General features: G+C 39.9%; 1 protein-coding gene and 1 pseudogene across 2 annotated transcripts; one reads left to right on the top strand and one right to left on the bottom strand.

The window, feature by feature from the left end:
- Positions 1–25,124: 25,124 nt before the first annotated feature.
- Positions 25,125–60,591, top strand: LOC308417123 (cytochrome P450 2C55; the record flags this gene model as incomplete). The annotated part of the gene is made up of 9 exons (XM_080912249.1): positions 25,125–25,292; positions 28,006–28,168; positions 28,666–28,815; positions 33,281–33,441; positions 51,114–51,290; positions 51,887–52,028; positions 53,364–53,551; positions 58,635–58,776; positions 60,410–60,591. The coding sequence occupies 9 exons, from the start codon at positions 25,125–25,127 to the stop codon at positions 60,589–60,591; spliced, it is 1,473 nt and encodes a 490-aa protein (XP_080768375.1).
- A 950-nt stretch (positions 60,592–61,541) lies between these two features.
- On the bottom strand, positions 61,542–68,384 carry LOC308417022 (U1 small nuclear ribonucleoprotein C-like; annotated as a pseudogene). The gene is made up of 2 exons: positions 68,308–68,384; positions 61,542–62,046 (listed from the first exon to the last, which is right to left on the bottom strand). The product of its transcript is annotated as a U1 small nuclear ribonucleoprotein C-like (transcript).
- Between the last annotated feature and the right edge of the window lie 3,705 nt (positions 68,385–72,089).

The raw sequence follows: 72,089 nt of genomic DNA, 5'->3' as shown, positions 1-72,089 counted from the left end.
AGATGTAAAGATCTCCTATGCTCATGGATTGGTAGCATTAATATAGTAAAAATGACCATCTTGCCAAAATCAATCTACAGATTCAATGCAATACTCATCAAAATTCCAACTCAGTTTTTCATAAAGTTAGAAAGAGCAATTTGCAAATTCATGTGGAATAACAAAAGGCCCAGGAAAGCCAAAACTATTCTCAACAATAAAAGAATTTCTGGGGTGAATCAACATCCCTGACCTCAAGCTGTTTTACAGATCAATCATGCCAAAAACTTCATGGTATTGGTACAACAACAGGTAGATTAATGGAATAGAACTGAAGATCCAGAAGTGAACCTACACACCTATGGTCACTTGATCTTTGACAAAAGAGCTAAAAGCATTCAATGGTAAAAAGACAGCATCTTCAGCTGGGGCTGTACTTTCACCAATGGCCTTCCATGGACTCTCACAGTGCCAAGCCTCAGCTGTTCTTCATACGTTCATGACTTCAAAACCAGTACCACCTAGGTGATTATTAAGCATTACCAAGTCCAGCTGCAGCAGGAGGTACAACTTTAGCTAGAACACAGCTTTTTTTGTGCTCTCAGAAAACACATCCCAGAAGATTTCACCTCAGTTATGCTGGTTTCTTCTTAATCATCACTAGTTTCATAACTCCAGCTAACCAGCATCAATTGTCCTGTAAGACCCCCAAATTGGGGAAACCCCTCACTTAAGTACTGGGAGAACGCAAACCCAAGAACTCACAGAGAGCCTATCTTGCTGCAATCATGCAAGAGGTTTATTCAGGGGTTGGGGGGCACAGCTCTGGAGACGACACATCTCATGTAGGAGATAGAGGAGTCAACCCTGATGTCACGTGCCCACGCTTCCTGCCGCTAGGAACAGGCGTGCAACAAACAAACAGCTTCTTCTGTGGATAACCTTTATTGAAAAGCACTTTGAGCAGGGGCTTCTTGAGCAGGAAACTTCTCTCTGAGTCGGGAACTCCCTACCGAGTTCTACTGTCTAGGCGACCTCTCACGCGCTGTCCCCCACGAGCGATCTCTCTGTCCAGTCTCTGTCCACGCGGGACCTCCTGCAGTCTCTTTTACCAAGTTTCTCTCCACGTGGTATCTCTCCGCCATCCCTCCACGTGGGGTCTCTCGCAATCTCTCCACTGTCTTCCTCTTCTCCTCACGTGGGGGAGAAAATGCACTGCTATATATGCCTAAGAGATTTGTGTTGCTACCTGATTGGTGCATCCTCCTGTAGCTCAATCACGTGCCCCGGGGGTGGGCTGTGACTATGTGCTTGCCAAGCAACACGAGGGGAAAGGTTTTTGTAGGCTGAACAATGGGCAGGAAGCTGGCGCCATGTTTGGGTGCAGCACAAATGGCTCCCTACACCCTGAACTCAATTAGGGGGACATATTTATAGGGAAAATTACATAAGCAGTTAGCAACAGGCACATAGCAATTTCATTGGTTTATTCCAATTGGCATTCTCTGTCTGCTTTTGGATATGATGCAACTCTAGATCACCCTGTTTTGGGGCACACTAACCTTCATACTAGTTTTTCTCAGTACTGCAGAGTCAGACCTTATCGAGACCAGGTGGTCTGCGGTTTTTGTTCTCAGCCTTGAGACATACTTGTCTTCAAGGCAGGGTTATTGGGGATAGCTTAAAATTTTAACTCTTTCATCCCCCACTTCTAGTGGTTAGTTCAAATCTTAGAACTCACTGTCTTTAGTCTATTCGGAGTCCCTTAATGCATGATATTGCTGGTGAAGCATTAAAATCTGCACTGGACTAAATTTTCTCTAATGAAAGCTACTAACTTATTAGGGATACATGGTCCAATTGTAAGAAGCAAAAGCAGTAGATATGGCCCCTTCCAGTGAGGTTTTAATTTCCCACTTGATGGCATCAAACCAGGATGGTGTCTCCGACCTGGAACTGGTGGGGTACGTCTGGACTCCCAGTCTGACAGGCCCTTTCAGTTGTTTCCAGGCTTGACGTTTTATTACCGCAAGGGCCTTTTGGCAGGTAAACAAAGGTTTAGCCCGAGTGTGGGGGGTGGGTGGAGGGGGGTTTAGGACCCCCGCCTGCGATCCGCAGTGGTGACCCTCCAGCGCTCCTGGTTAAAGTCTTCTAGGGCAGCGGGCAGTCGCTCTTTCGCCTTGGGCTCCATCTCCTCGAGGTATCTATCTGTGGCTCTGCTCCAGCAGCATCCTGTCTTCTAGGCTGGCGCCTTGAACTCATCCAGTGCTACTCCGGCTGCCACCGCCGGCTCGGCCTCCTGAGTCGCTGAGAAGGCGGTGGTGGTGACTACGCCCCCTCATTGTGCTTCTGCTGCACTACGCCAGCTCTGCCCGGGCCTCCTCCCCTGTCCTCAGGCCCAGCTACACCATCATGACAAGGTCTCTGCAGCTTAGCAACTGCAGGCAGAGACTCTCCTCCATCTCAGCCTCACTGCCCCACTGTCCCACAGCCCAGCCGCCAAACTTCTTGGCCTCTGTCGCAGGGCCAAGGCGAGGGTGCCCTTGGGCCAGCCAGGCCCTACCACTGCCCCATACACCTTCCCTCTCTGCACAACCCCCGCTCTGTGGGCGAGCTTCCTCCTTCTCAGGTCCTTCCTGGAAGACAATAGCTTTTTTTTTTTTTTTTTTTTAAACAACTTTATTTTACAAAACAAAGATAAATGTACAGATTTTAAACATTTTTTGCTTAAAATTATACATTTTTTGTCAGTACTTTTTTCAGATTTTAACATAATTTTTATATAAAACTATGTGATTATATTTTTTAGTCAGTACTTGATTTTTTTCAAGTTTTGATTGTATGCCTTGAAAACTTAATAGTTACAATGAGCTAAAGTACATGTAAAACAAAATGTGACATGGAAATAGTTAAAGTTTTCTTGTTTTGTAAATTTTTTTTGTTTTGTTTTGTTTTCTTTATTTCTTGGACTTCATACAGTCTGTGAGTTGTTTCTGTGGGAGTGCAAGCCTCTGGGGTTAGCATCCCACTATCAGTGACTGCATATTATGTCTGTACTTTAGTGACTGGGTTATCTCACTCAGGATGATATTCTCTAGATGCAGCTATTTTCTTAAGAATTTGGTTAAGTCATTGTTTCTGGTGGCTGAGTAGTATTCCACTGTGTATATGTACCACAATTTTTGTATCCATTCATCTACTGAAGGACATCTGGGTTCTTTCCAGCTTCTGGCTATTATAAATAGAGCTGCTATGAACATTGTGGTGCATATATCTTTGTTGTGTACTAAGGTGTCTCTGGGGTATATGCCCATAAGTGGAATAGCTGGGACTTCAGGTAGTATTATGTCCAATTTTCTGAGATATCGCCAGACTGATTTCCAGAGTGGTTGTATTAGATTGCAACCCCACCAACAGTGGAGAAGTGTTCCTCTTTCTCCACAGCTGTCCTTTTTCCATTGAATGTTTACTGCTCCTTTGTCAAAAATCAGGTGACCATATACATGAGGGCTCATTTCTGGATCTTCTATTCTATTCCATTGATCCACCTGCCTATTTCTGTACCAGTACCATGCAGTTTTCAGCACAATTGCCTTGTAATATAGCTTGAGGTCAGGGATAGTGATTCCCGCAGATGTTTTTTTGTTGTTGAGGATGGATTTCGCTATTCTAGGTCTTTTGTTATTCCATATGAAATTGCACATTGATTTTTCCAATTCCATGAAGAACTGTGATGGAATTTTGATGGGGATTGCATTGAATCTGTAGATTGCTTTTGGTAGGATGGCAATTTTTAAGATGTTGATTTTTTCCAATCCATGAGCATGGGAGATCTTTCCATTTTCTGATATCCTCCTCAATTTCTTTCTTTAGAGGTTTGAAGTTCTTGTCATACAGGTCCTTCACTTGCTTAGTTAGAGTCACACCAAGGTATTTCATAGTTTTTGTGACAATTGTTAAGGGTACCATTTCCCTAATTTATTTCTCCACATGTTTGTCCTTTGAGTATAGGAAGGCTACTGATTTGTTTGAGTTGATTTTGTATCCAGCCACTTTACTGAACTTGTTTATCAGCTGTAGGAGTTCTCTGGTGGAATTTTTGGGGTCACTCAAGTACACTATCATGTCATCGGCAAAGAGTGATCTTTTTATCTCTTCCTTTCTGATTTGTATCCCCTTGATCTCCTTTTGCTTTCTAATTGCTCCAGCCAGGACTTCCAGTACTATGTTGAATAGGTAGGGGGAGAGTTGGCAGCCTTGTCGAGTCTCTGATTATAGTGGGATTGCTTCAAGTTTCTCACCATTAAGTTTGATGTTGGCTGTTGGTTTACTGTATATTGCCTTTATTATGTTTAAGTATGGACCTTGGATTCCTGTTTTTTCCAGGACATTTAACATGAAGGGGTGTTGGATTTTGTCGAATGCTTTCTCAGTGTCTAGTGAGATGACCATGTGATTTTGATCTTTGAGTTTGTTTATATGGTGAATTATGTTGATGGATTTCCTTATGTTAAACCATCCCTGCATTTCAGGGATGAAGCCTACTTGGTCATGATGAATGATTCTTTTGATGTGTTCTTGGATTCAGTTTGCAAGGATTTTGTTGAGTATTTTTGCATCAATGTTCATAAGTGAGATTGGTCTGAAGTTCTCTTTCCTTGTAGGGTCTTTGTGTGGTTTAGGTACGAGGGTTATTGTAGCCTCAAAAAATGAGTTGGGTAATATTCCATCTGATTCTATCTTGTGGAATAGTTTGGAGAGTATTGGTGTTATATCCCCAATAAATGTCTGATAAAATTCTGCACTGAACCCGTCTGGACCTGGGCTTTTTTTGGTTGGGAGGCTTTTGATGACTTCTTCTATTTCTTTAGTGTTTCTTATAGGGTTATTTAGATGGTTTACTTGGTCCTGGTTTAACTTTGTGATCTTGTATCTGTCTAGGAATTCGTCCATTTCCTCCAGATTTTCCAATTTTGTGGAGTATAAGTTTTTGTAGTAGGATCTGATGATTTCTTGAATTTCCTCATTTTCAGTTGTTATGTCGCCACTTTCCTTTCTGATTTTGTTAGTTTGGATACTCTCTCTTTGCCCTCTAGTTAGTATGGCTAGGGGTTTATCAATCTTGTTGATTTTCTCAAAGAACCAACTCTTTGATTTGTTGATTTTTTCAATGGTTCTTTTTGTTACTATTTGGTCTATTTCTGCCCTAATTTTGATTATTTCTTGCCGTCTACTTTTTTTGGGTATATCTTCTTCCTTTTATTCTAGGGCTTTTAGCTGTGCTGTCATGTTGCTGATGTGAGCTCTCTCCAGTTTCTTTTTGGAAGCACTTAGGGCTATGAGTTTTCTTCTCAGTACTGCTTTCATTGCATTCCATAGGTTTGGGTACATTGTGTTTTTGTTTTTTGTTGAATTCTAGAAAATCCTTAATTTTTTTATTTCTTCTTTGACCCTGCTAACCTTTAACAGAGCATTGTTTAGTTTCCATGTGTATGTGGGCTTTTTGTTGTCTTTGTTGTTGTTAAAGACCAGTCGTAGACCATGGTGATCTGAGAGGATTCATGGGAGTATTTCAATCTTCTTATATCGATGGAGGCTCGTTCTGTGTCCAATTATGTGGTCAATTTTCGAGAAGGTGCCATGGGGTGGTGAGAAGAAGGTGTATTCTTTTACTTTAGGATAATATGTTCTGTATATATCTATTAATTCTAGTTGGTTCAAAGTCTCTGCTAGTTTTGCAGTGTCTTTGTTCAGTTTCTGTTTCCCTGATCTGTCCATTGGTGAGAGTGGGGTATTAAAGTCTCCCACTATTATTTTGTGGGGTGAAATGTATTTTTTGAGCTTTAGTAAGGTTTCTTTTATGAATGTGGGTGCTTTTTTATTTGGAGCATATATGTTAAGTATTGAGAGTTCCTCCTGACCGATTTCTCCGGTAATGAAGAAAATGTGTCCTTCCTTATCTTTTTTGATAACTTTTGGTTGGAAATTTACTTTATTCGATATTAGAATAGCCACTCCAGCTTGCTTCTTGGAGCTGTTTGCTTGGAAGTTTTTTTCCCACCCTTTTACTCTGAGTTAGTGTCTGTCTTTGTCTCTGAGATGAGTTTCCTGTATGCAGCAAAAGGCTGGATTTTGTTTATGTATCCAGTCTGATAGTCTATGTCTCTTTATTGGGGAGTTGAGACCATTTATGTTAATAGATATCAAGGAATAGTTGTTTCTGTTTCCTGCCATTACTGCTTTTTTGGGTTGAGTTGTGTCTGTGTTTTTTTCTTCTTTTAGTTTTCTTGTTTAGGAGTTTTCTTGTTTTTCCTAGGCTGTATTTTCCCTCCTTGTATTGGGTTTTCCACCTATAATTCGTTGTAGTGCTGGGTTTGTGGTGGGATATTGTGTGAATTTTGATTTGTCTTGAAATATCTTCGTCTCTCCATCGATGGTGATGGATAGTTTTGCTGGGTATAGCAGCTTGGGCTGGCACTTGTGCTCTCTTAAGGAGTGCATGATGTCTGTCCAGGCTCTTCTAGCTTTCATAGTCTCTGTTGAGAAATCGGGTGTGAGTCTGATTGGTCTGCCGTTATATGTTCCCTGACCTTTTTCCCTTACTGCTTTTAGTATTCTTTCTTTGCTTTGGGCACTTGATGTTTTTACTATTATGTGTCGGGAGGTATTTCTTTTCTGGTCCAACCTATTTGGAGTAATGAAGGCTTCCTTTATTCTCATGGTTATCTCATTCTTGAGGGTAGGGAAGTTTTCTTTTATGATTTTGATGAAGATATTTACTGTGCCTCTTAGTTGATACTCTTCTCCCTCTTCTATTCCTATTATCCTTAGGTTCGGTCTTCTCATTGTGTCTTAGATTTCCTGGACATTTTGGGTTAGGAGCTTTTTATTTTTTGCATCTTCTCTGGCTGTTTTATCTACATTTGCAATGTTGTCTTCTGCCCCCGAGATTCTCTCTTTGATCTCTTGTAATCTATTGGAAATGCTTGCTTCTGTGACTCCTGATTTCTTTTTTTGGTGTTCTGACTCTAGGGTTATCTCTTTTAGTGTATTCTTTACTGTGTTAATTTCTGTTTTAATTTCCCTCTTTCTTTCCTTTATTTCTTTGGTTCTGTTTTCCTCTAGTTCTTTGAGTTCTTTGAGTGTTTTTCCAATTTCTTCTTTAAAAGCTTCTGAGTCTTTTTGCTTTTCCTTTCTTTCTTGTTTAAGTATCTCTATCAGCATCTTGAGGTATGATTTCAGGTCTGTGTCTTCTTTTTCTGGAGTGTTTGGAATTCCAGTGTTTGCTGTTATGGGAGAGCTGGGTTCTGGTGTTGCTAGATTGTCTTGGTTTCCTTGGGATATACTCTTTCTCTTTCCTCTTGCCATTTTGTTGTCAGTGATATGTTCTTGCCTTTCCCTTGTATCTGGTCTGTGTTTCTGGTTCTCCACTGGTCCAGGTGTCAGATGGGCTGAGCCCTGTTCTATGCCTCAGAGTCGTCGGGTGTGAACAGAAGTTCCAATGTTCTGTTTCTGGTCGCTGGATCAGGCCCGGCAGGGCAGGGCAAGGCAGAGGGTGCACTTTCCGTTTGCACTCCCTAGAGATCTCTCTGCTCCCCGGCAGCTCAGGTCTCCCACCCACCAGTTGCTCAGCCTCTACGAGCCGCCGTTCCGAGTGGCAGATGGGCCAGGCTCCACTCTGTGTCCTGATGTCGCCTCCGGGTGAAAACAGAAGTTCTAATTTTCTGTTCCCAGTCACTGGATCGGGCAAGGCAGGGCCGGGCAAGGCAGGGTGTGCACTTTCTGTGTGCACTTCGCAGAGATCTCTCTGCTCTCCGCCAGCCCAGGTCTCCCACCTACCAGTTGCTCAGCCTCTATGAGCTGCCGTTCTGGGTGGCAGATGGGCCAGGCTCCGCCGCCATTTTGTCTTCTTAACAGTGTCTTTAGCCTCACGGAAGTTTTGCAATTTCATGAGGTCCCATTTATCGATACTTGATCTTAGAGCATAAGCCATTGGTGTTCTGTTCAGGAAACTTTTTCTTGTGCCTATGTGTTCTAAACTCTTTCCCACTTTCTCTTCTAATAGTTTCAGTGTACCTGGTTTTATGTGGAGAACTTTGATCCACTTGCACTTGAGCTATGTACAAGGAGATAAGAAAGGGTCTTTTTTCATTCTTTTGCATGCTGAGTGCCAGTTGAGCCAACATCATATGTTGAAGAAGCTGTCCTTTTTCCGTTGTATGTTTTCAGCTCCTTTGTCAAAGGCCAACTGACCATATGTGTGAAAGTTCATTTCTGGACCTTCTATTCTGTTCCATTGATCTTCCTGCATATCTCTGTACCACTACCATGCAGTTTTTAACACAATTGCTTTGTAATATAGTTTGAGGTCAGGGATGGTGTTTCTCGCAGAAGTTTTCTTGTTGAGAATTAAGTTTGATATTCTTTTTTTTTTTTTTTTTGTTATTTCAGAAAAATTTGCAAATTGCTTGAAACAAAGAATTCTTAACTGAGCAACTGAATGGCTGAGGTGGACCCAGAGAAATGTTCATCAACCTTAGTTATCAGGGAAATGCAAATCAAAACAATTGGAGATTTCACCTCACAGCAGTCAGAGTGACTAAACAAAAAACTCAGGTGACAGCACATGCTGTTGAGGATGTGGAGAAAGAGGAACACTCCTCCATTGATGGTGGCATTGCAAACTGGTACACCACTCTGGAAATCAGTTTGGTGGTTCCTCAGAAAAGGGGACATTGTACTACCTGAGGACAAAGCTATACCTTTCGTGAGTATATACCCAGAAGATGCTCCAACATCTAAGAAGACACATGCCCCACCATGATGATAGCAGCCTTATTTGTAATAGCCAGAAGCTGGAAAGAACCCAGATGTTCTTCAACAGAGGAATGGATGCAGAAAATGTGTTGCATTTATACAGTGGACTACTACCCAGTTCTTAAAAACAATGACTTCATGAACTTCTTAGGGAAATGGATGAAACTAGAAAATATTATCCTGAGTGAAATAACCCAGGATAAGTCACAAAAGAATGCTCACCGTATTTACTCACTGATAAGCAGATTCTAGCCCCAAAATGCTCTGAATACCCCAGAAACAATTCACAGTGTCTTCATTTTTGTTAAATTCTCACTATCCTTTTATTTCTTTCTTTATTTAATTCTTTGACCAAGTTATCACTGAGTGGAACATTGTTTAGCTTTCACTTGTGGGCTTTCTGTCATTTTTGCTGTTATTGAAGACAAGTTTTATTCCATGGTCATATGATAGGATGTATGAGATTATTTCAATTTTCTTGTATCTGTTGAAGCCTGTTTTGTGATCGATTATATGGCCAATTTGGAGAAGGTACCGAGGTGCTAAGAGTATATTCTTTTGTTTTAAGATGAAATATTTTATAGATGTCTGTTAAATCCATTTGTTTCATAATTTCTGCTAGTGTCACCGTGTCTCTGTTCAGTTTATGCTTCATGATCTGTCTGTTGAAGACACTGGGGTATTGATGTCTCCCACTATAATTGTGTATTGTGCAATATACGCTTTGAGCTTTAGTAAAGTTTCCCTTATGAATGTTGGTGCCCTTGCATTTGGTGCATAGATGTTTAGGATTGAGAGTTTATCTTGATACATTTTCCTTTGATGAATATGAAGTGTCCTTTCTTATATTTTTTTGAATACTTTGGTTGAAAATCTATTTTATTCTGTATTAGAATGGCTACTCCATATTGTTTCTTGGGACTATTTACTTGGAACTTTTTTCCTAGCCTTTTTCTCTGAGGTAGTGTCTGTATTTGTTGATCAGATGAGTTTCCTGTATACAGCAAAATGCTGAATCTTGTTTCCATATCTAGTATGTTAGCCTATATCTTTTTATTGGGGAATTAAGTCCACTAATGTTCAGAAATATTGAGGAACAGTGATTGCTTTCTGTTATTTTTGTCGTTAGAGGTAGAATTATGCTTTTGTGGCTATCTTCTTTTGTGTTTGTTGCAAGAAGATTACCTTCTTGCTTTTTGTAGGATGTAGTTTCCCTTATGTGTTGGAGATTTGCATCTTTTTTTTTTTTTTTTTTTTTTTGGTAGGGCTGGATTTGTGGAAAGATATTGTGTAAATTTGGTTTTGTCCTAGAATATCTTGGTTTCATTATCTATGGTAATTTAGAGTTTTGCTGATTATAGTAACCTGGGCTGCCTTTGTGTTCTCTTTGTGTCTATATGACATCTGTCCAAGTACTTCTAGCTTTTATTGTCTCTGTTGAGAAATCTGGTGTAATTCTGATTGGTTTGCCTTCATATGTTACTTGGCCTTTTCATCTTACTGATTTTAATATTCTTTGTTTTTTACATTTGGTGTTTTGATTATTATGTGTTGGGAGCAATTTCTTTTGTGATCCAATCCATTTGGAGTCTTATAGGCTTCTTGTATGTTCATGGACATCTCTTTCTTTCGGTTAGGGAAGTTTTCTTCTATAGTTTTGTTGAAGATATTTACTGGGTCTTTAAGTTGGGAGTCTTACTTCTCTTCTACATCTATTATTCTTAGGTTTGTTCTTTTCATTGTATCCTAGATTTCCTGTATGATTTGTGTTAGAATATTTTTGCAATTTCTTTCACTATTTTGTCAATGTTTTCTATGTTATCTTCTGCCTTTGAGATTCTCTCTTATGTTTCTTGTATTTTGTTAGTGATGCTTGCATCTATGATTCTTGATCACTTTCCTAGATATTCTATCTCCATGGTTTTTTGTTGGCTTTTTTTTTGTGTGTATTTTGAATTTTAGATTCTGGATGTTCTTGTTCAATTCCTTCACCTGTTTGGTTGTGTTCTCCTGTAGCTCTTTAAGAGATTTTTGTGTTTCCTCTTTAAGGTCTTCTACTTGCTTACCTGTATTCTCATGTATTTCTTTAAGTAAATTATTCATATCCTTCTTGAAGCCCTCTGTCATAATTATAAGGTATCATTTTTAAGTACAACTCTTGTTTATCTGGTGTGTTGGGATATCTACTACTTGCTGTGGTAAAAGAACTGGGTTGTGATATTGCCAGGTTGTCTTGGTTTCTGTTGCTTAGGTTCTTGCTCTTGTCTCTTGCCATCTTGTTATCTGTGATGCTAGTTTGTCTTGTTTCTGACTGGAGCTTGTCTTTCCTGTGGGTCTGTGGGCCTGTTGGCCTGTGGGCTTAGGAGTGAGAACACTCCTGAGTGCTTAGCTCTCTACAGGCATGTTGCATGTCCTGATGGCAGTGTGATGGCTCTGGCTCTGTGTTCAGATGGAAACAGAAAGAGCTCTTCTTCTTATTTTTACTGTTTTTCTGGAGCTTTAATTGTTTTCCTTTGTCTCAAGTGACTTTATGTTGCCTAGAGGAATTTTATAGTTTTTTGATAATCTTTACATTTCTACCCTGATGAGTTTTAAATTAGATGAAAAAAAAAAAAAAGAAAAATGCTTTAGTTGAAATTGTTACTATTTCAGCTTCTTTCCCTAGACCCTTGTTAGGTTAAAATACACAGAAACTATCACCCCCACCACCCAGGCAGAATCAAGGGTCACGGTACTACACAATGGGAACAGAACTCTTGTTATGGATACCACCAAAACAGGGCAGCGGTGCAAATGCTACAATGTTTTCCTAGGGTTTTTCCCTCAACTTTCTGTTGGTTTATGTAAACAGCTCCTACTTTCCAAACTTCTAACAAAGTTGATTCAGACAATTTTTTACTTTAGGTGTGTGTGTGTGTGTGTGTGTGTGTGTGTGTGTGTGTGTTTTGGGTCGGGGGACTATGTAAGGAGGGATGTGTCCTGACAACCTCCTTAAAAAGGGATATTTCACATTACTCTTCTCTCGAGACATTATGGATGTGATAAGACAGCAGAGGACTTTATTCTTCAGAAAAGAATACAAATGTGTAGAAACCATGAAACAGCAGAAGTCCAAGCACTATCTTGGTAGTTGCAGAAACATGACCAGGGTCTTGATGGTTGTCTAGGGGCCTGTTCAAATCCTTCTCTCAATAACAGGGTTGTTTGCCAAGGTTCATTTTTATCCCTTCACTTAACAGTAATTATATTTAAAAAATTATTCGTTTTATGTATATGAGTGCTCTATCTGTATGTTTACCTGCATGCTAGAAAAGGGCATCAGATCACATTACAGATGGTTGTAGGCCACCATGTGGTTGCTAGGAATTGAACTCAGGACCTCTGGCACTTAGCTATCTCTCAGCCCCAGCAGTGAATTTGCAATGGAGGATGTCAAAGTTAGAGAATATTTGGGAGCACAAATGCTGTCATGAACCTTTGAGTGCTGGGGTTTCCAAATGAAATACTCAGGTTAGCTGAAGCTGGGGCCCTAGCTGAGAAAGTAGTCTAAGTTGGGCTATTAAAATTATTAACATCTAGGGTATATAAAACATAACTCTGTTGGGCTGTCCTGTTCAATAACAGCACCATCTACTGAACTGGTATCCTACTCTGTAAAAGATAGTTGCATAATTTTATAGGAGTCATTTGACCAGTGTTGTATATAGTATTTGTCCATAAAATGTAAACTTGAGTCTCACCATGTCCTTGAGCCCTCCCTGGTAATAAAATTAGATTGTGTTCCTGAGGCCAACTGCTAGCAGTTGAAGTATTAGGGAATGACTCTAGTCTGTCTCTGGTTGACTGAACTTGCTTGACCTCTTAGTTTATCTCACACAGGAGAGTCACGGCCTCCCTGTAGTTTAAGATTGGAGGTAACAATGAAAGAGTGGAGAAAAGATGCTTTAGTAATGTAAAAAAATAATTTGCTTGGTTGTCAGAGATGCTTATCATCCAGGTGAAGTAGAAAAATGAAATAAGTCATGCATTAAAAATACCCACTTTTGAAATAAAAGGGGACACGGTTATATCAGAGTATGTGGGAGAAGGATAAGAAACCTGCTGAGCAAGTTTCCTGGATGACCCAAAGTTTGGTACATATTTTCTTTTCTTTTTAAAAAACTTTTTTAAATTGGTAATCTGTGCATTTACATTTCAGATGTTATCCCTTTCCCAGAATCCCACCCCCCCTCTCCCTCCCACTGCCTCCATGAAGGTGGGCCCTCTCCCAACCACTCTCTCTCACCTCATAGGAGCCTTCACTGGACCAAAGTCCTCTTCTCCCATTGATGTCAGAAAATTCTATCCTCTGCTTCATATGCACCTGGCGCTGTAGGTCTTTCCATGCAAACTCATTGGTTGGTGTTTTAGACCCTGGGAGCTGTGGTGGGTTTGGATAGTTGATTATTTTGTTCTTCTCATATGGTTGCAGAACCTTTCAGCTCCTTTAGTCCTTTCTCTAGATCCTTCATTTGGGTCCACGTGTTCAGTCTGATGGTTAGCTGCACATCCTCCTCTGTATCAGTATGGCTGTGGCAGAGCCTCTGAGGAGGCATCCATATCAGGTTCCTGCCAGTAAGCATTACTTGGCATCAGCATTAGTGTTTGGGTTTAGTGGCTGCATATGGGGTGGATCCCCAGGTGAAGCAGTCTCTGGATGATCTTTTCTCTAATCCCTTCTCCTCTATTTGTCCCTTTATTTCCTCCCATGAATGTTTTGTTCTTCCACCTAAGAAAGACTGAGGCATCCACATTCTGGCTTTTCTTCTCTTTGAGCTTCATAAGATCTGTGGATGGTTTCTTGGGTATTCCGAGCTTTTTGGGCTAATAGTACTTATAAGTGAGTACATACCATGAGTGATCTTTTGTGACTGGGTTACCTCACTCAGGATGAGAGCTTCAAGTTCCATCCATTTACCTAGGAATTTCATGGAGTCATTGTTTTTAATAGCTGACTAGAACTCCATTGTATATATGTACTACAATTTCTGTATCCATTCCTCTATTAAAGAACATCTGGGTTCTTTCCAGCTTCTGGCTATTATAAATAAGGCTGCTATGATCATGGCTGAGCATGTGTCCTTGTTAGATGTTGGAGCTACTTTTGGGTATATGTCCAGGAGTAGTATATGTCCAGTTTTCTAAGGGAGTGTTCCTCTTTCTCCACATCCTTGCCAGCATCTGCTCTCTCCTGAGTTTTTTTTTTTAACAACTTTATTTTTCAAAACAAAGATAAATGTACAGATTTTAAGCATTTTTTTGCATAAAATTATACAATACATTTTTGTCAGTACTTTTTATTCAGATTTTAAAATAATTTTTACATAAAACTGTATGAATATATTTTTTAGTCAGCACTTGATTTTTTCAAAGGTCCGATAGTATGCATTGAAAACTCAATAGCCACAATGAGCACAAAGTACATGTAAAACAAAATGTAACATGGAAATAGTCAAAGTTTTTTTGTTGTGTAAAGATCTTTTTTGTTTTGTTTTGTTTTGTTTTCTTAATTTCTTGGACTTCATACAGACTGTGAGTTGTTTCTGGGGCAGTGTGAGCCTCTGGGGTTAGCATCCCACTATCAGTGACTGCATATTATGTCTGTTTTTTTGTGACTGGGTTATGTCACTCAGAATGATATTCTCTAAATGCAGCCATTTTCTTAAGAATTTGGTCAAGTCATTGTTTCTGGTGGCTGAGTAGTGTTCCATTGTGTAAATGTACCACAATTTTTGTATCCATTCATCTTCTGAAGGACATCTGGGTTCTTTCCAGCTTCTGGCTATTATAAATAGAGCTGCTATAAACATTGTGGTGCATATATCTTTGTTGTGTACTAAGGTGTCTCTGGGGTTTATGCCCAGAAGTGGAATAACTGGGTCTTCAGGTATTATTATGTCCAATTTTCTGAGGTATCGCCAGACTGATTTCCAGAGTGGTTGTATTAGTTTGAAACCCCACCAACAGTGGAGAAGTGTTCCTCTTTTTCCTCAACCTCGCCAGCATCTGTTGTCCTCTGAGTTTTGGATCTTAGCCAATCTGACTGGTGTGAGGTGGAATCTCAGGGTTGTTTTGATTTGCATTTCCCTGATGGCTAAGGATGTCAAACACTTCCTCAGATATTTCTCAGCCATTCCATATTCCTCAACTGAGAACGTTTTGTTTAGCTCTGTACCCCATTTTTTAATAGGGTTATTTGATTCTCTGGTGTCTAGCATTTTGAGATCTTTGTATACCTTAGATATTAGGCCTCTATCTGATGTGGAGTTGGTAAACGTCTTTTCCCATTCTGTTGACTGCCGTTTTGTTTTCTTGACAATATCCTTAGCCTTACAGAAACTTTGCAATCTCATTAAGTCCCATTTGTTAATCTTTGACCTTAGAGTTTGAGCCATTGGTGTTTTGTTCAGAAAATTTTCTCCTGTACCTATATGTTCTAAAGTTTTCCCTACTTTCTCATCTAATACTTTCAATGTATCTGGTTTAATGTGGAGATCTTTGATCCACTTACACTTGAGCTTTGTACAAGAAGATAAGAAAGGGTCTATTTTCATTCTTTTGCATGTTGAGTGCCAGTTGGACCAGCACCATTTGTTGAATAGGCTGTCCTTTTTCCATTGAATGTTTATGGCTCCTTTGTCAAAAATCGGGTGATCATATATGTGAGGGCTCATTTCTGGGTCTTCTATTCTATTCCATTGATCCACATGCCTATTTCTGTACCAGTACCATGCAGTTTTCAGCACAATTGCCTTGTAGTATAGCTTGAGGTCAGGGATAGTGATTCCCGCTGATGTTTTCTTGTTGTTTAGGATAGATTTAGCTATTTTAGGTCTTTTGTTGTTCCATATGAAATTGCACATTGATCTTTCCAATTCCATGAAGAACTGTTTTGGAATTTTGATGGGGATTGCATTGAATCTGTAGATTGCTTTTGGTAGGATTGCCATTTTTAAAATGTTGATCTTTCCAATCCATGAGCATGGGAGATCTTTCCATTTTCTGAGATCCTCCTCAATTTCTTTCTTTAGAGGTTTGAAGTTCTTGTCATACAGATCCTTCACTTGCTTAGTTAGAGTCACACCAAGGTATTTCATAGTTTTTGTGACGATTGTGAAGGGTACCTTTTCCCTAATTTCTTTCTCCACATGTTTGTCCTTTGAGTATAGGAAGGCTACTGATTTGTTTGAGTTAATTTTGTATCCAGCCACTTTGCTGAACTTGTTTATCAGCTGTAGGAGTTCTCTAGTGGAGTTTTTGGGGTCACTTAAGTACACTATCATGTCATCCGCAAAGAGTGATGATTTTATCTCTTCCTTTCTGATTTGTATCCCCTTGATCTCCTTTTGCTGTCTAATTGTTCCAGCTAAGGACTTCCAGTACTATGTTGAATAGGTAGGGGAAGAGTTGGCAGCCTTGTCGAGTCTCTGATTTTAGTGGGATTGCTTCAAGTTTTTCACCATTAAGTTTGATGTTGGCTGTTGGTTTGCTGTATATTGCTTTTATTATGTTTAAGTATGGACCTTGGATTCCATTCTTTCCATGATTTTTAACATGAAGGGGTGTTGAATTTTGTCAAATGCTTTCTCAGCATCTAGTGATATGACCATGTGATTTTGTTCTTTGAGTTTGTTTATATGGTGGATTACGTTGATGGATTTCCTTATGTTAAACCATCCCTGCATCCCACTGATGAAGCCTACTTGGTCATGATGAATGATCCTTTTGATGTGTTCTTGGATTCGGTTTGCAAGGATTTTGTTGAGTATTTTTGCGTCAATGTTCATAAGTGAGATTGGTATGAAGTTCTCTTTCCTTGTAGGGTCTTTGTGTGGTTGAGGTACGAGGGTTATTGTAGCCTCAAAAAATGAGTTGGGTAGTATTCCATCTGATTCTATCTTTTGGAATAGTTTGGAGAGTATTGGTGTTATATCCGCAATAAATGTCTGATAAAATTCTGCACTGAGCCCGTCTGGACCTGGGCTTTTTTTGGTTGGGAGGCTTTTGATGACTTCTTCTATTTCTTTAGGTGTTATAGGGTTATTTAGATGGTTTACTTGGTCCTGGTTTTACTTTGGGATCTTGTATCTGTCTAGGAATTTGTCCCTTTCCTCCAGATTTTCCAATTTTGTGGTGTATAAGTTTTTGTAGTAGGATCTAATGATTTCTTGAATTTCCTCAGTTTCAGTTGTTATGTCTCCACTTTACTTTCTGATTTTGTTAATTTGTATACTCTCTCTTTGCCTTCTAGTTAGTCTGGCTAGGGGTTTATCAATCTTGTTGATTTTCTCAAAGAATCAACTCTTGGTTCTGTTGATTTTTTTAGTCGTTCTTTTTGTTTCTATTTGGTCTATTTCTGCCCTAATTTTGATTATTTCTTGCTGTCTACTCTTCTTGGGTATATCTTCTTCTTTTTGTTCTAGGGCTTTTAGCTGTGCTATCAGGTTGCTGATGTAAGCTCTCTCCAGTTTCTTTTTGGAAGCACTTAGGGCTATGAGTTTTCCTGTCAGTACTGCTTTCATTGCACCCCATAGGTTTGGGTATGTTGTGTTTTCATTTTCGTTGAATTCTAGAAAGTCCTTAATTTCTTTCTTTCTTTCTTCTTTGGCTCTGCTATCATTTAACAGAGTGTTGTTTAGTTTCCATATGTACGTAGGCTTTTTGTTGTCTTTGTTGTTGTTAAAGACCAGCTGTCGATCATGGTGATCTGAGAGGATGCATGCGAGTATTTCAATCTTCTTATATCGATGGAGGCTCGTTCTTTGTCCAATTATGTGGTCAATTTTCGAGAAGGTGCCATGGGGTGCTGAGAAGAAGGTGTATTCTTTTACTTTAGGATGATATGTTCTATATATATCTATTAATTCTAGTTGGTCCAAAGTCTCTGCCAGTTTTGCAGTGTCCTTGTTCAGTTTCTGTTTTTATGATCTATCCATTGGTGAGAGTGGGGTATTAAAGTCTCCCACTATTATTTTGTGGGGTAAAATGTATTTTTTGAGCTTTCGTAGGGTTTCTTTAATGAATGTGGGTGCTTTTTTATTTGGAGCGTATATGTTAAGAATTGAGAGTTCCTCTTGACAGATTTCCCCGGTAATGAGTAAAAAGTGTCCTTCCTTATCTTTTTTGATAACTTTTGGTTGGAAATTTACTTTATTTGATATTAGAATAGCCATTCCAGCTTGCTTCTTGTGACTGTTTGCTTGGAAGTTTTTGTCCCACCCTTTTACTCTGAGATAGTGTCTGTCTCTCTCTCTGAGATGAGTTTCCTGTATGCAGCAAAAGGCTGGATTTTGTTTATGTATCCAGTCTGATAGCCTATGTGTCTTTATTGGGGAGTTGAGTCCATTTATGGTAATAGATATCAAGAAATAGTTGTTTCTGTTTCCTGCCATTTTTGCCTTTGTGGGTTGAGTTGTGTCTGTGTCTTTTTCTTCTTTTAGTTTTCTTGTTTAGGAGTTTTCTTGTTTTCACTAGGCTGTATTTTCCCTCATTGTATTGCGTTTTCCACCTATAATTCTTTGTAGTGCTGGGTTTGTGGTCAGATATTGTGTAAATTTAGATTTGTCTTGAAATATCTTCATCTCTCCATCTATGGTGATTGATAGTTTTGCTGGGTATAGCAGCTTGGGCTGGCACTTGTGCTCTCTTAGGGTGTGCATGATGTCTGTCCAGGCTCTTCTAGCTTTCATAGTCTCTGTTGAGAAATCGGGTGTGATTCTGATTGGCCTGCCTTTATATGTTACCTGACCTTTTTCTCTTACTGCTTTTAGTATTCGGGCACTTTGTGTTTTGACTATTATATGTCGGGAGGTATTTATTTTCTGGTCCATCCCATTTGGAGTTCTGAAGGCTTCTTTTATGCTCCTGGTCATCTCATTCTTGAGGGTAGGGAAGTTTTCTTCTTCGATTTTGTTGAAGATATTTACTGTGCCTCTTAGTTGATACTCTTATCCCCCTTCTATTCCTATCATCCTTAGGTTAGGTATTCTCATTGTGTCTTGGATTTCCTGGACATTTTGGGTTAGGAGCTTTTTATTTTTTGCATCTTCTCTGGCTGTTTTGTCTATGTTTATAATGTTGTCTTCTGCCCCCGAGATCCTCTCTTCCATCTTTTGTAGTCTATTGGAAATGCTTGCTTCTTTGACTCCTGATTTCTTTTTTAGGTATTCTACCTCTAGGGTTATCTCTTTTAGTGTTTTCTTTATTGTGTCAATTTCTGTTTTAAACTCCCTCATCTCTTTGGTTCTGTTTTCCTCTAGTTCTTTGACTTCTTTGAGTGTTTTTCTTGTTTCCTCTTTGAAAGCATCTGAATCTTTTTGCTTTTCCTCCCGTTCTTGTTTAAGTATCTCTATCAGCTTCTTGAGGTAAGACTTCAGGTCTGTGTCTTCTTTTTCTGGAGTGTTTGGCATTCCAATGTTTGCTGTTATGGGAGAGCTGAGTTCTGCTATTGCCAGGTCGTCTTGGTTTCCTTGGGACATACTCTTTTGTTTTCCTCTTGCCATCTTGTTGTCAGTGATATGTTCTTGCCTTTTTCTTGTGTCTGGTCTGTGTCCCTGGATCTCCACTGGTCCAGGTGTCAGATTGGCCAAGCCCTTTTCTGTGCCCTGAAGTCGCTGCAGGGTGGAAACAGAAGTTCCAAAGTTGTGTTCCTGGTCTCTGGATTAAGCAGGGCTGGGGGGTGCGCTTACTGTGCACACTCCGCAGAGATCTCTCTGCTCCCTGGCTGCCCAGATCTCCTACTCATCAATCTTTAAAGCTTTAGGAGCTGATGATCCGAGTGGCAGATGCGCTGCACCCTGTTCTGCACTGTGAAGTCGCCGCCGGGTGGAAACAGAAGTTCCAAATTTCTGTTTCTGGTCCCTGGATCAGGCAGGCCTGGGGGTGCGCTTAATGTGTGCACTCTGCAGAGATCCCTCTGCTCCCTGGCTGCCCAGACTGCCTACTCACCAGTCTTTAAAGCTTTAGGAGTTGCTGATCCTGTCTCCTGAGTTTTTGATCTTAGCCATTCATAGTGGTGTGAGGTGTAATCTCCGGGTTGCTTTGATTTGCATTTTCCTGATGACGGGATGTTGAGCATTTCTCAGTCACTCAATATTCCTCAGTTGATAAGTCTGTTTAGCTCTGTACCCCATTTTTGAGAGAGAGGAACATGTCTCCACTGTTTTTATGATTGCAAGCTGTACCTGAAAACCCAGCTATATGACTTCTGGGTATACTCATGATACACTTCAACATACACCAAGGATACATGCTGTGATGTTTTGTATATGCTTTGACCAGGGAGTGGCACCATTGGGAGGTGTGGCCTTGTTGGAATAGGTGTGTCACTGTGGGCATGGGCCTAAGACCCTCACCCTAGCTGCCTGGAAGTTAATCTTATACTAGCATTCTTCAGATGAAGATGTAGAATTCCCAGGTCCTCTTGTACCATGCCTGCCTAGATGCTTCCATGCTCTCGCCTTGATGATACTGGACTGAATGAACCTCTGATCCTGTAAGTCATCCCCAATTAAATGTTTTTTTTTTTTTTTTTTTTAATACTTGCCATGGTCATGGATTTCTGCACAGTAGTAAAACTCTAGCTAAGACACATGCTCCACCATGTTTATAGCAGTGTTATTTGTAACAGCCAGAAGCTGGAAAGAACCCAGATGTCCTTCAACATAGGAATGGATACAAAGATTGTGGTACATTTACTCAATGGAGTAATCTTTAGCTATTAGAAACAATGGCTTTATGAAATTCCTAGGAAATTGTATGGAATTGGAAACTATCATCCTGAGTGAGGTAACTCAGTTACAAAAGAACACACATGGTATGCACTCATGGGTAAGCAGATACTAACCCCCAAAAGCTCTGAATACTCAAGAAACAATTCACAGATCTTATGACACTCAAAACGAAGGAAGACCAAAATGTGAATGCCTCAGTCTTTCTTAGAAGGTAGAACAAAACACTCACAGGGGGAAATACAAGGCCAAATAGAGAAGCAGAGATTGAAGAAATGATCATTAAGAGACTGCCTCACCTGGGGATTCACCCCATATGCAGACACCAAACCCAGCACTATTGTGGATGTTAAGAAGTGCTTATTGGCAGGAATCAGATATGGATGCCTACTCAGAGGCCTTGGTAGAGTCATACAGATACAGCTTAGGATGCTTGCAGGAACCATCGAACTAAACACGGGGACCCTAATGAAGAAGCTAAAGAAAGAACTGAAGCAGCTGAAAGGGTTTGCATCCTCATGGGAAGCACAACATTATCAACCAACCAACCCTCCAAAACTCCTATGAACTAAAACACTAACCACTGAGCACACATGGAGAGACCCAGTTAAGTATATAGCATAGGATGGCATTGTCAGACATCAATGGGAGGAGAGGCCTTTGGTCCAGTGAAGGTGTGTTTTCCCAGTATGGGGGATGCCAAGGCACTGAGATGGAGAATGTGACTGGGGAGGGTGTACCTTCATGGAAATAAGTGGAGGAATATTTGGGGGAAAAGGGGATAACATTTGAAATGCAAATATAGAGAATATCCAATAAAATAATTTTAAAAAGAAAGCCACAACTGGTCAAAAGTCAGAGAATAAGTGAGTATTTATAGTGCTTTGGGACAAATGGGACATCTCTATCACCTGTGACCATTTACTGGATCACATCCTTAAAGAAAATGAACTCTCTCTTCCAGCAGCAATCAGTTGTCAGTATTCCCTTGGCTAGGTATGTGACCTTAGTTACACCTCCATGGTGGCAGTTTGTCTGGTTTGAGATTGTACCAGTTTTGTGTATACTGCCGCACTAGTGTAAATCAAGACACACAACTGCCCTGCTGTATCTAAAAACACCGTTTCCATGTCATCCTTTATAGCCTTCAGCTTTTAAAGTCTTTCTAGAAAGGTCTCTGACCATTGGAAGGAGCTGTGAATGGTACACATGTCTTTGATAATCATCGGTTGTCATGGCTTTGTAGAGTGAAATGCACCAAGACCTTGTGGTAGACTTCCAGTGGCTTCTTGCCTTTTCCTTGGACTCTGGCTGATGGGCAGAGCCTCATGGTTTCTTCTGGATTGAACTGACATTGCAGATTCACAAATGGCATTTGAGAGTAGCATGAATTACTGCCGTTGACTTGTGTGAACTGAACTGCTGATATGTTGACAATGCAGATTGAATCCATCCTGAAGAACTAATTCCAAACAGGTTTATACCCTCCTTCGCTCTACTAAACTTTCTTTTCCACTACCTCTGGTGGGCAGAAGGTTAAATCACTTAATTACACTTATTAACTAAGTTTTAAAAATTAAACCTACAGACTAATGATTCCTTTTCTGCTTCAAAAGTGCACACAACACCTTCTAGTACTATAGAAGTCATTATTTGTAATGAAATAGGTCAGCAGTTTTTGTCACCTAGAAAAGCAAAGACCTCATTTTGTAACCTATCTGCAGACACAAGATCAACTAGATTACTTGAAAACATCAATTAAGTTCAAATCAACAGGCATTTTAATAAATTCTGGGCATATTCTGTTAGTGAATGTCAAAGTCATAGAAGTTACAGAAATGTTGGTGTATGTAATGTGATGACAACCTTTATAACATGATGATGGATTCTGAAACTAGTATTAGTGGAACATTATAAATATCTTTGGGACTTACTGGTAGAACATCAACAAGAATGAAGAACTACCAATATTATTTTATATTATAAATAAGAAGTATCAATTATAATATCACAAAATTGTGGGACAGGTATAAAACGAATTAATATAAATTTTCATTACCATAAGGAACTACCTGATTAGGCTATTGTGGTCATTAGTTTGGCTACCTTGAGACAATTTACAATCATTTTGTAGAGATGAGGGATTGTTTCCATGGGCTGGCCTGTTATGTCTATGGGGGATAGTTTTAAGTTGAGTTAGTACATTTGAGAAGATTTGGTTCACTGTGGCTAGTACCATCCTGAGGCCGGGATTTCTGATCCGTATAAGATTGGAGAAATGACGCTGAGCACAAGTAAGCATGTATGCATTCATTTCAGTATGTTCTTGATTGTGATTGATATTTGACTAGCTGAAGTTCCTTCCTTGACTTACCCACTAGGATGGATTGTAAGGTGGAGCTGTAAGCTGAAATAAGTCTCCTCTCTTCTAAGTTGCTTTTGGTAGGTCATACTGTAATATCAGCAGAACTGAAAAGAAAATGGCTACTTGTAAAGAAAAGAAGATTTCTTTTAGCTTACAGAGATTCAGTGTCCAAACCACATACTGAATGTTTGCTGGTAAGAACTACTGTAAGAAAATCATGATTGTTTTAAAGAGATCTAACTATGTTTTACAGCTATTGGCTTTTAGGGTTATGTGAGTCAGGCACAATATAGCTGCTCCTCTTTGCCTTGGATAAAGAATTCACCAATCCCTGTATTCGCTCAAGCAATAAGTGTTATATAGTAAACTTCTGACACACACTTTAATCCACAGGTAATGTAATTATTAACTAAATTCATGTTTATTTGAAAGTCACAGCCTGAGTCATGAAATGTTGAATCACAGAGCATAGTTGATGTTGGTGAACCCAGTTAAACTGAAGTCTGGAGAGAAGGGTGAATGTTGCAGGATACTTGGATTCCAGCCTTACTTAACTACCCCCAGTCTGTGTGACTTTCTCAGGTCCAGTTTCCTCAGCTCTGGAAAATAGGTTTTGCCTTAGGCAAAGGTAGTTGAGAGACTCCAGAAGGATGTGTTTGGTGTGAAATCTCTGTAAACCAAACTGTCCAAATCTCTTCAAAAATGACAAGTAGAACGTTGCCTATCTTTCCCTCATGTCTACAGAGGCCATACTTGTTCAGAGTGTTTTTGTTTTTTCCCCTGAGAACAGCAGAGTCAAATAAGGACATCTATTTCGTGTGAAGTTGTTGTTGAACAGTCAGGGTGCTGTACATTTGGAGTAATAAAAGATGGGGGGTTATTTTGTTTACCTTCTGGATAGCTTCAGTGCAAAGCATAGGTCACCACAAAGGCCAACAGATTTCTTCTCAAAGCTAAGTTCTTCCATGTGTGAGGTATGGTATATGACATGTATGATGTGCTCCCAGATTTCCTTTACCCATAAAAAAATTAGAAACAAAACTTTCTGCTCTAAGTGATTTTTAGAGGGCATTTTATGGCAAAATATACACCTTTAATTACCTAATTACTTGATGCGTGTTGGGTCAGCTAAAATGTGCATATTTCTTAAGTGGTGGTCTACATATGAGGCAGAGTCAGTGTGATCCTGAGTTTGTAGAAAGCCTAAGATACCCGTGGGGGTGAGGGGATAACCAAATCATAGATGCATGAGTTATAGTACCCATTTTCTCTTTAGGCAACTCTCGGTTGGTACTGAATGCTGAAATTTTGCATAAGATTTTTATTCTTGAGAGTATCCTAGTTTTTGAGAAGGATCACTGGCAAATAGTATTTTATAGACTAGGCATAACATACATGGCTTGTCTTCAATGTCTTAAATTCCCAGCTTGTCACCAGTATAGAAGCCTGAGAGATTTTTGCAAATAACTTACTTCAGGTTTTGGGGAAATTAGCTCAGTTGTTAAAATATACACTGTGCAAGCATGAAGACCCGAGTTCAGTTCCCCCAATAGTCATGTAGTCGTGCAAATGCTGGGCTCTGTAGTACATGTCTGCAACCTCAGTGATGGGTGTGGTGGGGTCAGAAACAAGAGGATCCCTGAAGATCTCTTGGTTCACTGAGAAATCCTGTCTCAATAGGGGAGGAAGGGAGAGACAGAGGGAATTGAGGAAGACAGCAAAGGTCGATCTTTAGCTTCCATATACACAAGCATATGCATTTATATGCATGTACACCAAGATACACATAAACACACATTTGTTTCATTGCAGCTTAATTCAGGCTTCAAGATGCAACTGGAGCTACGAGGGTATTGAAATCTATCCCTACACCCCCCCCCAACCAAAAAAAAAAAAAAAAAAAAAAAAAAAAAAAACCCACAACAACAACCAAAAACTCACAACAATACCTGGGTTAAGTCCAACTTCAGACTAGCTTACTGTGGTTGGTAAAATTTCCTCCCAGGAGAACAGTTACAAAGATCAACTTTCTTTCATGCTTGCAGGCAGGACAGAGTCCATTCAGAAGATAGGTAAAGCTTCACGTTACTGATTGGTTACTTAGGCCTCAAAGGTACATGATGAGTTTGCAGCTAGCATTATAAAAGCTCTGGGCTGCAAGCTCACAGGAGTCTCCCTGAGAAGAGAAGGCTGCCATGGATCCAGTCCTGGTCCTGGTGCTCACGTTCTCCTGTCTGCTTCTCCTCTCACTCTGGAGACAGAGCTCTGGGAGAGGAAAGCTCCCTCCTGGCCCCACACCCCTCCCAATTATTGGAAACATTCTTCAGATAGATGTGAAGGATATCAGCAAATCCTTCACTAATGTAAGTATCCTTCTTGGTGTATAGTGGCTTGAAAGCAATAATTAATCTCTGGTGTTAAATAAATACATTTCTGGGGTTAAACGATGTTATCACAGGGCAAGCGTGCACCATGGATTTTTGTTATTTGGTTTCTTGTTGTCAGAAATGATTAACTGAGATAATGTATTTTTCCAGGATAAACATTTTTACATTGTAAGATAAAATCCATTTAGCAGAAAGAACAGCTACTTTTTTTTATTGTTTTATGAGCTTTAGCTACAACTTTTTGCATAAGATTAATGGTAATGGAGTTATTTTGAGTATTTACTGGAGACATCATCTGTGGACATGTTGTGTATTATTTTTATGTTAGCCAACCAAAATAAGTAATTTTCTTCAAAGAAACAAGTTAGGTCTGATATCAAGGAATCTGAGTCAGCATTAAACAAACGTGAAGGACATAGAACCAGAAAGGTCCAGTGGGGAATCAGTGTTTATGTGCAAAGTTTCCACCAGACCTATGGATGAGCAGCATGGATGAGATCGTCCTATGGGATGCTGCATGTGTTGACTGCTTGCTGTCTGTTCCTTAGTCAGTCATATCAGGATTACAGACAGCCTGGCATCACACTCATCAAGAGAGATTTCTATTATTTTAGTAATATGATTTTTAATTGATTTGATTAATTAACATCCCAAATGCTACACCTCTCCTGGTCAATGCTAACATAGTCCCCCATGCTCCTTCCCCTTCACCTCTGAAAGGGTGCGCTCCCCTGGGGATTCCCTCACCCTGGTACATGGAGGGTCTGCAGGACTAGGTGCATCCTTTCCCACTGAGGCTAGACAAGGCAGCCATCTGATATATATGTTCCAGGGCCATAGACTGGTGTATGTATCCTCTTTGGTTGGTGTCTCAGTCTTTGGGAGCTTCCAGGGGTCCAGGTTAGTTGACAACTTTGGTCTTCCAGTGGGGTTGCCATCCCCTTCAGGGCCTTCAATTCATAAGCCTCAGTCCTTCTTAGAAAAAAACAAAACAAAACAATAAGTGTATAGCACCTTCTCAGAGTGGGATACACCTAGACCTTAAATCATTAATAGCTCAAGAGCTAAAAAGATAGCCTGGTGGCACTTTTTGGTATTTAAAAACCATTAAGTTTAATCTATACACACCAAGAAAACTTTTTCCATGTTACGTTTTATTCTACATGTACTTTATGCTTATTGTAACTAGTAAGATTTAAATGCATACTATCAAACCTTTTAAAAAATAAAATTTTGACAAAAATATATTCATATAATTTTATGCCAATATGCTTTTAAAAATCTGTACATGTATCTCTGTTTTTTAAAATAAAGTTGTAAGAAAAAAAAAAGAGGTCCCTGATCTCAATCCAGTGCCTGACTGTATCTGCATCTGTCTCAGTTGCTGGTAGAGCCTCCCATTGGCAGTTATGCTAGGCTGCTGTCTGCAAGCACACAAGCACTATTCTATCACCAATAGTGTCAGAGATTGACGTCTGCCCATCGGGGATGGGTCTCAGGTAGGGCCAGTCACTGTTTGGCCTTTTTTTCAGCTCCATTTTTGTCCCTGCACTTCTTTTAGATAGGACCAATTCTAGATCAAATAGTTTAAAGGTGGGTTTGAGTACTCATCCCTCTCCTGGGGGTCCTGTCTTTCTCCTGGAAGTGGTCAGGTTCCATGTTCACTGTTGGGCATTTCAGGTTAGGTCACCAACATTGACTCCTGGGACTTCCTGGGGTAAGTTTTTAAATGGTAGGTTTCCAGTATTTATCATAGGGTGACTGAGTTACCCTGTGAGAAGAGCTCAGCAGAATCCTGAAGCAGAATCCTTCATAGTTAAGTATTTGTCTCAGTGTGGACAAAGGGGACTGGTTTGTTCTGGTTTGTCAAACAGCCTCTGAGGGGTCAGTGTGCATTATTATAGAAAAGGCAGAAAAAAGATGTAAAGTCAAGATTTAGAATTGGGAGTGCTGCAGTTTAAGAGCATGACAGCCTCGAGTTAAGTTTGTTTGTTTGTTTGTTTATTTATTTATTTATTTATTTATAACCTTTTTATGCTTCACAGTACCAAGGAAAACATAGCCACAAGCTAACAGAAATAATTGCTGAAAATATACAATAAGATCTTTATCTCCATCCAAAAGCCTCCTTATTCCTTCCACCAAGGTCAATACAATAGAATCTTCAGCATCTCCCCTTGAGCCTCAAGTGTACCTTCTGTTATTGTTCCATGCCTCATCATGCCAGGAAATCTGCCAACAGACCTGTATCCACCTTGACTCTGTCTGTCAGGCAGTTTTCTTTCTTTCTCCTCCCCCCCCCCCTTCAGAGAATTGGCAAAACGCCCCTGACACTGGTTCATTGCCCAGATACAGGAGATCCACTGAGAAGAATTTCAAATGTTAGTGTTGAATTTTAACCCATGGGCAACTAAAATGAATTTGAGATTCTTTTAACCTCAGTCTCTTTATCTGCAAGTTTACAGATAAACTTGCTACGAAGTGTCAGAGTTCTGACAGTTTGTGTATTGATTTGCCTGTGAGTCTTCTGATAAGCTAGACACACGCTGTATGTGAAAGATAGAGTTTTTTATGTGTTGAATCTAAATTTGAAGTTGTGGTTGGCAGACTACAGATGTGGTCAATAAGATGCTCACATCAGCCAACATTCTTCTTCTACTACGTCTATATATATTTTTCTTATTTCCAGTTCTCAAAAATCTATGGCCCTGTGTTCACTCTGTACTTGGGTCCGAAGCCTACTGTGGTGGTCCATGGATATGAAGCAGTAAAGGAAGCCCTGGATGACCTTGGAGAGGAGTTTTCTGGCAGGGGTAGTTTCCCAATTATTGAAAGAATAAATAATGGCCTTGGTAAGTGTGCATATGCACATATGTGAATGTATACTGTGCAGGGATCATAATGACTAGAAAGGAAAAGCTCCCTAGGTAGTGTTTTGGGGTTTTACTGCTGTGAACAGACCCCATAGTCCAGGTGAACTCATGAGACCAACATTTAATTTGGGCTGGCTTACAGTTTCAGAGGTTTAGTCCATTATCAAGGTGGGAACAAGGCACTGTCCAGGCCGGCATGGCACAGGTGCAACTGAGAATTCTACCTCTTCATTTGAAGGTCGTTAAGAAAAGACTGGCGTCCAGGCAGCTAGGACGAGAGTCTTAAAGTTCACACCCACAGTGACAAACTTCCTGCAACAAGGCCAAGCCTACTCAAACAATGCTATACCTCCAAATAGTGCCACTCTGGACCAAGCATATTCAATAGCCACATTCAGGGAGTCAAGTGGCAGTTAGGGTCCTGTTCCCTTCCTTGTCTGAGTTCTCCCTTCTAGTTTCTGTTTCCTGTCTGGTAGGGATCATTTTCAGCAATGGAACAAAATGGAAGGAGCTTCGGCGCTTCTCACTTATGACCTTGAGGAATTTTGGGATGGGGAAGAGGAGCATCGAGGATCGTATTCAAGAGGAAGCATCCTGTCTTGTGGAAGAGCTAAGAAAAACAAATGGTGTGTATGTGTTTTCCTGGCTCGTCGTCAACAAGCCCTTTTCAGCACTGCAATTGTAGCCAGCTGCTTCTGGTCAGTGGTTGTTAGTTCTCACGCTAGTGCCCAAGGACAGAGCTTTGCTTGTCTGTCGTCATGTCTGTCCATGCTGATGGTGCACACAGTGTGTACACAGAACTCATAGAATCCCATTCTGATAGAGCATGATTTGAGAATAGAACATCATGAAGTTAGAAAGTGTGAAGCATCATTAAATATTCACACAGGGTAACATTTTCCTGTAGTGTCATTGTGGATTTATTATTTAGAATATTTCCTTGGACAGTATTTGTCAAGTGCACATGGTATGATTTAGCTCATCATACTTTTATGGAAGATGGGAAAGTGACATGTTTTGTCGTTGAGGTGTTCTATATCTGTTTGGCCAGCTTTAGTGACACAGTGACACATATTTCTCCCAAACCCATGCCAGCAACTTCTGTCAGCAATGGTGCTTATCATATTTCTATTTTCTTCTGCTTAGGCTTTTGCTACTGCCATCAGTTGTGTTTACCCTGTAAACAAAGGACTGTTTAAAAGTTGTCAGGTGGTTACTTGATGTTAATAACTATTTGCTACGATTTTTCCTATTTCTCGAGTAAATATGTACGGTGATAAGTTTTGCTAATAAAGAACATGTATGACATTATTTATTTAACTATATTTCAACTATTAACTTTATCTTCTGCTAATTGTAAATTATCTTTCAGGCTATCCTTTGTAATTTGCTTATTAGCATGTTTTAGTTTTCTCTATTTTACTCTTTTTGATTCATAGATGTCTTCGTGATCTAGGGAGGGCCCCCTACACCCAGGCTTAGCTATTTCCTAGACATAGAAAGCATGTCTTTGAGTTTTCAACCAGTCCATTCTCTCAAATGTTGTATTTTCCAAAGTCACAAATGGCAGTCTTGCATTTTCTTTTCTTTTTCTTTTTTAAAAAAATTATTGCATATTCTCTGTATTTACATGTCAAATGTTATAACCCCCCATTCCTATCCCTCCTCCCCCTCAACTTGTTTCCATGAAGGTACTCTCTCTCCCAATCATCCTCTCCACCTCAGTGCCTTGATGATGATGATGTTGTTCTTTCCAGGAGGGTACAAATCTTTCAGCTCTTTCAGTCCTTTCTCTAGCTCTTTCATTGGGGTCCCTGTGTTCAGTCTGATGTTTAGTTGCAAACATTCTCATCTGTATCTGTATGACTCTGGGAGAGCCTCTGAGGAGACATTCATGTCTGGTTCCTGCCAGTAAACACTTCTTGGCATCAGCAATAGTGCTTGGGTTGGGTGGAGGCATATGCGGTGGATCTCCAGGTGAGGCAGTCTCTGTAGATCTTTTCTTCAATCCCTGCTCCTCTATTTGGCCTTGTATTTTCTCCCCTGTTTTGTTCTCCATTCTAAGAAGGACTGAGGCATCTACATTCTGGTCTTTCTTCTTTTTGAGCTTCATGAGTTCTGTGGATGGTTTCTTGGGTATTCTGAGCTTTTTTTGGGCGGGGCAGTATCTGCTTATGAGTACATATCATGAATTTTCTTCTGTGACTGAGTTACATCCATTTGCCTAGGAATTTCATAAACTCATCATTTTAAATAGCTGAGTAGTATTTCCATTGTGTATATGTACCACAATTTCTGAATCCATTCCTCTGTTGAGGGACATCTGAGTTCTTTCCAGCTTCTGGCTATTATAAATAAGACTTCTATGAACATTATTGAGCATGTGTTCTTGTTAGATATTGGAACTACTTTTGGGTATATGCCTAGGAGTGGTATACCTGGGTCCTCAGGTAGCACTATGTCCAATTTTCTGAGAAACTACCAGACTGATTTCCAGAGTGGTATCAGTTTACAGTCCCACCAACAGTGGAGAAGTGTTCCTCTTTCTCCACATCCTTGCCAGCATCTGCTGTCTCCTGAGTTTTTGATCTTAGCCATTCTGACTGGTGTGAGGTAGAATCTTAGGGTTGTTTTGATTTGCATTTTTCTGATGACTAGCGATGATGAGCATTTCTTTAGGTGCTTCTTAGCCATTGAATTTTCTTTTCTCCAGGTCACATGACAGCAAGGTGTGAGATTTATAAGAGCATCCAGATCCCACTGAGGTTACTCTCAATGAAGTGCTTCTACCTTGCATTGTTTCTTAGTATTTCTACCTTTGCTTCTTGACTTCCTCCTGTGCAAGACCTAATGTGGTTTCCTGACCTCTCTTTATTCCTGTCTGTAAGCTGTCCCAGATGTTCTCCCCAAGTGACTCTAAGTAGAACTGTGTGTCTCCTTTTGGGCTCTGTAACCTCCAGTCTTCCCCATGATTATCATCTGATTTGCTGCCCTCTATGAATCTAGATGGACAGGAAGTTCTGGGTGCATCAAAAAATCATTGAATTTTTGACTTGGAATATTTATTATAATTATTGTCAAAGTGAATTTGATTTTTCAGCTTGGGTTCCAAGTTATCTCAAGTTTAATTATCTTGCCTAAATGTAAGCATAGATTAGAAATCTAATCAATTTCTTTGTTGAAGGACATTTGGGTTTTTTCCAGCTTCTGGCTATTTAAAATAGGGCTGGTATGAACATGGTGGAGCATGTGTTCTTATTAGATGTTGGAGCATAGGACTGAAGGAGCTGAGGGGGTTTGCAACTGCATAGGAAGAACAATATCAACCAACCAGACTCCTCTGAGCTCCCAGGGACTAAATCACCAACCAAAGAGTATACATGAGGGGCAGGACCCATGGCTCCAGCTTCATCTGTAGCAGAGGATGGCCTTGTCTAGCATCAATAGGAGGAGAAGCCCTTGGTCCTCTAAAGGCTTGTTTCCTCAGTGTAGGGGAATGCCATGGTGTTGAGGTGAGAGGGGGTGGGTGGGAGGGGGAGCAACCTCATAGAAGCAGGGGGAGGAGGATGGGAGAGTGGGGAACTGGGAATGGGGATAACATTTGAAATGTACATACCTAAATTATCCAATAAAATATAATAAAATCTTTGATATTCATTTATTTTCAGTTTCACTTTATGTGAATGGGTGTCTTGCCTGCATGCAAGTCTATATCCTGTAAGCTCTCAGTTATATGGATATATATTCATTTATAGTAGTTGTCAGGATACAATGACATTTGCAAGCTATACAGGGTACATAATTTTCAGTCATTACATACATTCACTTTATTATATCTATGATATGAATTTGAGGACTTATTGGTGATTCAATTAAAAACTGTTTTTGAGACAGCATCTTAGTATGTAATCCAGAATTTATCTCTGAGTTTGCTATGCTCTCAACCTGAAGGACAGGGAACCCAGATTGTTATGCCACACAGGCTGACTCATTACTATTTTATTTAAAAATGCCAATGTCAACTTAATATTTTTCCTGATTATATTTTTTGTGATTAATTTGATTTAAGTGGCTGTCAGTCAAATAAAAAAATTAGTACAGATCCTGTTTATGGCTATATAAGACAATAACCCAGGATTTCAGTAGAGGCGAGGCTTTATCTAAATAAGTTGAAATGATATACCTGGTAACTAGGGACACAAAATTCTATATATTTTCATTTTTAAATTTGAAATGAAGGAATTAAAGGACTGGACTTCACTTATTAATATAAACTCTGTATTTGTCACACTTGGATTTTCATTGGAAATTACTTTAATGTCATCTTTATTTTAGGTAAACAAATCTATACAAATTGTTGCTTGTGTTTTGTTACCATTTTTTGATATAGGTATTTCTGTTCTTTCAAATTTGTTCGGATGAATGCTGCATTACCTGTAATCTTTCTCTTTGATCGTCTATGACTCATTCAGCTATTCACTGGGCAAAAAATGCTTCCTAGATGCCATTTTCTTCTTTAATTGTGTAGAAATTGCAGAGAGATGAGGTTCTACACTGAAAACTTGAATTTTCATGTGTTTTAAAAAGTAGTAATGTATAGCTCAGCAGAAGTGGCAAGCACTTTTAGTCCCAACACTCAAGGGACAGAGGCAGGTGGATTTCTGTGACTTCCAGGCCAGTCATTTCTACAGAGAGAGTTCCAGGACAGCCAAGGCTACACTGAAAAAGTCTCTCTTGAAAAACAAAACAAAAAGTGATGATGTATTTTCTTAGAACTTAACTGATAATATCTATACAAAGAGTGATATTTACACAGGGAGTAGCTGTTAAAGATTTAGCTAGTGATTATTAAGCAAGCTAGGACTAAAGAAACAGTGCTATGCTGATTGGAATTGTGTGAAAGTTCTTGGCAATATGGCAATTACTGTGGCAATATTTCCTTTGGGATTCTAAAATAATTAATAATAAATAATAAATAATTTTTTAGTCTAAAGATAAAGACTTTTTATGGATGTTTTAATGGTATTTTAAACTGCCGATTCTTTTACATGCACATTTTAATGGTACTTTAATCTGCTTTGAATCCTTCAGGCTCACTCTGTGATCCCACATTCATCCTGAGCTGTGCTCCCTCCAATGTGATCTGCTCAGTTATTTTCCACAATCGTTTTGATTATAAAGATGAGAATTTCCTTAACTTGATGGAGAAATTCAATGAAAACTTTAAAATCTTGAACTCCCCATGGATGCAGGTGAGTCAAAGATATTCTCTTCACAAAAGTCATGTATTATTACTTTTCTAACAGATTAGTTTTATAATATATATTTTTAGTTATTAATTAATCTCTGCTACATATTTAGCGGGAGCCATCGGCCAGACCATGTATAATCTTTGGTTGGTGGCTTAGTCTCTGGGAAGTTTGGGGGGGGTGGTCCTGTTGATAATTTTCTTCATATGGGGTTGTAAGCCCCTTCAGCTCCTTTAGCCCTTCCCCTAAATCTTCCACTGGGTTCCCCAGGCTCTGTCCAATGGTTGGCTGTATCTGCATTTGTCTTAGTCTCATGTTGGCAGATCCTCTTACAGGAGAGTCATGCTAGGTTTCTCTCTGTATGCACCTGTTGTAGTAAAAATAAAAATGTGGTAACCTTTTATCCTGTGCTAGTGCTGGCATCATTAAGGTCACATGGAACTGCCTGGTATCTTTATCTCAGTGGCTCCACACTGGCCCCAAGTAGTCACAGACCCAGGTAGTCCATGAGCTGCCCTCCCCCAGCTGTCTCCCAGCCACCTGGGAACTTTGCTTACATTTTCCACAGCCTGATAAAAATCATGACTCAACAACCAATAATTTATTAAACATTGTTAATATGTTAAATTTTAACCCATAATCCATCTATACAATAAACTTGCAACCAGTAGACAAAGGTGTAAACCACCCACCTAGATAAAATTCTCTTGACTCATAGAAACCCTTATCTACCTATCGCCAATTAAGACCACTTGGATTTAGAACCTCCTCTTCCAGCTCAATCTTGATTCCTCTTCCTCCTCCTCTCTCCCACCTTACAAACACTTTGTCCTCTCCCACTCTCGACTGTCCAGTCATGTATCGCCTTGACATGAATGTTTAGCACATCTTGATATCAGCAGTAGTGTTGGAGTTTGGTGTCTGCAGATGGAATGTACCCCAACGTAGGGTGGTCTCTGGAGGCCATTCCTTCAGCATCTGCTTCACTTTTGATTCTACATTTCCGTTAGACTGGGATAATTCTGGACCAGGTACCGGAAGAGATAGGAGAGCAGTCCAGAGGGCCAGGAGAATAAATAGAAATAAGTGGGGTTTGGGGAACTTGGAGAACCACTAGAAAGTCCCAGAAGCCAGGGATGCAAGAGGCTCCCAGGATCCAATGGGGTTAACATTATAAGAAATACCCAAGAACAGGGAGATAGAACCTGAAGAGACCATCACCAGTAAATAAACATGGCCCCCAGTAGAGCGATGGGGCCACCCATCAATGTAAAAAAAATTTTAACACAAATTAAATTTTTTTACTTCAGTGCAATGTGTCTATTTTCTAGACATTTATCTTGAATCTTGGAATAAAAAACTTTGTTGGAAAGCAGAATTAGTCTCTCTTATTCTCCCTTCCTCCCTCCCATCCTCCCTCCTTCATTTGTCCCCTCCCTCCCCCTCTCAGTTACTCAGAAGGTAGTAGGTGAAGGAAAAATGAAGGGTGAGGCTAAAGATAATTCTTAGTGTGGAGAGTTTGTGTAGTTTACACATGACCCTGGGTTTGATCCAAATTCAACAATAACAAGAGGAAGCCACATACTAGTTATAAGGTGCCTTTGTCAAGGGCACTCTCAAGACAAAAGGACAGATGGAACAATGGCAGAAAAGTATGCAAGTATAGCATCTATGTAAAAAGACTAGAAGGCTTTAGCTTGAAATTAGATAACTTATCAGGGGGCTCATTGCTGAGGAAGGATTCCCCTCCTCTTAGCTTTCATTGCCTGTACCTCTAAAATTAGGTGTGGAACCTTCTGAAATTTCTCCCATCCATGTGGACAGGTCAGCTGGTGTTGCCATTGCACAGATCTTGTTTAGACTATCATGTTGTTGATATTGCATGGATACAGCTTCTCTCTCATATGTAGAAGATACCATCTCCCAACAGATACCCTGGTCTGGTTCTCACAATATTTTGGCTCCCTCATTGATGTGTTCCCTAATCCTTAGGAATTGCTTTATAGATCTATCAGTTGGCATTGCCTTCCCCTGTTCTCTACATTTTGACCAGTTGTGGATTTCTGTAATAGTATACATCTGTTTAATAAAAAGGTTTCCGTGGTAAGGAGTAAGAGCTACACTTGGCTGTGTGTACAGGCTAAGTATTTAGAATGCAGTTAGGAGTCATATTGAGTTAGGAAAGTAGCAGTAGCAGGTTCTTCTCTAGGATCTGTAACCTTACCAGCTAGTGATACTTGGCCATATGTACAGTACCACTCAGATTTCCTCAATTTATCAGGAGTTAAGTCCTAGTAGACAGTTATTGATTGTTCCCAAGGTATACATGCGGGTACATGCCACTGTTGGATCACCTAGGGTAGCTTGCTGTTCTGCTCATCGTTGAGGTTTGTAGGTTTTTGTAGCTGCATAAAGACTTACCATTGCTTTTCTTTCTTGGTAACTTATATATTATCTTTGAATACAGTGAGAGTTATCTAGTCCTCGGTGAAGAGCTTTTCAGATTGGTTTTTTTTTTTAAATTTTATTTTTATTTTAAATCCAGTGTGTTTAAAATGTGTTGCTTTTGGGAGGAGGGTCTTACCTTCAAGTTCTGGGAGGAAATTAGGGGCAATGGCAAAGGCGATCGTCTATACTTTTTAAAGAGCTTTTTGGAATTCCCCAAATACCAAATTGAAGGGAGATTTTCCCTGCCTCTTCCTGAAGTGTTCGTGAGAAAGTCTATGGTTCTTGAGAGGCACATTATTGTAGTAAATGAAATTATATTACTTAATTTACCATATATATATATGTATATATATATATATACATATATATATATAAACTCAAATATTTCTCTGTGTATGCTGTGTGTACTTATATATGCGTATATATACAACTATATTATATACTATATGTATTTTTAAGTTAAAATAAAAAAAAGTTTTCCTATGACCTTTCCAAGTACACTTAGAGTTATTTACTACTCTTCCCACCATCTCCCACATTATCCTTTCCCCACAGTTAAAGTCTCCTCTGTTTTATACCTTTGCAATTTCATTCTTTATGATCTTGCAGCCTTCCCAGTTTTAAAGTCAGGGTTCTATTCTGGAGATTGAGTAATTGGCTTTGTGTTCTCTAGCACACTGTTTAAACTTTCTTAATGTCTACACTTAGCAATAATATGATTAATAGAAATTCATAAAATCTGAATGGTTAAAAAGCTTAAATTAGTATATGAAGTGATGAGCTTCATTATGATGCAAGTGTGTGTGTTTAAGATTATATTTTGTTCTTATTTCTCTCCCTCACTGCCCACACCATTCCTCCTTTTTCCATTTTTGCTGATTCTCTTTGTTCCCCTAACCAGTACTCTTTTCTGAATTTCTCTCATATGAATTCTCCCTCTTATTTTTCTGCCTTTCCTTTTACTTCTGCTAATTTTCTTCCTTCTTATTGCTCCCTTTCTACTTTCATTACTTATACACATATCTCCAGCTCCATGCATTTTCCTGAAAATGTCATGATTTCATTACTTATGGCTGAAACAAAATTGTATTGTGTGGCTATGTACACACACACACACACATACACACTCACTCACTCACTCATCTTTTACAGGATATCTAATCTGGATCCATTTTTTAGCTATTGTAAGTAGTTCAAGGATAGACATTAAGAAACCCAGCAAAGCATTTTATGGGTAAATGCTTATACCCATCTGTGGTTAAACGATTTGTGTTCAAATGTGCAGTTAGCTTTCAAGCAGGATTCAGGACATACTGGCTCTAAATTACCAACTCTCAGTAAGAGGATGTGTGTGTCATACATGCATGTGTGTTATGTATGCATGTATGTGAGGTCCAGATGACAAGTTTCTGTAGGAGCTCTCTACCTTGTTTTAGGGACAGAGTCTGTCTCTGGTCTGCAGCTATCCTACAAGGGAGACTGTGAGGATCTGCTTGTCTCTGCCTCTCTAACTCTGGAATTACAAGGATGAGCCCCTATAGTTTCACTTTTTGTGGTTTCTTCCCTTGGGACATCTAGGCATTGCTGTACACCAAGCAGGGAAGAATGAAGTGGAGCTGAGTTTCTTGGTCTGTGTCTTCTCTTCAGGTGTCTGGACCATAGGGCATACTGGGTGGAAAGGACGAGTCAAAGTCTGGAAACGGTGGGTCAGCAGGGTCTGGGTCTGGCAGTGAGTGTGGGGAGAAGATATTCTCTGAAAATTTCAGTGTTACAACTCTTTTATATACAGCTCTTTTAGACAACTTTCAGTGAAACAGATCTCTTAGACAATTTTCAATGAAATGGCTTGTGTACTTTATTCAGGGTTAACAGGGACTAACCTTGGAAAGTGGGAAGGAGTTTTTATTAGGGTGAAGTTTCCCTGGGTGAGGTTTAAAGTTCTGGGGATATGCCATGTGCACGGAGACACATTCTAGGAGGTTGGACCTGTAATTTTGCCAAGGGTTACTTGACATTCCTTAGGTAGATTATGGGTTGGAGGCCTTGGACCAGATAGTGTATGTTACCTGGCTGGTGGCTCAGTGAGAGATCTCAGGGTCCAGGTTAGTTAAAACTGCTGGTCTTCCTATGGTGTTGACCTCCTCTACAATTTCTTTTAGCCTTTTAGCCACAGGGGTTCCTGACTTGAGTTTATTGGTTGGGTATAAATAAATATTTGCATCTGTCTCAGTCAGCTGCTTGTTGGGCCCCTCAGAGGACAACCATGCTAGGCTCCTGTCTATAAGCACGCCACAGCACCAGTAATACTCTCAGTTCTTAGATCCTCCCCTTGAGATGTATCCCAAGTTGAACCAGTTACTGGACTGCCTTTTTCTCAGTCTCTTCTCTATTTTTGCCCCTTCAGTTCTTTTAGATAGAAACAATTCTGGGCCAGAGTTTTTGACTGTGGGATGACAACTCCATCCCTCCACTTGATGCCCTATCTATCTATTGGAGGTAGACTTGGCAAGTTCCCTTTCTCTACTGTTGGGCATTTCATCTAAGGTCCCTCCCTTTGAGTCCTGAAAGTCTCTCGCCTTACAGGTCTTTGGTATATTCTAAATGGTTTTCCTATCTCCTACCTCCTGAGGTTGCCTGTTTCTGTTTTTCTACTGGCCCTTAGGTCTTCTCTCCTGTTCCCTCCCTCCAATACCTGATTATATTCCCATTTCCCTTCCTCCTCCCTCTTCTACCTATGTTCCTGCCTCCCTCTGCAGTCTGTGATTGCTTTCTTCACTCTCCCAAGTGGGATTGAAGCCCTTGGGCCCTTGTGCTTGTTAACCTTCTTGAGTTATGTGGATTGTAGCCTAAGTGTTCTGAACTTTTGGTTAATATCCACTTATTTATTAGTGAGTAGATACCATGCTTGGCCTTTTGGGTCTTGCTTACCTTCCTCAGGATAATATTTTCTAGTTCCATCCATTTTCCTGCAAAACTCATGATGTTTTTGTTCTTAGTAGCTGAATAGTAATCTATTGTGTAAATGAACCACATTATCTATATTTATTCTTCTGTTCTGTGAATAAAGATAAATCTTTATATAGTAGTGTAGATTGTCCTGAAGCTGTTCATATTTTAATGTTGATTCCACTTACCGAAGAAGTGCTGCCTAGTCATGTACTCATGAGGTGACTTCATCTGAAGTTTCCCATTTTAATTAGTAAAATAAAAAAATGCCAGTGACTGGGCCGGGGAAGTAGGTGGAGAAGGAGGAACAGAGAGGAGAGGTCAGAGGAGGGAGGAGGACAGAAAAGAGGTCCAAGATGAAACTCCATAAAGACCAACTAGATTCAGGTGGGCTTAATTGGCATTAAATAGTTATGAACATTAAGGATTTTATAGGTCTAATACCCATATAGAAGTGCAGTTTGTATCTTTGTCTATTTTATGTAATCTTGTTATGTAGAGGATTTCTGGATTGAGAACTGAGTACATAAACCTGTATGAAAAGCTATTGGGCTGTAGAGCTGTGTTTGTGTTGGGATTTTGGGGTAAACAAACACCCCAGGATTAAGACGGAAAATAGATAGTGGAAAATTGCCAGGGAAGGGAGTTGAGTGAGACCCGGGTGGCAGCTTGGACTGGGCATCAGAGGTGCGGTGGCTCTGTACTAAACTCAGGCCCTCAGAGTGAGGCGTAGGGCCAGTAAAGAGATAAGCTAAGCCATTTTTTTAAAAAAAAATATTTACTGCAACATAGTAGCTAGCACATAAGCAGAAATGGCAAGTCATTTTGTGTATGTTGAAGGCATCTCTGAAAAGTTGGTGTTTGGGCAGTCTAGAAGGAAGAGAGACTATCTGGTTTCAATTCTGTCACATTGAGCCAGTCCTTCAAATGGAGTTAGCCTACCACAGGCAGAAGAGGTAGGATACTTATTTCTAAAGAGTCCCCAAAAAAGTGGAAGTGGATCAGAAAATTGCAGGAAGAAAGGTTGAGGGTATTGTTTGGGGCCAGATTGTGTGGTGTGTATAAGGCCAGAGTAGAATGAGGGAGGTTTAGAAGGCTTTGCATAGAGGAAAAACAAGTATCAAATTCTAACTTAAAAGATTTCCACCTATGTAATGGACTCCCTGTGTTCATCTACCCATGCAGTTGTAAAGAATACCACAAGCTGAGTAGCTTAAGCAATAGACTATGTCACATGTGAAGGCTAGGAGTCCAAAATGACAGTATCCAGGTTAGTAGCTGTAAGGCTGGAATCTTCTCTGTATGAAAGGAGAGTGACAGACAGTACCCACACCCTTTTGTATCTTTAAAAAAATCATTTTTGTTGGATATTCTATGTATTAACATTTCAAATGTTGTCAGCAATAGTGGCTGGGATTGGTGGCTGCAAATCAAATGGATCCCAAGGTAAGGCAGTCTCTGGAAGATCTTGTCTTAATCTCTGCTCCACTATTTGTCCCTGTATTTTCTCCCATGACAATTTTGTTTTTTCCTTCTAATATGGACTGAAGGAATCACATTTTGGTCTTCTTTCTTTTTGAACTTCATGCGGTCTGTGAATTGTTTCTTGGGTATTGGGTATTCCAAGCTTCTGGGCTCGTATATCAGTGAGTGCTTACCATGTGTTTTCTTTTGTGACTGTGTTACCTCACTCAAATTTATATTTTATAGTTCCATCCATTTGCCTAAGAATTTCATAAACTAATTTTTTTAATAGCTGAGTAATACTCTACTGAGTAAATATATCACATTTTTTGTATGCATTCCTCTCTTGAAGACATCTGGGTTTTTTTTCAGCTTCTGATATTATAAATGAGGTTGCTATGAACATGGAGGAGCATGTGTCTTTGTTACATATTGGAGCATCTTTTGGGTATATGCCCAGGTGTAGTATATCTAGGTCCTTAGGTAGTAATATGTCCAATTATGTGAGGAACTGCCAGACTAATTTTCAGAGTGGTTGTACCAGCTTTCAATCTCACCAAAAATGGAGGAGTGTTCCCTTTCTCCACATCATCACCAGCATCTGTTGTCACCTGAGTAGTTGATCTTAGCCACTCTGACTGATGTGAGGTGGAATCTCAGGGTTATTTTGATTTGCATTTCCCTGATGATTAGGGATGTTGAGCATTTTTTTAGGTGCTTCTCAGACATTTGATATTCCTCATCTGAGAATTCTTTGTTTAACCCTGTACCCCATTTTTAAGTAGGATTATTTAATTCTCTATAGTCCAGCTTTCTGAGTTCTTTGTATATATTGCATACTAGCCATCTATCAGAGGTAGAATTGGTAAAGATCCTTTCCCAATCTGTAGGCTGCCATTTTGTCTTCTTAACAGTGTTTTTAACCTTACAGAAGCTTTGCTATTTCATGAGGTCCCATTTGTCGATTCTTGATCTTAGAGCATAAGCCATTGGTGTTCTGTTCAGGAATTTTCCCCCTGTGCCTATGTGTTCTAAAATTTTCCCCACTTTCTTTTCTAATAGATTAAGTGTTCCTGGTTTTATGTGGAGATCTTTGATCCACTTGGACTTGAGGTTTGTACAAGGAGATAGCAAAGGATTGATTTGCATTCTTCTGCAGAATGTCTCTCCATGGGTTGTCACAGAAACCTTTGCTCCTTCTCATTTCTGGACAGTGTAGACAAAAAGCAGATCAGACTATGGTTGTTCTGACTCCGAAATAGCATACTACTCCTGCTTTCAATCTCCCTCCATAAGAGTTGGGATACAGTGTCTCACTAATGGGCTATTGTGCTCCTTACAGTTGGAGAGATGTTTCCAGTTTTATTGGACATGGACATTTATAAATTGTCTATGCTATGTTGTCTAATATTCTTGTGTGGGTCATAATTTTCCCACAAGAGACTTTTTTTTCTGTGGTTTTGCAGCATTTTCCCTCATTTATATTTTGCCCTCTTTCCTCTGATATGTAGTCTTAAGATCTTACATAATTAACGAAAAAACAGAACTTGTCAATCTTTCCTTTTATAATGTCTATGGTTTGTCTTTGGAAAAACTTATGAAATTCCTAATCGCTTTTACAAATTTGAGACATTACTACTTTCTTTGAATGTCCTTTAATCAATGTTGTCACGGTTACTTAGAAGTGGCACAAGGTCCTGAAACTTTGTCCTTTGCTTGAAGAAGACAAGCACTTTGGTGCATCTCAAGTTGAGGCTTTTATAAGTCTTTTTCTGTGCAGTATATAAAAAGACTTCTTCTATATGAATGAAGGTTAGCAACTCAGTGTTAAGGTAGCTGATGTTTCATTCTTCTTTCTTCCCATTGTCCTATGTCTTAGTTAGAGCTTCATTGATGTGAAGAGACACAATGTCCAAAGCAGCTTTATAAAGGACAACCTTTAATTGAGGCTGGATTACAGTTTCAGAGGTTTGGTCCATTATCATCATAGTGGGAAACATGGCAGAGTGCCTGCAGACTTGGGGCTGGAGGAGCAGAGAGTTTTGCTGCCATCTTAATCCAAAGGCTTTCTCTGGAGCTCAGTTGAATTGCCACGAGATAGAAAACACCAGACAATCCTAGTTTAGAATCAACAAATAACACAATCGCTGGACACAGAACCTAGCATCCTAAATTTATCAACTATTCTATGTTAGAAATGTTCTGGTAGCCAATTCGCCACCTAAACTCATAGCCTCCAGTCTCCTACATAGCCTTAGTCTTGCCCCCACAGTCCCAAAGCACAAATAGTGATATTTTGATTTCTTTTCCCCCAATGTGAATCCCTTTGATTCCTTTTGTTCTCTAATTGCTCTGGCTTCCAGTACTATATTGAATAGGTGGGGGACAGTGGGCAGATTTTTAATGGGATTGCTTCAAGTTTCTCTCCATTTAGTTTGATGTTGGCTACTGGTTTGCTGTATATTGCTTTTACTATTTTAAGGTATGGGCCTTGAATTCCTGATCTCTCCAAGACTGTTATCATGAAGGAGTGTGGAATTTTGTCAAATTTTTTTTTTCAGCATCTAGTGGATCTAGAGGATCATGTAGTTTTTTTTTTCTTTGAGTTTGTTTATATGGTGGATTATGTTGATAGATTTCCGTATGTTGAACCATCCCTGCATACCTGGAATAAAGCCTACTTGGTCATGGTGGACGATTGTTTTGATGTATGCTTGGATTTGGTTTGCAAGAGTTTTATTGAATATTTTTGCACCGATATTCATGAGAGAAATTTGTCTGAAGTTCTCTTTCTTTGTAGTGTCTTTGTGTGGTTTAGGTATGAGGATAATTGTGGCTTCGAAGAACAAGTTGGGTAGTGTTCCTTCTGTTTCTATTTTGTGGAATAGTTTGGAAAGTATTGGTGTTTTAAAGTCTGATAGAATTCCTTTCTAAACCCATCTGGTCCTGAGCTTTTTTTGGTTGGGAGGCTTTTGTTGTTAGAGGTAGACTTATGTTTGTTTGCTTTTCTTCTTTTGTTTTCCTTGTGTGATTATTATTTTTTGCTTTTCCTTGGGTGTAGTTTCTTTTCTTGTGCTGGATTTTTCCACTTATCATCCTTTGTAGGGCTGGATTTGTGCACAGATATTGTGTGTTGGTTTTGTCCTGGAATATCTTGGCTTCTCCATCTATGGTAATTGACAGTTTTGCTAGATATAACCCTGGCCTGGCATTCGTGTTCTCTTAGGGTCTGTATGACATCTGTTCAGGATCTTCTAGCTTTTATAGTCTATTTTGAGAAGTCAGGTATAATTCTGATTGGTGTGCATTTATATGTCACATGTCCCTTTTCCCTTACTGCTTTAGGATTCTTTGTTTTAAATATTTGGCATTTTGACTATTATTTGTTGGGAGGAGTTTCTTTTCTGGTCCAATTTATTTGGAGTTCTGTAGGATTCCTGTATGTTCATGGTCAATCTTGTTCTTAAGGACAGGGAAGTTTTCTTCTATGATTTTGTTGAAGATATTTACTGTGCCTTTTGGGTTGATATTATTCACTCTCTTGTACACTTATTATCCTTAGGTTTGGTCTTCTCATCGTGTCCTGGATCTCCTGAACATTTTGGCTTAGGAGCTTTTTGTTTTTTGCATCTTCTCTGACTGTTTTGTCTATGTTTTCTTTCTTTTTTAAAATTTATATACATACTATATATTTTTTCTCTTTTTATTAGATGCTCTGTAGTTACATTTGAGATGGTATCCCTTTACCTCGCCCTACACCCCTTCCCTTCCCCCTCCATTTGCCTTCACAAAGGTACACTCCCTTCTGATCCCCCTCTCCACCACATTGCCTTGTCATTTCCCTTCATTGGGAAAACATGCCCTCTCTGGAACAAAAGCCTCTTCTCACATTGATGCCAGACACTGCTATCTTCAGCTACATACTCAAATGGATCAATATATCTCTCAAAGTGTGCACAAAGGTTGGTGTTTTACTCCATGGAAGTTTTGGAAAGTCAATGTTTTCTATGCTGTCTTCAGCCCCTGAGATCCTCTCTTCCATCTCTTGTAGTCTGTTGGTGATGCTTGCATCTGTGACTCCTGAATTCTTTTTTTTTTTTTTTTTTTTTTTTTTTTTTTTTTTTTTTTTTTTTGGTCTTATATCTCTAGGGTTGTGTCTTTTTGAGCTTTTTTTATTATTTCTATTTCTATTTTCAATTCCTTTATCTATTTGGTTGTGTTTTCTTATAGTTCTTTGAGTGATTTTTTTTTTCTGGCTCTCCAGTAATTTTTTAAGGGAGTTATTTATGCGCTTCTCTAAGATCTCCATTATCATCATGAAGTATGATTTCAAGTCTAAGTCTTGTTTTTCTGGTGTGTTTGGCAACCTACTACTTGCTGTGTTGGAAGAACTGGGTTCTGATGTTGCCAGGTTGTCTTGATTTCTATTCTTTATGTTTTTACTCTTTCCTCCGGTGATTTTGTTGTCTCTGAGTGGATCCTGTCTCTTCTACGAATCTGAGGGCCCATGGGCTCAGGAAGGAAATTGCTTCTGGGTGTTTGGCTCTTTGTAGGCTGGCAATGGGTTCTGATTGCACTGACTGTGTTCTGTCTTCGAGTACTCAGGTGGGAGAGCTCTTGTGAGGCTATTCTGGGAGTTCAGCCATGTACAGGTGGGTCCTGAGTCTTGATGGTGGTCTCCCTGTCTTCTCACTGAGTCAAAAAGAACCTGATCCCAGAGTGCATCACGCCAGCTGGCCTCAAGGGGTTCCAGGCTATCCCTCCTGGGGCAGCCTAAAGGGCATGTTTCAAGCTCCCATTGGTCAGGTGGGAGAGTACTTGCAAGGTTTCTCTGTGGGCTCAACTGTGTGCTGGTGGGTTCTGAGTCCTGGTGGCAGTCCCCCTGCCCTCTCGCTGGGCTGGAAAGGACCTGATCCCAGAGTGCACCACTCTACCTGTCCTCCAGGAGCTCCAGGGTATCCCTCCATGGAGAGCCTGAAGGGTGTGTGGCAAGCTCTCTGTGGGCTCAGTCAGAAGAGCACTTGCAAGGCTGTTCCAGGGTCTCAGTCACCTGCTTTCTTGCTGGGCCAGAGAGGACACGACCCCACAGGTCACCTCCCTAACTGCTCAGGAGATCAACAGGTGTTCCTTCCCTGGACATCTGGTAAGGGTGTGTGGCAGGCTTAGGGCTTATTGTGGGCTCAGGTGGGAGAGCGCTTGCAAGGCTTCTCTGTGGGCTCAGCAGTGTGCAGGCGGGTACAGAGTCTTCTGTATCAGGTTTAAAAATATATAAAATCCTTCTGCTAAGGATGGAAAGCATTCCTGCAGCTCTTTCAAGCACCCTGGGACCCTTGGGTGGGTGGGTTACCCATCCAGGGTCTGGCCTTGGGCCAGTAGTGTGCACCCCAGGGAAGTTCCACTGCTTGAACCTTATGAGTTCTGTTCCCTGGTAGAACATGGGCAGAAGTTGACTCACCCTTCAGCTTATGATGGAAAGCGTTCCTGCAGCTTTTCCGAGCTCCCAGGGGCCTGTTCGCAGGTAGGCTGCCCATCCTGAAGTAACTGCGTACCATACATTTCTGTATCCATTCCTCTGTTGAAAAACATATGAGTTTTTTTTCCAGCTTCTGGCTATTATAAATAAGGCTGATATGAACATGACAGAGCATGTGTCCTTATTACACGTTGTGCTGCCTTTTGGGTCAATGCCCAAAAGTGGTATAGTTGGGTCCTCAGGTAGTACTATGTCCAATTCTCTGAGAAGCCTCCAGATTGAATTCCAGAGTGGTTTTACCAGCCTGCAACCTCACCAACAATAAAGGAGTTTTCCCCTTTCTCCACATCCTTCCCAGCATCTGCTGTTACCTGATTTTTGATCTTAGCCAGTGTGACTGGTGTGAGGTGGAATCTCAGGGTTGTTTTGATTTGCATTTCCCTGATGACTAGGGATGTTGAACATTTCTATGGTGCTTCTTAGTCATTCAATTTTCCTCAGTTGAGAATTTTTTGGTGCCAGGCTCTCTGCCATCTAGACCAGCAGTAAGGAATATCCGGATCCGCCCACCTGGAAAGGCTTTGCTTTGGGACCTGATACCAAGGAGCTCTTTCACCTAGACCAGCAGTAAAAGAGTATTCAGATCTGCCTGGAAAGGCTGTGCTTGTGAACCAGACACCCAGACACTCTGCCACTTGGACCAGCAGATAACCTGGGGCACAGGCCTGGGGAGTCTGCAGCATGAGCACCCAGAACACAGACAGTGCTTGGAGGCGGTGCTTGTGGCAAAAGTTCCTTTTCGGCCCACAGCAAGGGAGTATCTGGATCCCCCTGCCCGGAAAGGCTTTGCTGGTGGACGCCAAGGACCTCTTCAACCTAGACCAGCAGGTAGTCTGGGGTACAGACCTAGTGAGGTTGTGCAGTGAGGACCCAGAGCACAGAGAGTGCTTGGAGGCGGTGCCCAGGACTGTGTCAGAGAGAATCCTGATCTGCCTGGTAAAGGAGGTTCTGGAATATCAGCTCCACAGGGTGCTTTTACACCTGGACCAGAGGTGAACCTGACACAAAGGCCCAGGGAGGGCACACCATGAGTTCAGTGTAAGCAGAGAGTGCTGTACTAAAAAAGGGTCCATTTTGACCTGGAGAAAGAGCAAGATCTCCACCACTAGTATTCAGGACCAGTGGGCAAATGGCCGAGCTCCCAGAGCAGCCTCACAAGAGCTCCCCAACCTGAGCCCACAAAGACAACTGAGTACCTGCCACCAGAACTCACTGCTCGCCCACAAAAAGATGAACACTCAGAAGAAATTTTCTTTCTGAGCCCATGGGCCCTCAGATCCATGGGAGAGACAGGTGCCAGTCACTGACAAGACCACATATAACCACAGACAACAAGATGGCAAGAGGAAAATAAAAGAACTTAAACAATGGAAACCAACACAACCTGGCAACATCAGAACCTAGCTCTCCCACCACAGCAAGCAGTGGATTGCCAAACACTCCAGAGAAAGAAGATTCAGACCTGAAATCAAGATACCTCAAGATGATGATGGAGATCTTCGAGAAGAGCAGGAATAACTCCCTTAAACAATACGGGAGGACAACCATAAACAAATAGAAGCTTTGAATGAGAAAACATGAAAATCACTCAAAGAACTCAAAGAACTACTGGAAAACACAACCAAAGAGATGAAGGAATTGAAAATGGCAATAGAAACAATCAAGAAAACACAAAAAGAGACAACCCTGGAGATGAAAAACCTAAAAAAAAAATCAGGAGTTACAGATGCAAGCATCTCCAACAGATTACAAGAGATGGAAGAGAGAATCTCAGGGGCTGAGAATTCTTTGTTTAGCTCTGTACCCCATTTTTAAATAGGATTATTTAATTCTCTGGAGTCTAACTTTCCATTTGTCGATTCTTTGTTTAGGACATAACCGCTTGGTATTTTGTTTAGGACATTTTCCCCTGTGCCTATGTGTTCTAATGTCTTCCCCACTTTCTCTTTTTTACTTTCAGTGTGCCTCATTTTATGTGATGGTCTTTGATCCATTGGGAATTGAGCTTTGTACAGAGATAAAAATAGTTCTATTTGCATTCTTCTACATGCCGACTGCCAGTTGAATCAGCACTATTTGTTTAAGATGCTATCTTTTTTTCCCCATTGACTCTTTTTTGCTTCTTTGGCAAAGATCAGGTGACTATAAGTATTTGGGTTCATTTTTGGGTGTTCAATTCTATTGCATTGATCTACCTGCCTATCTCTGTACCAATACTATGCAGTTTATATCACAATTTATCTGTAACACAGCTTGAGGTCAGGGTGTTCATTCCCTCAGCAGTTCTTTTATTGTTGAGAGCAGTTTTTGATATCCTGGATTTTTTGTTATTCAAAATGAATTTTCAAATTGCTCTTTTCAACTTTATGAAGAATTTAGTTGGACTTTTATGGTGATTGCATTGAATCTGTATAGATTTTTGTAAGATGGCTATTTCTACGGTATTAAAAATGCCAATACATGAACATGGACGATCTTTCCATCTTCTACGATTTTCTTCATTTTCTTTCTTCAGGTTCTTGAAGTTCTTGTCATACAGATCTTTATCTTGCTTGGTTAGAGTTACACTAAGGGGTTCTTTTCTTTTATTTGTGACTATTGTGGAAGGTGTTGTTTCTCTAATATCTTTCTCATTCTGCTTATCGTTTGAGTAGAGGAAGGTTACTGACTTGTTTGACTTAATTTTATATTCAGCCACTTTGCTGAAGTTTTCTATCAGGTTTAGGAGTTCTCTGGTTAAATTTTTAGGGTCACTTAAGTATAGTCTCATATCATCTAAAAATAGTGCTATTTTAACTTTCTCCTTTCCAGTCTGTATCCCTTCACATGCTTCTGTCATCTAATTTCTCTGGCTAGGTCTTCCAATACTCTATTGAATAGTCAAGGGGAGAGTGGGTAGTCTTGTCTAGTGTCTGATTCTAGTGGAATTGTTTCAAGTTTCTCACCATTTTTTTGATGTTAGCTACTGGTTTGCTGTATATTGCTTTTACTATGTTTAGGTATGAGTCTTGAATTCCTGATCTTTCCATGACTTTTATCTTAAAGGGGTGTTGAATTTGTCAAATGCTTTCTCAGCATCTAATGAAATGATTATGTGATTTTTTTTGGTGTTTGTTTATATAGTGGATTGCATTGATGAATTTCTGTACATTTAAGTGTTCTTTTATCCATGGGTTGAAGCTTATGTCATCATGGTGAATGATTGTTTTGATGTTTTCTTGGATTCATTTAGCAATAATTTTATTATGTATTTTTTCTTTTTTGAAATAATTTTTATTGAATATTCTCTGTATTTACATGTCAAACATTATCCCCTTTTAAGGCACTACCATTCCTCCTCCCCCTCCACCTCGATTCCATGGAGATGCTCCCACTCCCAACCATTCTTTCTCACCTTAGAACCTTGGTGTTTCCCAACACTGGGAAAACGAGTTTTTACTGGACCACAAGCCTCTCCTTCCATTGATGCCAGACAATGCGATCCTCTGCTGCATATGCAACTGGAGCCATGGGTCTCTCCATGAGGACACATTGGTTGTTGATCCTGAGATCCTGGGTGTGTCATAGCTTCTGGGAGTCAAGCTGCCTCTGGGATTCTAAAATCCTAGTTTGACTAAGCTCCAGAGATCCTGCTGTGTCAGAGCTCCTGGGGGTCAAGCTTTTTCTGTGTTGCAAGTGTCAGTGGGGAGCCAGAGCCCTGGTTTTTCTCAGTTCACAGGTGCAAATTGTAAGGTGCATTTGGCTGAGCAAGGGTTTGTTTTTCCCTGGTCCCTGTGTGGGTGCCTGCTTAGCTAGGTGTTGGAAAAGATGTTTTGGCCTCACCTGTGGTCTTGAGTGTGTCAGAGCTTCAGTGGTCCTGGGTGTATCTGATCTCTTGAGCTTCCTCTGTGATCCTGTGATTCTGGACATTTTAGAGCACCTGGAAGTTGGGCTCCCTGTGGGTATTGTAAGAGTGGATGCAGAGCCAGCACCCCAGGTCTGCTCAGGACCCAGGTTCATTCCAGAAGAAACCAGTGCCACTGGCTAGGCAGGGATTTCCTACATTCCTGGATCCCAGGGGTCCCAGTTATGTGCCTGGCTTTCTGTAGGTCTCCTGGGAGACCTTCAGACTGTGGATGTTTCAGAGGTGGATGCACACTGATGATTTGTTGCCCTATCTGCAGTGGATTTTCTGGTAGGCCTTCAGATGGTGGGGTTTAGTCCTGTAGTCCTGGATGCAGCGCACCTCTTGGGTGGCCTTCAGACTGTGAGGACTTCAGAGGTCCAGGTACACTGATTATCTGCCATGGTGTGTCACATGCCCACGCTTCCTGCCGATAGGAACAGGCGTGCAACAAACAACAAGATTCTTCTGCGAACAACCTTCATTGTACAGCACTCTGAGCAGGGGACTTCTTGAGCAGGAAACTTCTCTCTGAGCCGGGGACTCCCTACTGGGGTCTACTGTATAGGCGACCTCTCACATGCAGTCTCCCACGTGCGATCTCTCTGCCCAGTCTCTCTCCACATGGGATCTCTCCTCAATCTCTTTTACCGAGTCTCTCTCCACGTGGGATCTCCCGCAATCTCTCCTATCGGGTCTCTCTCCACGTGGTATCTCTCTGCCATCTCTCCACGTGGTGTCTCCCACAATCTCTCCACTATCTCTCGCAATCTCCTCATGTGGGGGAGAAATGCACTGCTTATAAATGCCTAAGAGACTTGTGTTGCTACCTGATTGGTGCATCCTTCTGTAGCTCAATCACGTGCCCCGAGATTGGGCTATGACTTATGTGGTTGCCAAGCAACACGAGGGGAAAGGTTTTTGCAGGCTGAACAATGCGCAGGAAGCTGGCGCCATCTATTGGCGCCAACGGCTTCCTACAATGGTGGAAAACACAGGCCAGAAGAGAGGTGAAGTTTGAGCAGAGGGGATGGGTCCCAAGTCTTCCAGGCTCCAGGGGTGTTCCAGTTGCTGTGGTTATTTGGGAGGGTTCCTTACTTGTTTCCCTGGATACAGGAGATTCTCTGAGAGTCCTTTAGAATGTAGGATCTTCAGGGGAACAGAACAGCCAATGATCTGATTTGCCTGGTGATAAACATAGTCCAGAAGGGAGATAGAATTTCAGAGGAGGGGATGGTCCCTGAGCATTGTTTTTTGGAGATGGCATCTCACTATACTCACCCAGTTATCCCCAAACTCAAAGGCTCTGGTGATTCACTCACATAGGCCTTCTGTGTAACCAGACTGCAAATGTGAGTGACCTCATTCAGCCTAATAAACATATTTTCAAAAATGTTTAAGGTGTGCAGTGCTATCCCTGCCTTCATCGACTATCTCCCAGGAAGCCATAACAAAGTAATTAAAAATTTTACTGAAATAAAACGTTACATTTTGGGGAGAGTGAAAGAACATCGGGAAACACTGGACATAGACAACCCCCGGGACTTCATTGACTGTTTCCTAATCAAAATGGAACAGGTAAAGTGTTTTTATTCTTACTGGGGAAATTTAATTTCTCAGGTAAGAACCACTTGGTGTGAAAATTAGGTTCCTGTTATGGGCATAAATTGGACTAACATCATTTAAGATTTAAAATTGAAATATTATGCAATCAGAATTCTTTAATAAGTTGTATGAGAATAGGGAATATAAGCTCAAGTGAGTTAGACATAAACAACTTAAAATGCAAACTATTAAACATTAACATAAAAAGTGGACTTGATCATATAGAAAAATAACAAACATGTTATTAATGTGGCAGGCTTCCCTAGTAGCTTGGGCTTGGTACTATACATATTTTTGTAGTGGTGGGTTCTTTTTGTTATGTTAATGGTATGGCATGCTCTGAGAAATTCAATTTTGATGCAAGTAAGAAATAAGGGCAGAGAAATGAAGACAGAGTTATTTAATTTACATTCTGCACTATACTGTGTACCTGCTGTAATATTTTTACTATTCACTTCACATTCTAAATTTACTTATTGTAAACCAACGTGTGTTATTTGAAAATTGTTGAAGTTAGTCACTCTCTAGTATATATGATCATTCTCTAATAATGAAATAAAAATTTCCAGGAAAAACACAATCCCCATTCTGAGTTTACTACTGAAAGTTTGATGGCTACTGTCACTGATGTGTTTGTAGCTGGATCAGAAACCACAAGCACTACCCTGAGATATGGACTCTTGCTCCTACTGAAACACAAAGAGGTCACAGGTATGGCTCTGAGACTTCTAAGGCACAGTTAGTCTTCTTCAGATAGCCTGAAAGAAGTTTTAATATTGATGTTTTGTGTTATCGGATGACATTTGTGCATATATGATGAGATACAAATGGCAATTTTGACATATAGAAAAAAACGAATAAGAGAAATAAAGTTATTCTGAGCAGCCGTAAAATCAGAGCTCTGAATTCAATGAAAGTTACTCTGGGTAGCATCTGTGTCGGTGTGTGTGTGTGTGTGTGTGTGTGTGTGTGTGTGTGTGTGTGTTTGTGTGTGTGTGTAAGCATATATATATGTGAGTTTCAATATTTTGTGTGAAGTGGTCATAGGAATGTAATTTCTCTATATTGTAAACCTGCTCACAAATAATATAATCAAATAATATAAATAGTTATTATTTATGAATGTGAACAAAAACTACATACACAACTTCTAGAACATTTCAAAGTGAACTCCCTTGGGAACTGTAAGAGTGAATAACAAGAAATCAAGTTTCACATATGCACAAACCCACAATACAGATACTTAGTATTCAATTAAAAAATCTTTATTAGCTCTCTTGCCTCTTGCTCTTGTGTTCTTGCAGCCTTGCCCTCCCACCCCGACCCCTCCTCTTCCCTTTCCCTTCCTCCTTCTCCCTCCAAGTGCTCATGGCCGGCCTCTACTCCTCTATTTCTCTCTCTCTCTCTCTCTCTCTCTCTCTCTCTCTCTCTCTTTCTCTCTCTGCCTCTACCACCCTCTTAACTCTCCCATGACCTGAAGAAATTCTATTCTGTACTATAAAAAAATCTTTATTATTTATTTTATGTGTATAGATGTTTGTGCCTACATATATGTCTGTGGACCATGTGCATGCCTGAGATTCACAGGAACCAGAAGAAGGTATCAATTCTGGGACTGGAGTTACAGACATTTGTGAGCCACCTGTGTGTGCTAAGAATTAAATTTGGATCTTTTGGAGGAGTAACCAGTGCTTTTAACCACAGAAATATCATTCCAGCTTCACAATTCAATTTTAAAGTATCACTATTACTTAGATGTGAAATTAATTTTTGTTTTGTGCTTTTTCCAGTAAGACAGTAATAATTAGAATTCACATATAAAAGGTATTTACATATTGAAACATTTCATTCTTTCTGTGTGCTGGATATTGGTACAATAATGTACCTGTTTGCACATGTTAATCTTAATTTCTAATTTGTGGGGGGAATTTGTGTGTTATAAGTTGTCTACTTTTAAGTGTACATGTGGCTTGATACCTTTATCACACCTCATATAGACTTGAATTGCTATAACAAATGTACCCTTTCTTAATTGTGTCCTAATAGCTAAAGTCCAGGAAGAGATTGATCATGTGATTGGCAGACACAGGAGTCCCTGCATGCAGGACAGGACCCGCATGCCCTACACAGATGCAGTGGTGCACGAGATCCAGAGATACATTAACCTTATCCCCAACAATGTGCCCCATGCAGCTACCTGTAATGTTAGATTCAGAAATTATCTAATTCCCAAGGTAAGCTTGTACTTCTGACCCTGTACTTCAGTTATCTTGTTTCTGAACTAAAAATGTGATTCTAATCCTCCACCAACACTAAATGAGAGAAGCTGAATTAACCTTTTACCACTATATAATGACCACCTTTGTCTCCTTTTTCTGATTTTGGCTTAAAGTATATTTTATCCAATCATGGCTACTTCTGCTTTATTTGGATTGAATCTCTTTCAGTTTGTATACATCCCTATAAGTGAAATAAGTTAACAATATGGCTGTTTTCTTGCTTTTGTTTTATTTTGTAGTGTTTTATTTTAATTTGAGAATTTTAACTACATATAATTAGGTAATTATTGACATGTATTGCTTTCCATATGTCTTTTTCTGGTCTAATGATAACTTTTTTACTTCTTTTTCCTTTAAATGCTTTTATGTGGCAATGCAATTTACTCAAAATTGTGTTTTGTTTCCTTGCCTATTTCTTATGAATGTCTACTGTAGATTTTTGCCTTGCATATAAAAACATATTTTGATTTCAACAAGCTATGTTGAAACAATGTAGCTAGCTGATAATGTTTTAAAAGCCATAACAAACCAACAGAAAAGGAAATAGAAAATAGCCCAATAAAAACTCTGCATGTTCTCTATTCTCTCTTACTTTTAAATGAGTCAGTGTCTCCCCGTTTTTGTACATGGTTCCAGGGCCTCTGAGTTCACACAGTCCTTCTATCTCTGCCTCCCAGTGCTACACTACAGCCGTATGCCACCATTTTGAAAATGTATCTTCTCTGCTTTCCTTTTTCTTTCTTTTCAGGGCTGGGGATTGAACCCATAACCTTGCACATGCCAGCCACGTGTTTTTTCATTGAACTATGGCTCCATGAAATGATTTTGATGTCATATATTCCATTTTTTATGTTACCTATATTTGAACAAACTTACACAGTTTTCATTTTTACTTTTTGTCATTCATAGTAAAGAGATGAATGACTTGGGTTTTATTCTCTCATGTTAGAGCTGTTTCAATTATTCTGTGAATTGTTACTTGTAAGCTCCATACATTCTCATGTTTATTTATTTTTTCTTATAAGCTGACACTTTACTTTGAAATACTCTTTTATATTTATTTAGATCTGGGGGGAAATAGATTGTTTCTTTCTTAGTTTCTTTCTTTCCTTTTCTTCTTTTTGTATATTTCCATGAATGAGAATTTCTAAGACAATGTTGAAAAGCAGCCACAATAGCATCCCATTCATTCATTGTTAATTTTCTTTTTTGGGGGAAAAATGGTTTATTTCATCCCCAGTTCTATATAAACGGTTTATTATCAAAAGTAGTCAGAACAGGACTTCAAATGGCAGGAAACTGTAGGCAGGAGCTAATATAGAAGCCATGAAGAAACATTGCTTACTGACTTGCTCTGCCTTTCTTTTTTTTTTTTTTCATAGACCGTCTTTTATTGGTAAAAGGGCACATAGAAACAATAACAACCACAATGGGGTTTCCTAGAAAAAACAATAGTACACAAACCATCTAAAGGAGAAGCACAGTGTTTCTAATACACAGAATTTAACCAAACTCTTTCCACATGGTAAATAAAGCAGTGAAAAATTTGCAGGCAATAGTCCCCTGGTTGTCCAAGACTTTAGAAAAACATTTTAGAGAGTTTAACAGAAAGAAAAGAATGTTGTAGAAAATATCAATCAATACAATTTTTTTCTTTTCTTTTCTTTTTTTTTACAATGAGCAAAAAGTATATGTAATACAGGGTGTAATCCGGGATTTGTCAATGTGTTCTTGGTGTGTAAAGATTGAGCATGACTTTTCTTTGTTGTTTTGTTTTGTTTTGCTTTTTTCTTGGACTTCAAACTGTCTGTGAGTTGTTTCTGGGGCAGTGCGAGCCTCTGGAGTTAGCATCCCACTATCAGTGACTGCATATTATGTCTGTTCTTTTGTGACTGGTTATCTCACTCAGGATGATATTCTCTAGATGCAGCCATTTTCTTAAGAATTTGGTTAAGTCATTGTTCCTGGTGGCTGAGTAGTATTCCATTGTGTAAATGTACCACAATTTTTGTATCCATTCATCTTCTGAAGGACATCTGGGTTCTTTCCAGCTTCTGGTTATTATAAATAGAGCTGCTGTGAACATTGTGGTGCATGTATCTTTGTTGTACATTGCAGTGTCTCTGGGGTATATGCCCAGAAGTGGAATAGCTGGGTCTTCAGGTAGTACTATGTCCAGTTTTCTGAGGTATTGCCAAGCTGATTTCCAGAGTGGTTGTATCAGTTTACAACCCCACCAACAGTGGAGAAGTGTTCCTCTTTCTCTGCAACCTCACCAGCATCTGCTGTCATCTGAGTTTTGGACCTTGGCCAATCTGACTGGTGTGAGGTGGAATCACAGGGTTGTTTTGATTTGCATTTCCCTGATGGCTAAGGATGTCAAGCACTTCCTCAGATGTTTTTCAGCCATTTGATATTCCTCAATTGAGAACGTTTCGTAAAGCTCTATACCCCATTTTTTAATAGGGTTCTTTGATTCTCTGGTGTCTAGCTTTTTGAGTTCTTTGTATACCTTGGATATTAGGCCTCTATCTGATGTGGTGTTGGTAAAGATCTTTTCCCATTCTGTTGGTTGCTGTTTTGCTTTCTTGACAATGTCTTTAGCCTTACAGAAACTTTGCAATCTCATTAAGTCCCACTTGTTAATCTTTGACCTTAGAGTTTGAGCCATTGGTGTTTGGTTCAGAAACTTTTCTCCTGTGCCTATGTGTTCTAAGGTTTTCCCTACTTTCTCATCTAATAGTTTCAGTGTATCTGGTTCAATGTGGAGATCTTTGATCCACTTACACTTGAGCTTTGTACAAGGAGATAAAAAAGTGTCTATTTTCATTCTTTTTGCATGTTGAGTGCCAGTTGGTCCAGCACCATTTGTTGAAGGGGCTGTCCTTTTTCCATTGAATGTTTACAGCTCCTTTGTCAAAAATCAGGTTACCATATACTTAAGGTCTCATTTCTGGATCTTCTATTCTATTCCATTGATCCATGTGCCTATTTCTGTACCAGTACCATACAGTTTTCAGCACAATTGCCTTGTAATATAACTTGAGGTTAGAGATAGTGATTCCCGCAGATATTTTCTTGTTTTGAGGATGGATTTCTCTATTCTAGGTCTTTTGTTATTCCATATGAAATTGCACATTGATCTTTCCAACTCAATGAAGAACTGGGTTGGGATGTTGATGGGGATTGCATTGAATCTGTAGATTGCTTTTTTCAGGATGACCATTTTTAAAATGTTGTTCCTTCCAATCCAAGAGCATGGGAGATCTTTCCATTTTCTGAGATCTTCCTCGATTTTCTTCTTTAGAGGTTTGAAGTTCTTGTCATACAGGTCCTTCACTTGCTTAGAGTCACACCAAGGTATTTCATAGTTTTTGTGACTATTGTGAAGGATATTTTTTCCCTAATTTCTTTCTCCACATGTTTGTCCTTTGAGTATAGGAAGGCTACTGATTTATTTGAGTTAATTTTGTATCCAGCCACTTTGCTGAACTTGTTTATCAGCTGTAGGAGTTCTCTGGTGGAATTTTTGGGGTCACTTAAATACACTATCATGTCATCTGCAAAGAGTGATGTTTTTACCTCTTCCTTTCCGATTTGTATCCCCTTGATCTCCTTTTGCTGTCTAATTGCTCCAGCCAGGACTTCCAGTACTATGTTGAATAGGTAGGGGGTGAGTGGGCAGCCTTGTCGAGTCCCTGATTTTAGTGGGATTGCAGTAAGTTTACCACCTTTAAGTTTGATGTTGGCTTTTGGTTTGCTGTATATTGCTTTTATTATGTTTAGGTATGGACCTTGGATTCCTGTTCTTTCCAGGACTTTTAACATGATGGGGTGTTGAATTTTGTCAAATGCTTTCTCAGCATCTAGTGAGATGACCATGCGATTTTGTTCTTTGAGTTTGTTTATATGGTGGATTACATTAATGAATTTCCTTATATTAAACCATCCCTGCATTCCCGGGATGAAGCCTACTTGGTCATGGTCAATGATCGTTTTGATGTGTTCTTGGATTCGGTTTACAAGGATTTTGTTGAGTATTTTTGCATCAATGTTCATAAGTGAGATTGGTCTGAAGTTCCAATGCTGTGTTCCTGGTGTTTGGATCAGGCAGTGCGGGGGCGCAGTTTCTGTGCATACTCCACAGAGATCTCTCTGCTTTCTGGCTGCCCAGATCTCCTTCTCACTAGTCTTTAAAACTTTAGGAACTGCATTGTTAATTTTTAAAATTACATTTATTTAAGAGAAGTGGAGAGAGAGAGAGAGAGAGAGAGAGAGAGAGAGAGAGAGAGAGAGAGAGAGAATTTTTGAGCCTTTCCACTTATTGAAGTATTTTAAAAAATTTATTCATTTTACATCTTTATCACTGCCACTTCTTCTCTCTTACTTCCTGCCACAATCCTTCCCCCAGCCCCCCCATGCCTTTATTGTTCCCCCCTATCCTGGCACATCAAGTCTCTCTGATGCTAGGCACAGCCTCTTGCACTGAAGCCTGACAAGGTAGCCCAGTTAGAAGAACATATCCCATGCATGGGCAATAGCTTTTGGGACAGCTCCTGTTGCTGTTGTTTGGGTCCCACATGAAGACTGAGCTGTACATCTGCTACAAATGTGTATGTGTGGGCCAGGTTCAGACCGTGTATACTTTTTTTCTAGTGTTCGGTCTCTGAGAGCCCCAAGGGTCCAGGTTAGTTGACTTTGCTTTTCTGTGGAGTTCTTATCTCCTCTGGGCTTGTAATACTTGCCCAACTCTTCCTTACGAGACTCCAATCTCCATCCACTGTTTGGCTATGGGTCTCTGCATCCCTTTGAGTCAGCTGCTATGTGGAGCCTCTCAAAGGACAGCCACACTGAGTATCATTAACAGTGTCAGAGATTTGTGCTTGCCCATGTGACAGGTCTCACGTTGGGCTGCTTATTGTTTGGCCATTCTCTCAGTCTCCTCTCCATTCCCTGTCCCTGCATTTCTTGTAGAGAGGATAAATTTTGGGTCAAAAGTTGTATGGGTGGGTTCACATATTTTTATCTGTTATTTCAGGGCACACACTTAGTAACATCACTGACTTCTGTGCTACATGATGACAAAGAATTTCCCAACCCAGAAGTATTTGACCCTGGCCATTTCCTGGATGGGAATGGTAACTTTAAGAAGAGTGACTACTTCATGCCTTTCTCAACAGGTAAATATGGTTTATTTCTATTTTCACTTCAGGTACAAGGTAAACTTTTTGGGTCACTGTTGTCTAGGCTCACCCTGGACTCAATATTTTTGCCCCATCTGTCTGAGTATTTGACATTGCAGACATATGCCACTAGACCCAATTCCACAAGATACAATTCTGAGATAAAATGGATTGTCTACCATTCCTCAGGGACAGGTGATTTTGCTCTCTGTGCCTCCCCAGGAACAAGTATCTCAATGCCAAAGCATGTCCCTTCAGTTTTGAGAATATCCAGCCACCATTTTTTTTTTGAGAAAACTAAAACATAGGCCATTTGAATTTTGGTTCTGCATATATTCAATCTTTCCTAAGTGTGCCTCTTGGAAGTGAACCTGGGTTAGACTTTCTCAGCTGCATGAGAAAAGTATATCAATACATTATTAGACAACTCTGGGAACCCAAGTGCTTTAAGAATATAGTAGAGAATAGGTAGGCTCTGAAGAAACTCACTTCTGAGCAAGGGAAGCTGGAAGTCATCAGGGCACTGTAAGACAATTGTATTGGTGCTGTGAGAGAGACAAGCTTGGGTTTCTGGGGAGATCAGGAGGGAGGATACTCATCTCCTGCTCTTTCATTTAACACAGGACTATTCTGACAGGGCAGAGGAAAGTTGGCTGGGTCATAGGGAACAAAGAAATAAGACAAAAAGAAGAGAAGGAGGAGGCAGAGAACTGTACTGAGGAACAATGTACAGGAGCAGATATTTTCTGATGTCAGAACTTGACAAGAATGAAAGCTGAGAAAGAGCTTGGGCATGTGGATACTCTGTGGTGATCCCAGAGCTCCAGAGTTTCCTTTAATTACGATCCTCTACCTTAGATGTTCAGTCTTACTACTCCACTCACTGTGCACTCAGAGCCACATTAATTTTTGCCATGTGCTTTTATGACTTTGATGAAGGTCTACATTGTCCATACTCATATGTGACAGACTGAGCCCTTCCTCTTTGTAAACTTATATTTGGGAAGAGAGCCAAAAGATGACACTGGACAAAGTTCAAGTGGCCCATGTTGCTGAAGCAGGGATAGTGAGGAAGCATTATGAAGGATCAAAAAAAAATTGGTACAGATTTGTGTTCCTTGAGGAAAGGTCCAGGCCAAGACATTTCAATCTTGTCTTATAGGTTGGATGCAGGGGATGCATTTAAAATAAAAGAGTCATAGATATAGACAGGTATTTATAAAAAATTTTTGAGTATAAACATATTTTGTAGCTGTTTATTTTCCCATAAACACAAATGGAACACAGTATCTGAGTTGCTTTAATAATCCCCCTTCAGCTACTAGAGCAGTAAAGTGAGTGTGTCTCTAGAAGATTGTCAGCTCAAAAGGTCAAAGGGTAGTTGTACGAATTGTTAGTAATGATGTGATATAGAGCTTATAGTAGATGTTTATTGAATGAAGGGTGCCTCCTAAACCAGGCATCAAAAAGACATTTGTGTCCAAGGTTGTGTGCATTTCTATTTAAAAATCCTTGTAGTTATTTTGTATTTGGCCCACCCACCATTTATGAATCAAACTTAACTGTCTACCTTTACAACTGTTTGGAACCTACTGTAAAAAGGGAACCCTGTGTTGCTTTTGTTTTCCAGGAAAGCGAATGTGCATAGGAGAGGCCCTGGCTCGCATGGAGCTGTTTTTGCTTCTCACCACCATTGTACAGAATTTTAACCTGAAACCTTTTGTTGATTCAAAGGACATCACCACCACTCCAGTGGCCAATACCTTTGGCCGTGTACCCCCTTCATACCAACTGTACTTCATTCCTCGTTAAAGCTGAACACACTGGCTGTTGCTATGTTGGTGTCTGTGACTAATTAGGGGCACTCTCTGTTTTCCACTATTAGAAATAGATCTCTCATTTCTCCTCTCATATCTCTTCCTTCTCTCACAAAACAGCTATCATTCATCTTTGTTTAAGAAGACTTTCCAGAGTTATCATGCATATCTATCCTCTGTTTCCTTTAGTCTATAACATTTATATTGACTGTGAACTGTACTAAGACATGTGCTGTGTTACTAGTATGTTATAGGTGTAATACAGAAGAATTCAACTACAAGCCATCCCTGCCTTGCTAGATTCAAAATAAAAGGAGTTATTAACTGAAGTGTCATTTTTTAGGCTTCTTCCTGCTTCCTTCCATCATGCTTCCTTCCTCCTCCTTCCTTCCTCTTCCTTCTTTTTTATTTTGTCAACTTTTTTAAATCTTGGGTAGCTGAAGTTGCATAGGCTTATTTTTTGGCCTTCTACTTTAGTCCATTGGTCTACATGTCTGATTTTGTGACAGTATTATACTGTTTTTGTTTGACTCAGTAGTATAATTTGAAATAGAAAAATTGTTAACTCCAGAATTAATCATTTTATTCAGTATTACTTTGTGGTTTCTGGGTCTTTTGTGCTTTTATAAGATTTTTAGGATTATTTTCTTTCTCTGTGAAAATACACATTAAAAATCTGATGTGTTCATAGATAACTTTGATTAATGTAGCCTTTTCTTTCTTTTCTTTTTTTTCTTTTTTTTTTTTTTTAAAGAGCTGACAGTTTTATTTTTACATTTCACTGTATCAGTGAAAACTGAGCCTTTCTGTATCACTTCTCCAGAAGCAGTCTCTCTGTTAGGAAGGACGTTCCTTGTCATGCATCTAGTGAACGCTCAGTCTCAGCACTAAGGTCTTCTGGTGAAACAAGAAATACAAAACGACAGAGAACAATTGCTACGGCTCTTATCCGTCTGGCTGGGTCATGCCTGGCCATGTGGGTACTATCGTAGGGCGGGCAGGAGGTATCATTGAAGGCCGGGACATCATGGGCAAGTGGCCTCCAATGGGTGGTCTCATCCCAGGAGCTGGTCCCACAGGCATCATCCCAGGAGGAGGAGGGCCCATCATTGGCATCATGGGAGGGCCTCCCAGGTGGATAGCAGGGATCATTCCAGGCCAAGGAGGACCAGGGATACTGGGGGGAGGTGGGATCATGGCCCCTGCATACAGAGAGCAGGGAATGGAGCTGGAGGGGTCTTCCTTGCAGAATCGCAGCCCTTGTTTGGTCAGTCAGGCACTGGGTCTGCTCTTCGTCCATTTCTGGTAATAGTCTTCCATATTCTCTTTGTGTTTCCGACTGCAGTGCGTCTTCCTCACAGACGGAGAATCAGGGGTGAAATACAGATCACAGTAATTACAGGAAAACTTAGGCGGTTGCTCCACCGGCTGTTGGCTACCCGGGTCCCCGCTGCCAGAAACTCAAAGCATTTTTTAAAGTGCAACGTTCTTTCAAAAAGTCGAGTTTTCACAAATGAAGAAATGTATTAGTAACTCTCCCATGCTGCTGGGCTGTTTGTTTCATGCTGCTATTTTTCATGCTAGGCGTCGTGTTTAATACTGAGGTTATTTTAATCTCTGCAAGAATACCAGAGAACTCCTACAGCTGATAAACAAGTTCAGCAAAGTGGCCGGATACAAAATTAACTCAAACAAATCAGTAGCCTTCCTATACTCAAAGGACAAACATGTGGAGAAAGAAATTAGGGAAAAGGTACCCTTCACAATCGTTACAAAAACTATGAAATAGCTTGGTGTGTCTCTAACTAAGCAAGTGAAAAACCTGTATGACAAGAACTTCAAACCTCTAAAGAAAGAAATTGAGGAGGATCTCAGAAAATGGAAAGATCTCCCATGCTCATGGATTGGAAAGATCAACATCTTAAAAATGGCCATCCTACCAAAAGCAATCTACAGATTCAATGCAATCCTCATCAAAATTCCAACCCAGTTCTTCATGGAATTGGAAAGATCAATGTGCAATTTCATATGGAATAACAAAAGACCTAGAATAGCGAAATCCATCCTCAACAACAAAAAAACATCTGTGGGAATCACTATCCCTGACCTCAAGCTATATTACAAGGCAATTGTGCTGAAAACTGCATGGTACTGGTACAGAAATAGGCAGGTAGATCAATAGAATAGAATAGAAGATCCAGAAATGAGCCCTCATGTATATGGTCACCTGATTTTTGACAAAGGAGCAGTAAACATTCAATGGAAAAAGGACAGCCTATTCAACAAATGGTGGTGGTCCAACTGGCACTCAACATGGAAAAGAATGAAAATAGACCCGATCTTATCTCCTTGTACAAAGCTCAAGTGTAAGTGGATTAAAGATCTCCACATTAAACCAGATACACTGAAACTATTAGATGAGAAAGTAGGGAAAACCTTAGAACACATAGGCACAGGAGAAAATTTCCTGAACAAAACACCAATGGCTCAAGCTCTAAGGTCAAAGATTAGTAAATGGGACTTAATGAGATTGCAAAGTTTCTGTAAGGCTAAGGACATCGTCAAGAAAACAAAACGGCAAGCAACAGAATGGGAAAAGATCTTTACCAACACCACATCAGATAGAGGCCTAATATCCAAGGTGTACAAGGAACTCAAAAAGCTAGACACCAGAGAATCAAATAACCCTATTAAAAAATGGGGCACAGAGCTAAACAAATCATTTTCAGTTGAGGATCACCAAATGGCCGAGAAACATCTGAGGAAGTGCTCAACATCCTTAGCCATCAGGGAAATGCAAATCAAAACAACCCTAAGATTCCACCTCACACCATTCAGATTGGCCAAGATCCAAAACTCAGATGACAGCAGATGCTGGCGAGGCTGCGGAGAAAGAAGAACACTTCTCCACTGTTGGTGGGGTTGCAAGCTAATACAACCACTCTGGAAATCTGTCTGGCGATACCTCAGAAAATTGGATATAGTACTACCTGAAGACCCAGCTATTCCACTTCTGGGCATATACCCCAGAGACACTTTAATACACAACAAAGATATATGCACCACAATGTTCATAGCGGCTCTATTTATAATAGCCAGAAGCTGGAAGGATCCCAGATGTCCTTCAGAAGATGAATGGATACAAAAATTGTGGTACATATACACAATGGAATACTACTCAGCCACCAGAAACAATGACTTAACCAAATTCTTAAGAAAATGGCAGCATGTAGAGAAGATCATCCTGAGTGAGATAACCCAGTCACAAAAGAACAGACATAATATGCAGTTACTGATAGTGGGATGCTAACCCCAGAGGCTTGCACTCCCCCAGAATCAACTCACAGACTGTATGAAGTCCAAGAAATAAAGAAAACAAAAAAATATGCATATATTCACAAAACAAGAAGACTTTGACTATTTCCATGTTGCGTTTTGTTTTACATGTACTTTACGCTTATTGTAACTAGTAGTTTTTCAATGCATACTGTCAAGCCCTTGAAAAAAATCAAGTACTGACTAAAAAATATATTCACATGGTTTTATGTAAAATTTATTCTAATGTCTGAAAAAACAGTACTGACAAAAATGTATAATTTTAAGCAAAAAATGTTTAAAATCTGTACATTTGTCTTTGTTTTGCAAAATAAATTCGTTTAAAAAAATAAAGCAAAAAATGTTTAAAATCTGTACATTTATCTTTGTTTTGTAAAATAAAGTTGTTTAAAAAAGAAAAAAAGAATAGAAGATCCAGAAATGAGCCCTCAGTTACATGGTCACGTGATTTTTGACAAAGGAGCTGTAAACATCCAATGGAAAAACGACAGCCTATTGAACAAATTGTGTTGGTCCAACTGGCACTCAGCATGCAGAAGAATGAAAATAGACCCTTTTTTATCTTCTTGTACAAAGCTCCAGTGTAAGTGGTTCAAAGATCTCCACATTAAACCAGATACACTGAAACTATTAGATGAGAAAGGAGGGAAAACCGTAGAACACATAGGCACAGGAGAAAATTTTCTGAACAAAACACCAATGGCTCCAGCTCTAAGGTCAAAGATTGACAAAAGGGACTTAATGAGATTGCAAAGTTTCTGTAAGGCTAAAGATATTGTCAATAAAATAAAATGGCAGCCAACAGAATGGGAAAAGATCTTTACCAACTCCACATCTGATAGAGGCCTAATATCCAAGGTATACAAAGAACTCAAAAAGCTAAACACCAGAGAATCAAACAACCCTATTAAAATGTGGGGTACAGAGCTAAACAAAACGTTATCATTTGAGGAATTTCGAATGGCTTTGAAACATCTAAGAAAGTGCTCAACATCCTTAGCCATCAGGGAAATGCAAATTAAAACAACCCTGAGATTCTACCTCACACTAGTCAGATTGGCCAAGATCCAAAACACAGATGACAGCAGATTCTGGCAAGATTGTGGAGAAAGAGAAACACTTCTCCACTGTTAGTGGGGTTGTAAACTGATACATCCACTCTGGAAATCAGTCTGGTGATTCCTCAGAAAATTGCACATAGTACTACCTGAAGACCCAGCTATTCTACTTCTGGGCACATACCCCAGAGACACTCCAATATACAACAAAGATACATGCACCTCAATGTTCATAGCAGCTCTATTTTTAATAGCCAGAAGCTGGAAAGAACCCAGATGTCCTTCAGTAGATGAATGGATTAAAAAAATTGTGGTACCTTTACACAATGGAGTACTACTCGGCCATCAGAAATAATAACTTAACCAAATTCTTAATAAAATGGTTGCATCTAGAAAATATCATCCTGAGTGAGATAACGCAGTCACAAAAGAACAGACATAATATGCAGTCACTGATATTGGAATGCTAACCCCAGAGGCTCGGACTACCCCAGAAACAACTCACTGACTCTGTGAAGTTCAAGAAAAAAGGAAAAGAAAAGAAAAGAAACAAAACAAAACCCATTATGCTCAATCCTTTCACACCAAGAAAACATTGAATAAATCTGGGTTACATCCTGTTTTACATGTACTTTTTGCTCATTGTAACTAGTAAGACCTTAATGCAGAGTATCAAACCTTAAAAAAAAAAAAAAAAAAAAAAAAAAAAAAAGCCAAGCACTGACAAAAATGTATTCGTATACATTTAAGCAAAAATGTTAAAATTTTTTCTTTTATCTTTGTTTTTCAAAATAAAGTTAAAAAAACAATTTTACAGTTCCTGACAGAAACAGACCCTGTGTTCCAGTAGGAAAAGCCTGCCTCCCCACTTCGGAAGTTAATACTGTGCAGGTGGAATCCGAGGTCCAATCCTGCGTTGCCTAGTGTTGCTCAGAATAGGTTCCGGAAAAACTGCTTTTCTAGGGAACGAACTGAATTGCTTCTTAATATTGTTCCTGGGCCTGGGGCTGGACCCCTCTCCTGTTTCTCTGGGGGAGAGGATCCCCAAAACTATCTCTCTTAGACCAGCATTTGCTAGCCCAATGCATCCCTCTCTGGCATCTAGGACAAAGACCCGGTTTCTTTTCATTATTATTTCCCTTAGTTCTATTAGGACAACTCCTCACTGGATGCCCTTTCTGCCCGCATCCAAAACAACTTATCGGAGGCCCATTGACCCTCCTTTTCCCTCTATCAGACTGCTGAGACAAAACTTGTACAGTTTTTCCCTGCAGTGCAACAGCCATGGCCAGACCCTGCACATAAGAGGGACCAATGTCGGAACACAATCTGACATAATCTGTGATAGATCCAATCTTTCTATAAGGTCTTATGGCAGCCTGACAAGCCGTGTTCGCATTCTCATAAGCCAGTTGCTTTACCAAAAGCATTCCAACATTAGCAGCTCCAAATACTCTCTCAGACGTTTTAATCAGCCTATCAACAAACTCTTGAAAAGGTTCGGAAAGCAAAACTTAACCTCTAAACAACCTAGTCTCTCTGAAATCAACACATCTTGCATCAGAGCGCATCAGCTTTATGCTACAAAGTTTGGCTGCTAGTTTCCCTGCACACAAACAAACCACAGTGCAGCAATACTGTCTTAAATCCTATCTTATTACATAAAATATGACCAAATTTAGAAGTATTTCAGAAACCCATTTCCCTGGGTTGCTTTATGCCACGTGTTGTTGTTTAGAGTGACTTTAATCAAGTTACTACTTTTAAACAAATTTTCAGTTACCAATATTGCAATTTTTTAACCATACCCAATTACTTATAAGCAAATAATATACCACCAAGACATGGAGAGCATATTTATACCTTTCAAAACCAGTCAAAAGCAAACATGAAGTGACCACACATCTTATATATTTAAACTAGATAAAATTCTCACCTTTTAGCTGTAATTTCAAGAGACGAGAACCTTGTCACCTTCTGAGCTCAGTAGACATGGAGATTTTTCTGGGAGAAGCAATGGAACAGCTCTAAGCAGAGAAGCTGCTGGCACCCTTATGTATGAGCAGCCTAAAAATCAGCTTCCAGCAGGTCTCCAGCTGAGCCAAACTATTAACTTCAGGTGTAGGGCCCCAAATGCCTGCTTTTTATCTTTAATTTTACCCTTCTAGACACAAGTTAGAACTAAAAAGGCAAACACACAATGTTTTCTTTTGAACATGAAACACGAGTAACACTCAAAGAAACATGTACACAAATTGACACACCTGGACGGACAGACAGCTTGGCACACCAAAAGACAAACACACAAGAGAAGAGAACTACATGTGTCGAAGGGACCCTGATATTCTTCCTAAGGGACCTAGAACCAGAAATTTCTCCAGTGAGAACCAGAGGCAGGATGTCTCCTGACCTCACGCTTTTGCTTGAAGAACTCTGGAACAGTTTACTTTCTTTTTCCTCCTCTTTCGTCCTACCATACCAGAAAAGGGAGAGGACTGTTTCCCTGTTGATCCTGTCTTTCAAACACAAGCCACTGCAAAACATAGCCTTGTTTGTCTTCCCCTCGTACCACAGCCTGTTTTAATCCTGCCTGGAGAGGTGACAACCGAGTAACACATAAGATTTTATGTTACTCTTTAGGGTCACCGAGGGAGGCAAAGTCTTTATTTTGGTGCCACCACTGGCATGTCCTCATCGGAATCTGAACTCGAGCTACTCTCGTTCTCAGAGGACTTGCTCAAGCCTCTCTAGGAGCTGAGCTAGCTCCTTTTCTTTCATCTTCTTCTGTCTCTGAGATATCATTGCCTGTTCCTTTGCAAAAAAATCCCTTAAGGGAATCCTGAGAAGGAGACTGATCTTTGCTCTGATGTTCTGTGGCTTCTTCCTCTGATTCAAATTTGTCTTTGGGATCAAGAGGCTCACTTCTCTTACCTGCCTTAACTGAAATTTCGCAAACAGGGGGTGCGGACGGAACAATTTCATATTTCTTATCACTATTTGCATCTCCTAATATCTTATTTAATTTCACAATATCATGTGTAGGGTCTAAAGTATCTCTAATCAGGGTCCAGAGGTTAAAAGCATCCACAGGAATTTTTTCAGGACCATGCTTTTTATAATACTATTTTATCCCTTCTCCCACTCTCTCCCAAGTTTGCAAACTTACTGTTTCCTTCTCAGGGAACCAAGGGCAAACTTCTATAAAAATCAGAAACTGGGTGAGCTGTTTCTGGCTTATTTTCACTCCTCTGCCTTTCAGCACACCTACAAAAAGCATTTTGCTATTCTCTTGTCCTATTCTCAGTTGGTTTACTCACCACTGGCCCAAACTTCTCTTCTGCACGTGCTTTTTTCCCCTGGTGTCCTTCACTGTATCCAGTGTACTGGGTCCCATGTTGAGGGTACCACTCTCTGAAACCAGCTCGAACTCTCAAGAGGTCACCCCGAACAGGAGCGAGGATTGAAAGAAAAAGACAAGTTAGTTAAAGCTGCAATAAGACTTCGGCCGGACTTGAGGCTGAAGCCTTGTGACCGAAGCCAAGCGCTTTTTAATTTGTCCTCTCTTTTTAAACCATTTTAGTTATGTGCAAAAATGGTAACAACTCTTCAGGGATCAAATGAGTTAACAATCTTGGAGGTCAGGCGAAAAGGTCAGAGACAAAAATGGATACTGCAGAGCCTACATTCCAAAATCCACCCTGCCCAAAGCTGCTTTTCTAAGGATACTGCCTGGAGCATCAAATACGAATGTGCTTCCCTATGCTGCATTCTAAAAGGCCCTCCCCCATACTACAGATGTAAATGTACTTCCTTAAAGCCTTATTCTTAGAACCTTCCCAGGGCTACAGATGCAGCCGTGCTCAATAATAGCCCTTACATGGCATAGCACAGAGGCCAGATTCCTGCCTCAGCCAGCCCCAAAATGTCCTGGGAGAGTATTAATTATACTCCGCCATCAACTGTTCAGAGGTGCCAAAATGGCTCTCCACAGAGTGGGTGGGTGGGGGAACCCTCTTATAGAGGCAGGGGTAGGGGGGATGGGATAGGGGTATTCTATAGGGGAAAACCAGGAAAGGGGGTAACATTTGAAATGTTAGTAAAGAAAATCATTCAATAAAAATATGTGTCAAATCCCAAGTGCATATGCTAAGAGACACATTACCCACAGTAGTGAGCACATACTTAGAATACTCTAGGTTCATATTCTTGATGATATCATCCTGCTCTTGGAACTCACTTCCGAAGATAATATTACCCATACAAAATTAACCTTTGTACATACCTCATTCCTTTAGAGATGACTTCATCCTTTAATCAGAAATGACCTTATTTGGACAATCCTCTTATTACTGTCCAAAGAAAGAGAAAAGAAAAACAGATGACTTCATCTTAGACCTGAACTTTCTACTTCAGCCAAACCCATGGATTATGTCATCTAAGGTACATGGGACAATAGGCATTAAATGGCATTTTATTGTTTTATTTCTGCATCTGATATTAGAGATTCTGTTGTATTTCTGAGCCTGCTGTGTACTTAGCACTTAATGATGGTTGACTTCATGTACTCTAATAATACATACATCCCTAATATATTTTATGCCTAAGAACTGATTTGATATTGAATGAATATGTATCTCCCAATTCATATGTTGAAACATAATTTATAATGAGATGATGTTTTTAAAATTCAGTATTTGTAAGGACATATTAGCCTCTCAAATATAAGTCCTTCATATGTAGTATTATTGGTGGGACATATTTGCCTCTTTTGTCATGTCAGGATAAAAAAATGGCTTATAAATCAAGATGTAAGTAGATTCTCTGACACCTTAATCTGTAAATTCCCAACCATCCAGAGCTGCAACAAATGAATTTCTGGCCCTTATAAGCTATTCTTTTTTTTTTTTTTTGCTATTGTAAGAGCCCAAATACACCAAGAAAAAATTAATGCTGTGTGTCATTCCAAAAATCGGTGTTTATTATTGCTTTTCCTAGGTATCTTGTGATTCCTGTCAACTCAACCCCTAAAAGCAGGGGTTACCCACTCCTTACTATCTCCTTTTTACTACATTTTATCACAACTTTCTACCTTGAATCTCTAACTGTATCTTCTTCCTCTTAGTTATACAAAAGAAAGAGCACAAACGTGTGTATGTGTGTTTCGCACACATATTTATGTATTTTATCAAGGAGTTTATTAGTCTTTTTAGTAATCTCACAATGTAACTGTGTTACAGCTGGCACTGTGACTTACATAATACACTAGAGATGTATTATGTAAGACGTAGAGATGGCTCAGTTTTTAAAAGTGCAGAGTGCTGTTTCAAAGGACCCTAATTTGATTCCTAGTTACCCATGTTAGGTGCCTCACAACTAACTGCCTGTATGCTAGTTCCATAGAATCTGACATCTCTGGTCCCACAGGCATATGCATTCATAAGCACACACATTGGCACACACACATTGGCACACACACATTGGCACACACACTTAGCCTTGCTGACTAAAGAGCAACTGCTCTATTTTATCTGTGTTAACTGATTTCTAGGTAGTAAATGATTACACATACAGCTGTAGGCCAACCAGGCTTGACTCCATGAACCTACTGGTATCTTACACCTCATGAGACAGTATTCCTATCTCTGTACTCTAGACTCTAAAGCCAGATAGCAAAAAAATGTTGGTCAACTTTACATCTAATGTCCTATAGAAGTTATTCAAATTAGTTATTTTAGATTGTCCTGAAGCTGTTTGTATTTTAATGTGAATTCCACTTCTGCAAGAAGGTCTTGCTAGTCATGTGACTCCAACTGAACCTTCCCATTTTAATTAGTAAAATAAAGGAAAGCCAGTGAGTTGGGGTGGGGGAGTTGGGAGGTCAGAGGAGGTCAGAGGAGGACAGAGCACAAAGGTTAGAGTTTGTGGCAACATGGAGCTTCCCAAGGACCAGCTGGATTCAAGTGAGATTTATTGGTGTTAAAAAAAGCTATAAACATTAAGAATTTTATAGGCCTAGTAGCTTATATGTATCTCTGTCTATTTGACGTAATCTTGTTGTGTAGTGTGTTTGTGGATTGAGAGTTGATCATATAAACCTGTATGAAAAGCTATTGGGCTGTAGAGTTGTGTTTATGAGGGATTTGAAGGTACAGAAATACCATGGGAAAGAAGCAGAGAAAAAGTGGTAGTAAAACACCAAGGGAAGGGAGTTGCATGGATGAGTTGAGCCATTTTGGCAGCTCAGACCAGGAGCCAGAGGAGCAAATGGCTCCAAACTAAAATTGGGTCTAAGGAGTGAGACCTCAGGGCCAACAGAGAGACAAACGTTTGTTATTTCTTAATATTTACTTCAACAAGTTAATTTTAACTTTACTAAATAAGCTTACCCCTATCACCATATTATTATGCCTACCATGATTATTTTGTCTGTTCTTTTAGTAACCACAGGAAGATGTTTGCTGTTTTTACTTCATTGCTTCTTACTTCTTCCTTGGGCAACTCTTGTGAGAACAAATTGTGTATTATGCCTCCCAATTGTTGGAAACTCAGTATAAAGTGCTTCTTTGACAGTATTCATTTCTTTTTAAATGTATTTTTTAATTGGATATATTTTATTTACAGTTCAAATGTTACCTCTTTCTCAGTTTCCTCTCTAAAAACTGCTTATTCCTTTCCTCTGTTTCTATGAGGGTGCCTCTGCACCCCCTACTGCCTCCCTGCCCTGACATTCTCCTACACTGGGGCATTGAGCCTTGGCAGGACCAGGGCTTCTCTTCCTATTGATGCTCAACAAGTCCATCCCCGGCTACATAGGCAGCTGAAGCCATGGGTCCTACCACTTGTACTATTTGAATAGTGGTTTAGCCCCTCGTAGCACTGGTTGGTTGATATTATTGTTCTTATGGGGTTGTAAACCCCTTCAGCTCCTTCAATCCTTTCTATAACTTCTCCATTGGGGACCCTGTTCTCAGTTTAATAGTCAGCTGTGAGCATTTGCCTCTGTGTTTGTTATGATCTGGCAGAGCCTCTCAGCAGACATCTCAATCAGGCTCTTGTCAGCATGTATTTTTTGGCATTACCAATATTGTCTGGGTTTGGT

The sequence above is a fragment of the Micromys minutus genome (assembly GCF_963924665.1).
Source record: "Micromys minutus genome assembly, chromosome: 2".
NCBI lineage: Eukaryota > Metazoa > Chordata > Mammalia > Rodentia > Muridae > Micromys > Micromys minutus.
The sequence above is the reverse complement of the archived record's forward strand: the minus strand, read 5'-3'. Positions and strand labels throughout refer to the sequence as shown.